This window comes from Arachis ipaensis, chromosome B10, assembly GCF_059453495.1.
Source record: "Arachis ipaensis isolate K30076 ecotype BB chromosome B10, ASM5945349v1, whole genome shotgun sequence".
In the NCBI taxonomy this organism is placed as follows: Eukaryota; Viridiplantae; Streptophyta; class Magnoliopsida; order Fabales; family Fabaceae; genus Arachis; species Arachis ipaensis.
Window position 1 is genome coordinate 129,497,591 of NC_142435.1, and position 72,089 is coordinate 129,569,679.

A 72,089-nucleotide genomic window follows, 5' to 3' on the forward strand; every position below is an offset into this window, starting at 1 on the left:
ATAAAATTTGTGAGAAAATAAAATTTAGTGAGGAACAATGTTCCTTGCTAATTCGTCACAATGATTTAAAATGCATTTTGCGATGGACAATTTCCTTTCCAATTTGTCACCAAAGTTTTTTTTTAGCGAGCAAGTAGTTTCTCGCTAATTTGTCGCATACCATTGTAAACTTCAAAATTAGGGTAGCGACAAAAAATAGTCGTCGCTAACTCGTCGCAATGGATAAATCATTCAACTAAATAATAGATATTGAAAATATAGATATTGAGTGCCTAGGACCTAAGTAGCGAAAAAATTTGCGACCATTTAACAACTGACACACTTCGTTCGCTGATTTCAAGTCGCTGATTAGCGAGCGAAATACATTGATCGCTAAGTTGTCGCAAGTTTAATTTAGCAAGTAACTTGGCAACTGCAATCTTGTCGCAAAGCAAAAGCTATACCCTACCTATTTTGTAGCAAATTACTCACTAATCTCGTTAGAAATTTGTCGCAGAGTTTTAACAACTCCAAAGCTAACTGAGAAAATTTTAGAAGTAAATAGTCGAAATTGAGTCACTAATCAAAAGCTTATTTAGTGAGGAATTAGCGACCGCTTAACAACTGTTAGACTTTCCTCGCTTATTTCATGTTGCTACTAATTTGTGAGGAAAAACGTTAGTACTTATTCTGTCCTTGTTTTATTTTGCGCTATTAATCGCTAACCTCTATATAAATCCATGAAAACTTCATGAAAAGTTTGAAGTAAATTTGCAAAGCACGCTAATATAATCTGTCACTAATCTAAAGCTATTTTAAATGAGAGATCATTAAAGTCTAAAAATCATGACTAATAATTAGCTAGCTAATTTTTAATAACTAATAACTTACAATATTCTAGCAACATGTCAATTCTCAAAAATTTCACAAACAACTCAAATCAAAAGCTTTTCTTTAAAAAAGATTTTTTTCAATTAGATCACAAATTTATCGTTATTTTTTATGAGAAATTTGTTGTTAATTTGAATTGAAGTTTTAAATTAATATAATTTAAAGACAAATTTAAAAATTTAATATTTTTAGAAAATGAGAGCATAATATTGATAATTTTTAATCACCCAAATATACTAGAAAATATATATAATAGATAAGATAATTAAATTATTATATATGAGGATTTATTTACATATGATCGTACAAGTTTTATTAGAATTATTTTGGAATTTATACAAATCCATTTGTTATTGGCAAAATAGCATATCTCATTTATATGCCCTTACTATTTTTGGTTTTTCATGATATTTCTTAACTCGGCAAGTCAAGAATTAATCCGTTACAGATTGGAGTTCTATTTAATAGTTTGTTACTAGCCAATAAATTATTGTATATAGGAGATGAGATTCAAATACCGAATACTTATTTATTATTTGTTTTTATATGATATATATTGTTCTATAAATTATACTTTAAATAAATTTTATTATATACAAAGTATCCAATAATGTATATTTAAATTAAACTTATTTGTGAATTTTGGTTATGAAAATATAAATTATAAAATATAAAAATATTCTTAAATATTTTTTAGGCTGACTCAAAAAAAAATCTGGAGGAATACCTCGACCAGGCCGGGGCATAGCTCGATCACCCAGCTCGGCCCGCCCTGGTGAGGTTTCATACTTCTCCAAATGTTAGTTAGGGCACGCAGCGGCAGCGCATAAGGCCACGCACCCTCTTCTCTAGCACGTAGTAAGGCACAACCCTGACCTGAACTCCCTCTTCTCTCAGCACACAGCCATGCACCCTCAGCCCCCACCTTACGCATGGCGCCACCCTTTCCCTATCAGCCCTCTCTCTGTCTCTCACCAGCCACCATCACTACTCACCAGCCTCAGCGACGATGACACCAGTGGCTGCGAAGTGCGACAGTGCTTCTATGCTCCCTGTCATCGGCTTCTTCTCTACCACCGTCACTCCATTAGTCAGCCACCACCTCTGCTCTACTTCCCAAAATTGTCTTCTTCTTCTTTGCTCCCGGTCGTCTTCTTCTTCTGTTCTCGGACCATTGTTCTCAAGCTCAGGTAAATAATTAATGTTCTGATTATTGGATATTTTACTTAGGAATTTTGATTATTGCTCTGATTAGTATTTTGATTATTTTTCTGATTAGTATTTTGATTATTGTTCTGACTTCTGATTACCAGTGATGTTTTTTTCTTTTTTCTTGAAAAAATTCATTATTGATGGTATTTTAGTGTTCTGATTTTTATTCTGAAAGTAGTGGCTAAAGCTAATGATATGTAAACAACACTCATCAAGTGTGAACAAGTAGCCTAATAATTTGCTACTTTACAAGAACAAAAGATGACCAAGTTTAGTTAACCAAATAGAGGCAATTATCTAGGATCAAATGAAACAATGATCGCAGAATGCCATGTGGATATTCTTCTTCTTTGCAAAACATTGATATTTATCTAAACTTAAGTTCACAACACACGGAATGCATTTCACTAAAGTACAAAACATATGGCCATTTCAGATCACTATGGAGAAATCTATCAGTAAATAGTTTCAAAGAAATAAAGCATTACTTTTCTTTTATATCCTCTGATCCAGTATTATCACTTCTGCTCAATTAGTAACTCAATCCCTACCTTTACTATTATATTGGATGAATGGATGTGCATATTTCTTGTATTTCTTTCATCTTATTTTTGTCAAAATAGCAAACATAAATACGGATAACAGCAGCTCCATAAAAATGGCATGTGACCAGCAGTTCATACATGCCTCATGAGTAAACTAAATATTTGCTTTGATTATTACTTTTTTTCTGATCTGTTCTAAATTTAATTGATGCGGTTATTTTTTTAAATTTAGTTGATGTGGTTATTGTTCTTACTGTTTTGTTTTAATTTGTACTTAATAACTTAATCTTTTTGTTAATGCTCATGATTTATTTCTAATTATTTTGTGACACACATGTTATAATAGACAATTAGGCTTGAAGTTTAGACAATGTATAACTCACTGTAGTACTTTTCTATGTGCTGAATTTCTACTTTTTATTTAGCTCAAATAGTAGAGAATGTTGCAGAAAAGAGAAAGGAATTGGCCACTTGTCAGGGTCAAATCATCAAGACCTTCAAGTACACTGAAGCTCTCAAGAACAAGGCTATAGAAGAGGTATTTATTTTTTAGTCTGTGTATTTAAGTTGCATTATAATTATAAAACATATATAAGAGCTTCAAATGGCTGATGATTGAAGCAGCTGAATTTCCTATGTTTGTCATTTCATAGAATAAGATATGATTGAGTGCCTTCTAATTACCATTAAAGTGCCGAATATGTGTGCCTCTTGTAGGCTGTGAAGGTGGAAAACATGGTAAAGTTGAAGGAAGAATTTGATTACGAAAGCTTAGCTAGAAGGTTAGATGTAGAATTAGACAAGCTTATTATGGAACACGAAAGGCAACAAAAGGCATTTGAGGATGAGATTGAGAGGATGGCCACAGAAGCACAACTTCGGTTATCTGAGGCTCAAAGGAACTACATTGATCTATTGGAGGTTGGTTAAATATATAAATTCTATTTAACTGTGTCATTTTTTTGCAATTTATGTGAAAATATTTCTTTATCCTTTCATCCAAGAAAGAAAACTTTACACATAGTATGTGGCTACTGTAACACCCTAATACTCAAATCCTTATGCTCGAGTCATAAGTCAATGATATTACGGTGGTACGACCCTCAGGTGGATTTTTAATATATAAATATAGGTAATTTCGAAAAGAGTATTAATCGAGAAGCCTGAAAAGAGTAGAAATAAAATCGCGAAGGCGTATCACTCACGTTTCGACAACGAAAAGTTAAACTGCTAAGCCAAACGTGATATACGGACAAGGCATAAAGGAGATTAAGAGATAGATATATATAACATAAGTAAATAGCCACTAGTCGCGACCCACGAAGTTTAGGCCGGCTAGGGTACAGTATGAAAGTAGATGACAACGGCATATCCTAATCTCTCCCAAAGGAAACATAAGAGCCTCTATAGGCAAGTTCCGAAAGAGTTCAATACATAATATAATATTTTCAAAACAAAGGTGGAGAGATTCTAATCAAAACACAAAGTAGAGGAAATAAAGATCTTTGCCGTCTCTCAGACGACCCACAACTCACTTCTGAGCACCTGGACCTGTATCTGAAAAACAAGAGATATATACGGAACGAGAACCCCGGGCCCATGGGTTCCCAGTACGGTAAAAGTGCCAAATAGATACAATGCACTGCAATAAAAACTCACTAAGCATCCTAAACTTCTTCACCAAATATTCATCCTAGGTTCTCGCTAATCCATGAATAGGCAACTGTCATAAGGGAGTGCTAAATCTAATTCATGTTTCACATATTTCCCAACTCGCTGACTCTTCCACGAATCAGACTCAGAATTATAAGCAAAACCATCACCAGTTGTTCTGCCTCAGCAATTCTATATCAATACATCATACCCTCGCCTGGAGCTAGTGAAACTACATCACTGCGTCTACCCAGGGAGCTCCGATTATCTCATTCAATAATCATCATCATCATGCAATCGCATCATCAGTTCATCCCATCAAGAACAGCCCTCACACCCACCGACACCAGCATGAGGGCATCTCAGTTGTACAAACACAAGCAATTCAGGCAAGTAATACACAAATATGGTACAAGTAGAACAAGTAGCATATAGTCAGGTAACATGGCATATATGATGTAGAAATCCAAAACAAATGGCAAACCCAAACAATTCAAACATAAGCAAATGATGAATGCCTGCCCTATGGCTGATGATATCATCTGTCGGTTATCAAGCCAACCCGACATGTCCGGTAGCTAACCCGGGCACAGTCTCTCTGTTGCGTATTAATATCATTAGAGGGAATATGTGCCCTGTCACCATTAGAGGGTATCTGCGCCCTGTCGCCATTAGAGGGTATCTGCGCCCTGTCGCCATTAGAGGGTATCGGGGCCCTGTCACCCTTACAACCAGAGAGAAAACACAAGCATGCTTACATTTGACATTTTTCATCATTATTCATTCAATCTCAATTCATATTATAAATCCTCATTGTTATCAAATCTCAAACATTAACCTGGAGCATGTGGGACGAACCACAACCCTTACTACTACCCAGGTATCACAAATACATTCATTCAAAACTCCATAATTAAACTCATTTATCATAAACATCCTTTTCCGTCTCATAACCGGAGCAAGTGGACAACGCCACTGCCTACTACCCGGGGTCACACATCACATTTCAACATTTTCCATTATTATCCATTTAACACATTCATTCATTAATCGTATATGCATTTATACTCAGCCATAAACATTAATGGCTTTGCCGTAACCCGACAATAACTCAGCCATCCGGCCCATGGTTCAATCAAGAACCGGCCATTTATCAATAATTATAGCCTTTCGGCTCATGGCTTACACGGTACTTCCACCGTCATCCTCCATATCTCATATAATCATATCTGATCATCATTGATCATAACCTTTTTCCCTTGCTTCACTCGCAAGTTACCACATCCCCTAGCTCCTTCCTCATTGCTAGGCATACCATAATGATTTAATACATAAGGGGTGAGATCGGAGGCTTAAAAGTATGAGGTTTGGCTTTAAAACTCAAAAATCAACTTTGGCATGAAAACAGAGCCACGCGCATGCGTGGATGGCCAAAAACTCATCGACGCGCAAGCGTTATACGCGTGAACGCGCGGGTTGAAAAATATCCAAACGGCGCGCAAGCGTCAGCCACGTGTACGCGTGGGTGCTCTTGCGCCCAGGCACAAAACTGGCACAACTCTGGCACAACTCTCTGGAAAATGGCTGGGCATTTGGTACAGCGCATTGACGCGCCCGCGCACACCACGCGCACGCGTGGATGGTGCTTTCTGGAAGAACGGCGCGCACGCGCCAGGTGCGCCTACGCGCGTAGGGTCGTTCTGCTAAAAATTTTCCAAGTTAAAAGCTGCAGAATTTACAGATTCAACCCCCAATCTTCCGATGGACATAACTCTCTCATTTTAAATCGTTTTTCACCCGTTCTTCGAACGGCATGGACATCTCGGATCCAATTTCATTTCTAAACAAATTTGGCAGAGAACAGAGATTCGTAGTCCAGGTTATGTCCCGTCAAAGTATGCCCAAAAATCATGTTTTCATACAAAACCACAAAGTGCCATTTTCAAAACAAGCCATTTTCAACTCTTTTCAAAATCAATCAAAACATGCCAATTTCAGCCTTTTCTTTGAAATCAATCAAAATATACCAAAATCAACATCAAACCTCCTCAACTCGCACGTTGACACTTTCTCAAACTCAAACGCATTTACATATCATATACTCTTTCTCATGCCAAATTTCAACAACACTATTTCCAATCAACCATCATTATACATAATCAATATTGTACTCACTATCACGCGGCTTCACCCACAAATCAACATTAATCATTCCTCAAGCATATATCACGACATACATATCTCTAGTGCATCATCATACCATCAAGGCATCAATAATCATAATCACATATATGACCATATAATATATCTCAACCAAAACCAAATATACCTCATCTATATAATTGCACCCAAATTTACCAAATCCCACACCTCAACTCCTCAAACCTTATTATTCAATAACCAACCCAATCATTCATATATTCATTATCTGAAATTCATCCAATCACTTGTGTCATCATACAATGCACACATCAACTTACCTTTCTTGCCTTTTTCCGGCCTCCGGCCCAATTTCATAATTTAAATGCATAAACCACAAATCAATACTCATTACCCAGTACATCAAATTCTCAATACACCAAGTATACAAGGCCACACAATTCTCAACCCAAATCATTAATTCACATTACATACCAACTATGCATATTAGCACCAACCATTTACACAATCCAAACTTAATCCTAGGGGCATCTAGCCTAGGAATTCTCATCACAACACATGGTACTTAAATGAAACTTAAACCTTACCTCTTGTAGCCAAACCAATTGAGCCTCTTCTATGGAAGTCTTCACCAACCTTAGCTCCAAGCCTCACCAAAGCTCCTCAAGCAATACCAATCTCCCAATTGTGCACCAACATCACCAAATACACTAACATAACCAATATCACATACATACATCAACCTAGGGCTCATAAAAATGACAAATCACAAGGGTTTGAGCACTTCTTACCTCAGCCCATATGAAGTAGGGATAGAACCCACTTAGAATCCATGTTGGAGTATCCCTAAACACCCAAAATCACAAGATTTCAACACTAATTACCCAAAAACGTGTAACAGTGGGGAATTTCGAAAACTGGGCAGAGATGAATGGAATACTCACCACAAAACTTAGATAGAATTGTAGAGGATGAGAAGAGCGATGCGTGGCCGCAAACGGCTCGTCAATCGGAGCTCCGTAGCTCAAGTTATGGTGGTTTGAAGATCAAAGAGAGTTAGGTTTTCTCTCTTCTCTTCTCTCTTCTCAAATCAGCGCCCAACACCCCTTCTTTAGGGAAAAATGAGCTGAAATACTCATAACTAATGTTTATATATGTTGGGTCTTGGGCCCACTTAGGCCCGGTTCACTTATTTTTGTCCGTTGGCCCAATTTTGGACCAAAACCTTTAAGATTAGCGCTCTAAATCGCACTTCAAATATTTCTACCTTCCCTAATTATAATTCCTCATTTCTTAATCTTATTTACTCATAATCAATTTTCTCAGCTGTAGTACCAGACAGATCTCAGCCGGTACTGCCGGTCAAAATTCCACTGCGCGCTTTTGCGCAGAAAACTATATTTTCCGACTCGGAAAAATTCACTGAATCCAAATATCATATTTAAATCATCAAATTCCAATTGCCAAATCTTCCAACCATATTCGCTCCCATTTAACTTATTATTTAATTAATTTCGGTTAGACCGGGTATTACATTCTACCCCCCTAACAGAAATTTTCGCCCTCGAAAATTCCATCCATCACTGCGAGTACGCGAGCATAGTCTGCCTTTATATCCAACGCATAACAACCCCAAGGTCCTTTTGTTCTGCGCGCTTCCGTTGCCGCGCTCTGACTTCTCTATATTCGAGGTCCTCGGTCATTTGTCCAACGCCGACCAATAGTCTCGTTCCTTACTTTTATCGTCTCATCAACTCACCCTATTAAATCTCAAATCATGTCATCAATAATATTACCATCGTCGTTAATCACAGCCATCGTCCCACATCACTGTAATCAATCAAAGATCATCACCACACCTTAATGATACTCCATCACTATCCTCGCTCTCTGCCAAGCCAAGTACCACTAATCACAGCTCAACTCCAAGCATAGCCTCTAAACTTACTTTCTTATTCTCAAACCCTCGAATTTCCACATGACTTGCTGTTATAAAGTCTCTGACTCATCAATCAGAAACCCCTTTCATTTCTAGAAAGCAAATGAGTTGGAATTAACAATTTAACAAAATCATAAGAATCCGCTTTCCTTTAACAATCTATAAAAGCATTCGAGACACATCTCTTTTGTTAAAGTTACTCATATCAAAAATCATCTTCAAAACCATAACCAATGCTCTTTCAAATTGTTGGGGAATAATTTTCAACAGTACCTCCCCAAAAATTGGGGTTTACCACCCGTCACGGGTTCCCTCAAACCAATCTCAGTACCGCATCAGCATTCCAATTTAGTGGTTTTCACATTCATCCTTCAAAACCAATCATTATAAATCTCAATCTAATTCCAAGGTCACTATGACCAAACATCATGGTACTCATCTCTCAAACACGACAACTTGCACTCTCTCATCATCTAAATCCAATTATGCATCAATGATAATTTCCTCATCCGCTTTAGAACCATCAAAGCTCGCAGCCGCAATCAATTCCAACTATTGGGGATCATTACTTGCAGTAACCCACTTAACCCTTCTAGTATTTAAACATAAGATACTATAGTAAACTTTTACAGCTCTTATTCGTAGCTATCCTGTGTTACTGCTTCCACAAGTTTCCGCTGCTTTATTCTGATCTCTCGTCTAGTACGAGTTCTATCACTTACTTCCTTACAACCACAACTTAGCATGACTGGCATTTCAAACCAACGTTTCCAAATCCATCATTTAGGACCATTCTTTATCTATTTAAATCAAAGGAACTAAAAGTCACGGGTTCAATCCGTTTCACCAAAAATCCAGAAATCAACCAACTACATAACAAACACAACACATCATTCTCAATAGAAAATCATTTACATCTCAGGCATTTATCCATTTGTAGTAAGGCAAATCCTTACTCAGACCATCCGGTTTGCTTCTCAGTCTAATATTAAGCTTGACATTCCCAGTTTTACTGTACAGGCGGTATTATAAAATCACGCACTGTCTTTTAAGCCTGATTATTGCAATTACCTCAATCTTACTGTCGCAATCGACCCGCATCCTGACTCTCTCCTTGTTGGCAATTTCTTGATACATGCCTTGGTAACCCGCACTTGTAACATATACCTAACCCCAATTGGCACGGCCTATTTGGGTGATGACTCCCACATCTCTGACAGCTCGAAGCATCAGAAGCAGCCGCTGCCCGCTTTTCCTTACCATTCCTTTGGGACTCCTCACTCGTCGCAAAGTTAGTCTGTCCTTGGGGAAAGTGTTGTACGTATCCTCTCTCCTTAAACTCTCGACCCCTTGGTGCGAATCCTTGGTTGTGCTTTCTATGACTTCCTTTCTCTGCAACCATCCTTTTCACACACTCTTCAGCAATTCTGCTCTTATTCACGAACTCTGAAAAAGTTCGGATCTCCATTGGTCCCACTGAACTTAAGATGTCGCTCCGGAGCCCTCCTTCATACTTAATGAATTTTCATTCCTCGAAGTCTCCCGGAGCTCCTTGACACATGCGGAAAAATCTGAATAGCTCCTCAAATTTGTCTGTATACTCAGATACGGATATAGCACCTTGCTTTAGCTGCAGTAACTCCAATTCCTTGGCTGTCCTGGCGAAATTCGGAAAGTACTTCTTATAGAATTCCACCTGGAAGGCATCCCAAGTGATAAGATCATTCCCCTGTTATAGGAGGCGTCGAACCCCTTGCCACCAATGCGATGCTTCTCCCGTGAGTAGATGGGTAGCAAATTCAACACACTGCTCTTCAGGTACCAACTGCGCTTGCAGTGCTCGCTCCATGGCCTGAAACCAAGTATCAGCTTCAGTCGGATTGGTAGTTCCCTTGAACTTAGGTGGATTAACCTTTAAGAAAGTCGCCAGCGTTATCAGGCCCTGAGCTTCCCTTCCGCCATTGCCATTATTGTTTATCTGTTGCCCAAGAGCCTCCGTAGTGGTCTGCATAGCAGCAGTCATATTCTCCAACGCAGCCATAAGGTTTACCGGGTTATTCGGGTTAATTTCCGATTCCTGCGTATTAGTACGGTCTCTTTCACGTCTACGATCGGGTCCACGAGGCGCCATCTGGTTCCTATACACACTAAACAATCGATATTAAGTTGATCAGTCTCAATATCGAAAGTATAATGCTTCAAGTACCAAAGGTACACTCATGGACTTCATGCTAGATGTATCAGTTAGATACCCTAACTAGCATAGGCACAGACTCAGAGTATGCATTGAAGCATAAGCAGTTCCATCCCTCAGGCTCACGAGGACGAACTGCTCTGATACCATAATGTTACACCCTAATACTCAAATCCTTATGCTCGAGTCATAAGTCAATGATATTACGGTGGTACGACTCTCAGGTGGATTTTTAATATATAAATATAGGTAATTTCGAAAAGAGTATTAATCGAGAAGCCTGAAAAGAGTAGAAATAAAATCGCGAAGGCGTATCACTCACGTTTCGACAACGAAAAGTTAAACTGCTAAGCCAAACGCGATATACGGACAAGGCATAAAGGAGATTAAGAGATAGATATATATAACATAAGTAAATAGCCACTAGTCGCGACCCGCGAAGTTTAGGCCGGCTAGGGTACAGTATGAAAGTAGATGACAACGGCATATCCTAATCTCTCCCAAAGGAAACATAAGAGCCTCTATAGGCAAGTTCCGAAAGAGTTCAATACATAATATAATCTTTTCAAAACAAAGGTAGAGAGATTCTAATCAAAACACAAAGTAGAGGAAATAAAGATCTTTGCCGTCTCTCAGACGACCCACAACTCACTTCTGAGCACCTGGACCTGTATCTGAAAAACAAGAGATATATACGGAACGAGAACCCCGGGCCCATGGGTTCCCAGTACGGTAAAAGTGCCAAATAGATACAATGCACTGCAATAAAAACTCACTAAGCATCCTAAACTTCTTCACCAAATATTCATCCTAGGTTCTCGCTAATCCATGAATAGGCAACTGTCATAAGGGAGTGCTAAATCTAATTCATGTTTCACATATTTCCCAACTCGCTGACTCTTCCACGAATCAGACTCAGAATTATAAGCAAAACCATCACCAGTTGTTCTGCCTCAGCAATTCTATATCAATACATCATACCCTCGCCTGGAGCTAGTGAAACTACATCACTGCGTCTACCCAGGGAGCTCCGATTATCTCATTCAATAATCATCATCATCATGCAATCGCATCATCAGTTCATCCCATCAAGAACAGCCCTCACACCCACCGACACCAGCATGAGGGCATCTCAGTTGTACAAACACAAGCAATTCAGGCAAGTAATACACAAATATGGTACAAGTAGAACAAGTAGCATATAGTCAGGTAACATGGCATCTATGATGTAGAAATCCAAAACAAATGGCAAACCCAAACAATTCAAACATAAGCAAATGATGAATGCCTGCCCTATGGCTGATGATATCATCTGTCGGTTATCAAGCCAACCCGACATGTCCGGTAGCTAACCCGGGCACAGTCTCTCTGTTGCGTATTAATATCATTAGAGGGAATATGTGCCCTGTCACCATTAGAGGGTATCTGCGCCCTGTCGCCATTAGAGGGTATCGGTGCCCTGTCACCCTTACAACCAGAGAGAAAACACAAGCATGCTTACATTTGACATTTTTCATCATTATTCATTCAATCTCAATTCATATTATAAATCCTCATTGTTATCAAATCTCAAACATTAACCTGGAGCATGTGGGACGAACCACAACCCTTACTACTACCCAGGTATCACAAATACATTCATTCAAAACTCCATAATTAAACTCATTTATCATAAACATCCTTTTCCGTCTCATAACCGGAGCAAGTGGACAACGCCACTGCCTACTACCCGGGGTCACACATCACATTTCAACATTTTCCATTATTATCCATTTAACACATTCATTCATTAATCGTATATGCATTTATACTCAGCCATAAACATTAATGGCTTTGCCGTAACCCGACAATAACTCAGCCATCCGGCCCATGGTTCAATCAAGAACCGGCCATTTATCAATAATTATAGCCTTTCGGCTCATGGCTTACACGGTACTTCCACCGTCATCCTCCATATCTCATATAATCATATCTGATCATCATTGATCATAACCTTTTTCCCTTGCTTCACTCGCAAGTTACCACATCCCCTAGCTCCTTCCTCATTGCTAGGCATACCATAATGATTTAATACATAAGGGGTGAGATCGGAGGCTTAAAAGTATGAGGTTTGGCTTTAAAACTCAAAAATCAACTTTGGCATGAAAACAGAGCCACGCGCATGCGTGGATGGCCAAAAACTCATCGACGCGCAAGCGTTATACGCGTGAACGCGCGGGTTGAAAAATATCCAAACGGCGCGCAAGCGTCAGCCACGTGTACGCGTGGGTGCTCTTGCGCCCAGGCACAAAACTGGCACAACTCTGGCACAACTCTCTGGAAAATGGCTGGGCATTTGGTACAGCGCATTGACGCGCCCGCGCACACCACGCGCACGCGTGGATGGTGCTTTCTGGAAGAACGGCGCGCACGCGCCAGGTGCGCCTACGCGCGTAGGGTCGTTCTGCTAAAAATTTTCCAAGTTAAAAGCTGCAGAATTTACAGATTCAACCCCCAATCTTCCGATGGACATAACTCTCTCATTTTAAATCGTTTTTCACCCGTTCTTCGAACGGCATGGACATCTCGGATCCAATTTCATTTCTAAACAAATTTGGCAGAGAACAGAGATCCGTAGTCCAGGTTATGTCCCGTCAAAGTATGCCCAAAAATCATGTTTTCATACAAAACCACAAAGTGCCATTTTCAAAACAAGCCATTTTCAACTCTTTTCAAAATCAATCAAAACATGCCAATTTCAGCCTTTTCTTTGAAATCAATCAAAATATACCAAAATCAACATCAAACCTCCTCAACTCGCACGTTGACACTTTCTCAAACTCAAACACATTTACATATCATATACTCTTTCTCATGCCAAATTTCAACAACACTATTTCCAATCAACCATCATTATACATAATCAATATTGTACTCACTATCACGCGGCTTCACCCACAAATCAACATTAATCATTCCTCAAGCATATATCACGACATACATATCTCTAGTGCATCATCATACCATCAAGGCATCAATAATCATAATCACATATATGACCATATAATATATCTCAACCAAAACCAAATATACCTCATCTATATAATTGCACCCAAATTTACCAAATCCCACACCTCAACTCCTCAAACCTTATTATTCAATAACCAACCCAATCATTCATATATTCATTATCTGAAATTCATCCAATCACTTGTGTCATCATACAATGCACACATCAACTTACCTTTCTTGCCTTTTTCCGGCCTCCGGCCCAATTTCATAATTTAAATGCATAAACCACAAATCAATACTCATTACCCAGTACATCAAATTCTCAATACACCAAGTATACAAGGCCACACAATTCTCAACCCAAATCATTAATTCACATTACATACCAACTATGCATATTAGCACCAACCATTTACACAATCCAAACTTAATCCTAGGGGCATCTAGCCTAGGAATTCTCATCACAACACATGGTACTTAAATGAAACTTAAACCTTACCTCTTGTAGCCAAACCAATTGAGCCTCTTCTATGGAAGTCTTCACCAACCTTAGCTCCAAGCCTCACCAAAGCTCCTCAAGCAATACCAATCTCCCAATTGTGCACCAACATCACCAAATACACTAACATAACCAATATCACATACATACATCAACCTAGGGCTCATAAAAATGACAAATCACAAGGGTTTGAGCACTTCTTACCTCAGCCCATATGAAGTAGGGATAGAACCCACTTAGAATCCATGTTGGAGTATCCCTAAACACCCAAAATCACAAGATTTCAACACTAATTACCCAAAAACGTGTAACAGTGGGGAATTTCGAAAACTGGGCAGAGATGAATGGAATACTCACCACAAAACTTAGATAGAATTGTAGAGGATGAGAAGAGCGATGCGTGGCCGCAAACGGCTCGTCAATCGGAGCTCCGTAGCTCAAGTTATGGTGGTTTGAAGATCAAAGAGAGTTAGGTTTTCTCTCTTCTCTTCTCTCTTCTCAAATCAGCGCCCAACACCCCTTCTTTAGGGAAAAATGAGCCGAAATACTCATAAATAATGTTTATATATGTTGGGTCTTGGGCCCACTTAGGCCCGGTTCACTTATTTTTGTCCGTTGGCCCAATTTTGGACCAAAACCTTTAAGATTAGCGCTCTAAATCGCACTTCAAATATTTCTACCTTCCCTAATTATAATTCCTCATTTCTTAATCTTATTTACTCATAATCAATTTTCTCAGCTGTAGTACCAGACAGATCTCAGCCGGTACTGCCGGTCAAAATTTCACTGCGCGCTTTTGCGCAGAAAACTATATTTTCCGACTCGGAAAAATTCACTGAATCCAAATATCATATTTAAATCATCAAATTCCAATTGCCAAATCTTCCAACCATATTCGCTCCCATTTAACTTATTATTTAATTAATTTCGGTTAGACCGGGTATTACAACTACTCTTTAAAATATGTTGTTGCATACATGGCTATGGTAACTTTTTGAAGTTCAATTTGCAAAATACTGAGTTGATGTTGTCGTGATCCGTACGGAACTACTGATATAAATTTTTCTTTCTCAGAAGGAAAATTCAAAATATGAGAAAGACTATATGGACCCAATTAGGAAGCTTGAAGGCCAGCTGGTGATGAATCAATGAAAGAATGAGGACTCTCATATTAAATCAAGAGCAGAGGTAGTTTATCATACTATATGCCTTGAGTTATTACAATGGGTGAAATGATTCTGCATAGTATAGTAGGTCACATCCTCAGAAGACTTAAAAATGATATTTTTATTGCCAACTAATTAAAATTCTAGAACGTTTCCAGCAAGCTTATGACTTTAAGTTTTTCTTTTGAGTTATGTTTGGGTTATATCCTCACAAATTTAATGATTGAAAATTGGAATGCTCTGGTGGAGCCAAGATTAAATTGCTAGTTTTGAAATTTTCAAACAATACAGTAGCTCAAGATTCATTAGTAAAATATGCCAATCTAGTGATGTTGGAGTTGAATCCAAAATGAACTTGATTGGGAATATGCCAATCTGGGTACGCTCACTCGACTTATCCTACTGATATTATTTTCATGTGATATTTTTGCAGTTTGATCACAGTATAAGTGACAACAGTGGTGAAACTGAAGGTGAAATTGGTGGACATGTTCTTTGTGCAATTGACATGTAAAGTCTTAGGGTTGTTTGTATTTTTTATTTTTTTAAAAATTTCAATGTGCAATGAGGACCTGAGATGTGTAATGTATAATGATTTTATAGAAGCAGGATTACATTTGGACATCCATATTGGAACATCTCTAAAGAAGTGAGTGAATACTTATTTTTATATGATACTGTAACTGGGCCTTTTTCTTTGTTAGTTTACTGATTAAGTCATGTTTTTTTTTAGTAGAGCTATTGAATAGATAGAATAGGCATTTGATTAAACCCAAAGGCTTAGTTATTATTAGGTTAAGCTTCAATACCTAGTTTCTTTAAACATGGTTTGAACTTTTTTAAACATGTATAATTTTGAACTAATTTATTTGTATGCGTTATAATTTTTTAGTTAAATGACTAAAATAAAATAATATGAGGGTTATTTTAGTATAGCAACAAAATTTGTATTCTAACTAATATTCTGTGAAATGTTAATGACATACTTGCTATTGGTGATGTAATACCTGGTCTAACCGAAATTAATTAAATAATAAGTTAAATAAGAGCGAATATGGTTGGAAGATTTGGCAATTGGAATTTGATAATTCAAATATGATATTTGGATTCAGTGAATTTTTCCGAGTCGGAAAACATAGTTTTCTGCGTAAAAGCGCGCAGTGGAATTTTGACCGGCAGTACCGGCTGAGATCTGTCTGGTACTACAGCTGAGGAAATTGATTATGGGTAAATAATATTAATAAATGAGGAACTATAATTAGGGAAGGTAGAAATATTTAAAGTGCAATTTAGAGCGCTAATCTTAAAGGTTTTGGCCCAAAATTGGGGCAATGGGCAAAAATAAGTGAACCGGGCCTAAGTGGGCCCAAGACCCAATATATATAAACATTAGTTATGAGCATTTCAGCTCATTTTGCCATAAAGAAGGGGTGTTGGGCACTGAAATTGGGAAGAGAGAAGAGAAGAGAGAAAACCTAACTCTCTTTGATCTTCAAACCACCATAACTTGAGCTACGGAGCTCCGATTGACGAGCCGTTTGCGGCCACGCGTCGCTCTTCTCATCTTCTACAATTCTATCTAAGTTTTGTGGTGAGTATTCCATTCATCTCTGCCCATTTTTCGAAGTTCTATACTGTTACACGTTTTTTGGTAATTAGTGTTGAAATCTTGTGATTTTGGGTGTTTAGGGATACTCCAACATGGATTCTAAGTGGGTTCTATCCCTACTTCATATGGGCTGAGGTAAGAAGTGCTCAAACCCTTGTTACTTGTCATTTTTATGAGCCCTAGGTTGATGTATGTATGTGATATTGGTTATGTTAGTGTATTTGGTGATGTTGGTGCACAATTGGGAGATTGGTATTGTTTGAGGAGCTTTGGTGAGGCTTGGAGCTAAGGTTGGTGAAGACTTCCAAAGAAGAGGCTCAATTGGTTTGGCTACAAGAGGTACGGTTTAAGTTTCATTTAAGTACCGTGTGTTGTGATGAGAATTCCTAGGCTAGATGCCCCTAGGATTAAGTTTGGATTGTGTAAATGGTTGGTGCTAATATGCATAGTTGGTATGTAATGTGAATTAATGATTTGGGTTGAGAATTGTGTGGTCTTGTATGCTTGATGTATTGAGAATTTGATGTTCTGGGTAATGAGTATTGATTTGTGGTTTATGCATTTAAATTATGATATTGGGCCGGAGGCCGTGGATTTTGGGCCGGAGGCCGAAAAAAGGTGAGAAAGGTAAGTTGATGTGTGCATTGTATGATGACACAAGTGATTGGATGAATTTCAGATAATGAATATATGAATGATTGGGTTGGTTATTGAATAATAAGGTTTGAGGAGTTGAGGTGTGGGATTTGGTAAATTTGGGTGCAATTATATAGATGAGGTATGTTTGGATTTGGTTGAGATATATAATAAGGTCATATATGTGATTATGATTATTGATGCCTTGATGGTATGATGATGCATTAGAGATATGTTTGTCGTGATATATGCTTGAGGAATGATTAAGGTTGATTTGTGGGTAAAGCCACGTGATAGTGAGTACGATATTGATTATGTATAATGATGGTTGATTGGAAATAGTGTTGTTGAAATTTGGCATGAGAAAGAGTATATGATATGTAAATGTGTTTGAGTTTGAGAAAGTGTCAACGTGCGAGTTGAGGAGGCTTGATGTTGATTTTGGTATATTTTGATTGATTTCAAAGAAAAGGCTGAAATTGGCATGTTTTGATTGATTTTGAAAAGAGTTGAAAATGGCTTGTTTTGAAAATGGCACTTTGTGGTTTTGTATGGAAACATGGTTTTGGGGCATACTTTGACGGGACATAACCTGGACTACGGATCTCTGTTTTCTGCCAAATCTGTTTAGAAATGAAATTGGATCCGGGATGTCCATGCCGTTCGAAGGACGGGTGAAAAACGATTTAAAATGAGAGAGTTATGTCCGTCGGAAGATTGGGGGTTGAATCTGTAAATTCTACAGCTTTTAACTTAGAAAATTTTTAGCAGAACGACCCTACGCGCGTAGGCGCACCTGGCGCGTGCGCGCCGTTCTTCTAGAAAGCACCATCCACGCATGCGCGTGGTGTGCGCGAGAGCGTCGATGCGCTGTACTAAATGCCCAGCTATTTTCCAGAGAGTTGTGCCAGGGTCGTGCCAATTTTGTGCCTGGGCGCAAGAGCACCCACGCGTACGCGTGGCTGACGCTTGCGCGCCGTTTGGATATTTTTCAACCCGTGCGTTCGCGCGTATGACGCTTGCGCGTCGATGAGTTTTTGGCCATCCACGCGTGCGCGTGGAGTGCGCGTACGCGTGGCCCTGTTTTCATGCCAAAGTTGATTTTTGAGTTTTTAAAGCCAAACCTCATACTTTTAAGCCTCCGATCTCACCCCTTATGTATCAAATCATTATGGTATGCCTAGCAATGAGGAAGGAGCTAGGGGATGTGGTAACTTGCGAGTGAAGCAAGGGAAAAGGTTATGATCAAGGATGATCAGATATGATTATATGAGATATGGAGGATGGCGGTGGAAGTACCGTGTATGCCATGAGCCGAAGGGCTATATTTATTGATAAATGATTGGTTCTTGATTGGACCATGAGCCGGATGGCTGAGTTCTTGCCGGATACGGCGGAGCCATGTTGATAAATTGGCTAGTTCTGGATTGAACTGTGAGACGGGTGGCTGAGTTATTGCCGAGTTACGGCAAAGCCATTATGGATTATGGCTGAGTATAAAGGCATATATGATAAATTAACGAATATGATAAATGAATAATGATGAAAAATGTTGAATGTAAGCATGCTTGTGTTTTCTCTCTGGTTGTAAGGGTGACAGGGCACCGATACCCTCTAATGGCGACAGGGCGCAGATACCCACTAATGGCGACAGGGCGCAGATACCCTCTAATGGTGATAGGGCACATATTCCCTCTAATGATATTAATACGCAACAGAGAGACTGTGCCCGGGTTAGCTACCGGACATGTCGGGTTGGCTTGATAACCGACAGATGATATCATCAGCCATAGGGCAGGCATTCATCATTTGCATATGTTTGAATTGTTTGGGTTTGCCTATTTGTTTTGGATTTCTACATTATATATGCTAAGTTACCTGATTATGTGCTAGTTGTTCTACTTGTACCCTAATTGTGTATTACTTGCCTGTATTGCTTGTGTTTGTACAACTGAGAGGCCCCTCATGTTGGTGTCGTGGAGGTTGAGGGCTGTTCTTGATGAGATGAATTGATGATGCGATTGCATGATGATGGTGATCATTAGTTGAGATGATTTGAGCTCCCTGGGTAGACGCAGTGATGTGGTTTCACTAGTTCCAGGGAGGGCATGATATATTGATATAGAATTGCTGAGACAGCACGACTGATGATGGCTTTGTTTATGATTCTGAAATCTTATTCGTGGGAGAGTCAGCGAGTTTGGAGTCATATGAGATGTGATCTAGATTTAGTATTCCCTTACGACAGATGCCTATTTATAGATTAGTGAGAATCTAGGCTGGATACTTGGTGAAAAGGAATTTAGGATGCTTGGTGAGTTTTTATTGCAGTGCATTGTATTTAATTGGCACTTTTACTGTACTGGGAACCCATGGGCCCGGGGTTCTCATTCCGTATATATCTCTTGTTTTTCAGATACAGGTCCAGGTGCTCAGAAGTGAGTTGTGGGTCGTCTGAGAGACGGCGAAGATCTTTATTTCCTCTACTTTGTGTTTGATTAGAATCTCTCCACTTATGTTTTGAAAAGATTATATTATGTATTGAACTCTTTTAGAACTTGCCTATAGAGGCTCTTATGTTTCCTTTGGGAGAGATTAGGATATACTATTGTCATCTACTTTCATACTGTACCCTAGCCGGCCTAAACTTCGCGGGTCGCGACTAGTGGCTATTTACTTATGTTATATATATCTATCTGTTATCTATCTCTTAATCTCCTCTACGCCTTGTCCGTATATCATTTTCGGCTTCACGGTTTATCTTTTGTTGTCGAAACGTGAGTGATACGTCTTTGCGATTTTATTTCTACTCTTTTCAGGCTTCTCGATTAATACTATTTTCGAAATTACCTATATTTATATATTAAAAATCCACCTGAGAGTCGTACCACTGTAATATCATTGACTTATGACTCGAGCATAAGGATTTGAATATTAGGGTGTTACATTATGGTATCAGAGCAGTTCGTCCTCATGAGCCTGAGGGATGGAACTGCTTATGCTTCAATGCATACTCTGAGTCTGTGCCTGTGCTAGTTAGGGTATCTAACCGATACATCTAGCATGAAGTCCATGAGTGTACTTTTGGTACTTTGAAGCACTATACTTCCGATATTGAGACTGATCAACTTGATATCGATTGTTTGGTGTGTATAGGAACCAGATGGCACCTCGTGGACCTGGTCGGGGACGTAAGAGAGATCGTACTAGTACCCAGGAACCGGAAATCAACCCGAATAACCCGGTAAACTTTATGGCGGTGTTAGAGAATATGGCTGCTACTATGCAGGCCATTGCGGAGGCTCTTGGGCAACAGATAAACAATAATGGCAATGGCGGAAGTGGAGCTCAGGGCCCGATGACACTGGCAACCTTCTTAAAGGTTAATCCACCTAAGTTCAAGGGAACCACTAATCCGACTGAAGCTGACACCTAGTTTCAGGCCATGGAGCGAGCACTGCAAGCGCAGTTGGTGCCTGAAGAACAGTGTGTTGAATTTGCTACCTATCTGCTCACGGGGGAAGCATCGCATTGGTGGCAAGGGGCCCGACGTCTCCTGCAGCAGGGGAATAATCCTATCACCTGGGGTACCTTCCAAGTGGAATTTTATAAGAAGTACTTCCCGAATTCTGCTAGAACGGTCAAGGAACTTGAATTACTGCAGCTGAAGCAGGGTACAATGTCCGTATCTGAGTATACGAATAAATTTGAGGAGTTATTCAGGTTTTCTCGTATGTGTCAAGGAACCCCAGGAGACTTCAAGGAATGGAAGTGTATTAAGTATGAGGGAGGACTTCGAAGTGAAATCCTGAGCTCCGTTGGACCGATGGAGATTAGGGTCTTCTCCGAACTTGTGAACAAGAGCCATATTGCTGAAGAATGTGTGAGGAAGGCTGTTGAGACGAAGAATGACCATCAGGAGTCCCACCGCAGAGAGCACAATCAGAAATACCCAACAAGGGGTCAAGAGTTTAAGAGAAGAGGATACCCACAACGTCTTCCCCAAAGGCGAAATGACCTTGCTACAAATAAGAATTCCCAAGGAAAAGGTAGGGAAAAGCAAATAGTGGTTGTTTCAGATGTTTTGAGCTGTCAGAGATGTGGAGGTCATCACCCAAATAGACCGTGTCGTTATGGTTCGGGTTTGTGTTACAATTGCGGAAAGCTAGGACATTTGGTCAGAGATTGCCCATATCGGAAGGACCGGGAGACTGCCAGGTCTGATTTTCGTACCTGAGGTAATAAGAAAACTGATAACTTAATTCTTTACCACTTTAGATAATGCTGAAGGCTGGTATTCACTCATAATACATGGTCGAATGAAAAATTATGATCTGTTCTAGATAACCCTAAGTTATCTTAATAGAAGGTTTGGTGAGCATAAGTGATTAGGTAGGCCTTTAACGGAAAGCAACCTTAGAGTGGAATGACTGGTGGGCGATGTCAAAGCCATCATCCGGGAACTCCGTGTCGAGGTGGATTGGGACTTTGCTATGGTTGTAGAGGAGTTGGACACGTGTCCTGGAAATGTCCTAAGAAGGTCAACCGGAATACTACCAAGGGCCAACAATAAGGTCGTGTGTTCACTACAACAACGGATGATACCGTTAGATCCGACGGTTTGGGAATTGGTAAGCGAAAGATCGGTAACAACGTGTTAAAAGTACGATTAAGTTGGTATGTGGTTTTGGCTATCATAGATAGAAATCTAGTGAATGCCAGTCATGCTAAGTTGTGGTTGTGAGGAAGTAAGTGATAGAACTCGTACTAGACGAGAGATCAGAATTAAGCAGCGAAAACTTGTGGAAGCAGTAACACAGGATAGCTACGAATAAGAGCTGTAAAAGTTTACTATAGTATCTTATGTTTGAATACTAGAAGGGTTAAGCGGGTTACTGCAAGTAATGATCCCCAATAGTTGGAATTGATTGTGGCTGCGAGCTTTGATGGTTCTAAAGCGAATGAGGAAATTATCATTGATGCATAATTGGATTTAGATGATGAGAGAGTGCAAGTTGTCGTGTTTGAGAGATGAGTACCATGATGTTTGGTCATAGTGACCTTGGAATTAGATTGAGATTTATAATGATTGGTTTTGAAAGACGAATGTGAAAACCACTAAATTGGAATGCTGATGCGGTACTGAGATTGGTTTAAGGGAACCCGTGACGGGTGGTAAACTCCAATTTTTGGGGAGGTACTGTTGAAAATTTTTCCCAAGAAATTGAAAGAGCGTTGGTTATGGTTTTGAGGATGATTTTTGATATGAGTAACGTTAACAAAAGAGATGTGTCTCGAATGCTTTTATAGATTATTAAAGGAAAGCGGATTCTTATAATTTTGTTAAATTGTTATTTCAAACTCATTTGCTTTCCAGAAATGAAAGGGGTTTTTGATTGATGAGTCAGAGAATTTATAACAGCAAGTCATGTGGAAATTCGAGGGTTTGAGAATAAGAAAGTAAGTTTGGAGTTTATGCTTGGAGTTGAGCTGTGATTAGTGGTAATTGGCTTGGCAGAGAGAGAGGATAGTGATGGAGTATCATTAAGGTGTGGTGATGATCTTTGATTGATTATAGTGATGGGGGATGATGGCTGTGATTAACGATGATGGTAATATTATTGATGACATGATTTGAGATTTAATAGGGTGAGTTGATGAGACGATAAAAGTAAGGAACGAGACTATTGGTCGGCGTTGGACAAATGACCGAGAACCTCGAATATAGAGAAATCAGAGCGCGGCAACGGAAGCGCGCAGAATAAAAGGACCTTGGGACTGTTATGCGTTGGATATAGAGGCAGACTACGCTCGCGTACTCGCAGTGATGGATGGAATTTTCGAGGGTGAAAATTTCTGTTAGGGGGGTAGAATGTAATACCCGGTCTAACCGAAATTAATTAAATAATAAGTTAAATAAGAGCGAATATGGTTGGAAGATTTGGCAATTGGAATTTGATAATTCAAATACGATATTTGGATTCAGTGAATTTTTCCGAGTCGAAAAACATAGTTTTCTGCGTAAAAGTGCGCAGTGGAATTTTGACCGGCAGTACCGACTGAGATCTGTCTGGTACTACAGCTGAGGAAATTGATTATGGGTAAATAATATTAATAAATGAGGAACTATAATTAGGGAAGGTAGAAATATTTAAAGTGCAATTTAGAGCGCTAATCTTAAAGGTTTTGGCCCAAAATTCGGCCAATGGGCAAAAATAAGTGAACCGGGCCTAAGTGGGCCCAAGACCCAACATATATAAACATTAGTTATGAGTATTTCAGCTTATTTTTCCCTAAAGAAGGGGTGTTGGGCGCTGATTTGAGAAGAGAGAAGAGAAGAGAGAAAACCTAACTCTCTTTGGTTATCATAAGCATATGGCTCCTCCCACCTTTGGTTATCCCATCCTTGATACACATTCTCATTATAGTCCTCATCACCTACAACATAATTGTAACTACACTCATAGCCAAAGTGAGAATTCATGATAGCAAGTGGAAAATGAAAACAAAATCAAATAAGAAGCAAGAAAATTAAATCCTAAAACTAGCAAGAGCTAACAAAAGCACACATATTCACACTATTCACATATATACAATAACCAATAACATAACACCATTGCAATTCCCCGGCAACGGCGCCATTTTGATGAATGGATTTTTGATGGTATAGAATTTCACAAATGAATTCTCGTTGCAAGTATAGTTTCTAAACCAATCACTAATCCTTTCATACAAAAAGTTGTTTGTCACTAAAACAAACCCCTAAAATTAATAACCGAAGTATTCAAACCTCGGGTCGTTCTCCCTAGGAATTACAATAAAGTGTCTTGTTATTGGTTATGAGTTATTTTGGGGTTTTGGATAAGAAGCATGAAAAGTAAATGGCAATGAAAATAAACTAACAACTATAAAAGGCTCTTGGCAAGGTATGAAAATTAGAAGTCCTATCCTAGTTATCCTTCTCAATTGTGATGAGAATTGTTCGTTGCTACCACTTAGTTAACCCTTACTAATTAAAGGAAAGTCAAGTGGATGAATTGACTTGAGCCACAAGTCCTAGCCAACTCCCAAGAAAAGACTAGCTTTAGTGCACTCCAAACCAATTAGCAATCTCTCCAATTATCAATCAACAAAGGGATTAGATAACTCAAGTGTCACTAATTACTCCACCTAGGCCAAGAGGAACAAAATCTACACTATATCTAGAAGAGGCATTTCAACAAACACATAGAGTGCAATAGAAGTAAACATTATTAATTGCAAGAATTAAAGGAATCTACAACTACAAAGGCAAGAGATCAACAATAGAAAAGCAAAGAAGAACAATTATTATGAATTACCTCTTATTGAATTGGAAGAATGTAGAAGGAACAATACTAGATCTACAACAAAATATAAGAACAACATAAAGGAAATTACAACAAAAGAATAGAAGAAGATTGAATGTAGCAACAAAGAATTGAGAGATAGAAGTGGAAGAAAGCAAAGATTAAAACCTAGATCTAAGAACTAAACCTAATCCTAATCCTAATTCTAGAGAGAAGTGAGAGCTTCTCTCTCTAGAAACTACTTCTAAACTAATCCTAATGAGTGTGAATGATTGGAATTCTCTCTTGCTCTTCAATCCTTGGCTTTAAATAGCATCTTTGGCGCCAAAGTTGGTTGGGATTGGGCCCCACAACCCTTGAGAATTCGTTGGTCACGTTTTCATTAAAAAATCATAAACCAGCACCGACGCGTACGCGCACAGCACGCGTACGCGTCCATGGGGTGATTCGCAGGTGCGCGCAAGCGCCAAGTGCGCGCGCGCGTCCATGGGCGAGTTCAACTTTTTTGACTTTTCATGATTTCTCCACTTTGCATGCTTTCCTCTTCACTCCTTTGATCCATTCCTAGCCTTTTCAATCTGAAATCACTAACAAATATATCAAGGCATCTTATGGAATCAAAGATGAATGAAAACCATCAAATTAAGGGTCTAAAAGCATGTTTTCACATCTAGGTACAAATAAGGAGACAATCACAAAACCATGCTATTTCATTGAGTACATGTGGGTAAAAGGTGATAAAATCCCTTAAAATCAATACAAGATAAACCGTCCAAATAGGGTTTGTCAACCTCCCCACACTTAAACCAAGCATGTCCTCATGCTTAAACCATGAATGAAGTAAAGGGCATGGCATTTATTTAATGGAAACTAACTAAGTGCAATCTACCTAAATGCAACTATCTAAATGAATACAATTGCTTGGTCGAAATAAATCAATTCCCAAGAAGCATATATGCACAAGGGCTAAGGACTAGCAAGTCTAATCCACAATTGAATTGAGCTATTAAATATTTTCACAAACTTGCATGAAAGGAGATGATCATAGGTGGAGACATGTAATCGAGCATCGAACCCTCACCGGATGTGTTTGCACTCTATTCGCTCAAGTGTTTAGGGTTGATTCACTCAATTCTCTCCTAATCATGCTTTCCAAGATTTGTTTTTCTTCTAACAATCAACATTTATTTCATGCATGCATACAAGTATCATGAAGTCTTTTCATTGGTTGTAATGGGGCTAGGGTCAAGGTAGGATGCATATTTGGTCAAGTGAGCTTGAAATTTGAATCTTTGATAAGCTTAAACTTCCCACCTAACCTATGACATCCTATACAATTAAGTTCTAATCTAACTACCCATTTTTCACCTTTTCACATACTCATGCATTTTCTTTTCATTTCACAACTCATATGCATTGATCTTATTGAGCTTCACCTTGGGGCATTTTGTCCCCTTTTTATTTCTTTCTTTTTCGTTTTCTTTCTTTTTCCATTTTTTTCTATGCTTTTCATATATTTTTTTTTTGTTTTTCTCATTTTTTCTTTCTTTCAAACTATATACAAGAGTACCAATGCATAAGGTCTATACATTTAATCAATACATGAGCATGTACCCAATTCCCAATATTTACAATAATAATACAAAACTACCCTTTTATTCACCCAATGTCCCAAGGTTCCCACACTTGAATGATACACACACTCTAGCCTAAGCTAATCAAAGATCCAAATAAGGACATTTATTGTTTTTCGCTTTAAGGCTTGTAATGTGCTAAATTAAGAACAAGTGGGTTAATCGTAGGCTCAAATTTGGCTAACAATGGAAGATAAAAGGTAGGCTATTTGGGTAAGTGAGCTGATGAAATGATGGCCTCAATCATATAAATGCATGAATACACAAAATAATGGACATAAAGAATCAAACAAATCAAAGATTACAATCATAGAAAAAGACTAATGCACACAAGAAGGAAAAATAAGTGGTTATAAGATGTAACCACACCGTTAGGCTCAAATCTCACAAGCTTGTGTTCTTAGCTCATAAATCATGTTCCACAAAATATATAATTCAAGCAAGTTCTATGAAAAGTTTTCCACTCAAATCAATTGACATGCCCTATAGATAGAAATCTTGAAAAATTCTCATTATTTTGACTAAGCTTATTGTGTATGCATATGCAAAAATAAGAAAATGCAAGTAAAAATCCTAAAATCCTAGAATGAAATGCAAAAGTATTGGAGTTAGAAATTTGTCACCCAAAATCGCCGACCGGTTGGACGACCTCCCCACACTTAAAAGTTTGCACCGTCCTCGGTGCACTCAAAGATGAGCAAGGGGGTACGGCGAATCTCCAGATTGCTGCATGTTCTTTCTTCCGCTTCCATGTGTGCTTGTGGTGCATTGTTCATGAAAAATAAAAATATAACACCATAAGATGAGAAGATATAAAAGCAAAGAAGCATACATTGTTGGAATGAGGTAGATCACTAGAAATGAGTGAGTGAATTAGTGTGACATGAATGACAAGTAAGTGTGTGAATTCTAAATTGCGCGGTTTAGAACACACATTAGTATAAAGAGCTATGTCACAAAAGAAGCATGCACTGTACTCATTCTAGTGTGCTTGATATGCTTTAAGTAAGCTTGTAAGGTCAGACAAGCATTAGAGAAGCATGAAAGCATTCAAGTCAAACATATGGATGGATATAATCATGAACACAATGCATTAAGGTAAATGCACAACATCATCCATCAAGAGGTTGCCTAATCGAGGGAAAAGGATCCAAATCACATGGTGGCTAGCTACAACATGCAATTCAAAAGAGTTATAAGCTCGAAGACAATTCTCATCACTTGGTATTTTTTCAAAAGGTAAGCATGAAGAACTCAAAACCAAGTAACAAAATATAACCTCAATCATAGAATCCAACAAAGATTATCTAAAAACATTCATGCTAAAATAGCATTTAGGCAATAAGGGATATAGCAATGTACAGTAAACAAAGTCAATACTCCAACACTTATGATGAAAAGAGAGAAAATAAAATGAAAACTAAACTAAAACTAACTAATCAACTAACTAACTAACTAATTAACTAGGTAACTAAAATAATTGGTTATTGATGGTGTTTGGAAGTGTTGGATGAGGGGTAGGAGGAGGGAAGAAATGGAAAGAGGGGAAGAAAAGAAAAGTGGATGGGAGAAAGAAATCCGTGCGTACGCACACATGGCGCGCGCGCGCAGGTGGTGGAATAGAGAGGGAGGCGCGGACGCGTACTCTGCGCTCGCGCGTAGATGGGGATGTGGGCATGGGCGCGGACGCGTACCTTGCGCGTCTGCGTGGATGGCTAGCCAGGCCAGCCGCCTACTGTTGGCCCAGAGTTGGCACAACTCTCTGGTAAAAGTACCAGAAGTGCAAGTGGCCTAATCGACGCGCGCGCGGCATGTGCGCTTGCGCGTGTGTTGCAAATTCAGCATGATGGGCGCGTACGCGCCAGGTGCACGGACGCGCGGATGGTGTTGGGCCTGGGGCTCAACATTCGCACAGTGAAGGCCTAACTCTCGGGTTTGCTAGCGGGGAGTGGAACTTCCGCATCTACGCGTGCGCGCCATGTACGCGGACGCGTAAATGGTCGAAAATGCTTGAAGTGCGCGTACGCGTCATGTACGCGTATGCGTAAATGGTGCTCTGTTTTTCAAAATTTTTTTTTTGTACCAATCTCAGCATTCTAAACCTCCAAGCATCTACCAAAACACCCTAAAACCTTATTTAACATACTAAACTACCAATTAAACTCAACTATCTAAACAAAACATGAAATTAAACTAATTCTATCAATATGTACAAAAGAGAAAATGAAAGGATTTTACCATGGTGGGTTGTCTCCCACCTAGCACTTTTGTTTATTGTCCTTAAGTTGGACTTATGGGGAGCTCCTCATCAAGGTGGCTTGTGCTTGTATTCATCTTGGAACTCCCACCAATGCTTGGTTCTCCATTGTGCCCCAAGATTCTTCATGGATTGAGCCAAGTCTTGATGGAGTTCTTCACAAGCTTGGGGCTCCCAAAGTTGATCCTCTTCTTGTAATCCGGGATCCCACACTTTGTTTTCACACCTGTCTTGAGGTTGATCATCATTATTAGTCCAACCGGGTGGTGAGTGAGGTGAATTCTCTATATAGTGGCCAACAATCCTCCTAGACCCATCTAATTGAGCACTACTCCAACCTTTATATCTCATGTTTGATGCATCAACCATAATGAGCCTTGATTTGCAACGCCAACCACGAAACATCTTTCGCTTACGCTTCATCCCACAAAGGATCCTAAGTTGACCATCCGTTTCAAGCAAGCCATACTCAAGTGGGACAATAAAGCTAATAGAGATGAATTTTACCCACTCAAGTGAAGGAGTAGATGGCCACCTAGGCAAAGATGCTTCCAAAGATCTTGACAAAGCATAACCAACCCCCGTTCTTCTATTTCTAGGGACTTCCACCTCTTCACAAGATTTCTCTAATTCAATCATTTGTTCATTAATAATCAAACTATCTAAGCCTTTTCCCTTAATCAAACTATAATTGGGAGGGTGAAAGGAGTTTACCTCCACAACCTTTTCAAATGCACCGGGAGAAGGTTCTTCAAGTTCAAAGGATTCTCCACTACTAGGACTTGATGTTTGCTCTTTATTGCCATGGGAACTCAATTCTTGCTCTATCCCATCCAAGTCTTTATATGGAATATACCTTGGAAGGTGTGCACTTTTCTCCCTAGCATCAATTTCAATCATCTTGGAGGGGTTTTCTTCAACGCTATGTTCCCATGGAAGCTCCGCATCCCCTAAGTCTTCTACCACTTCTTCCTTGTCTTCAACAATTAAAGCTTCCTCCAATTGTTCTAATACAAAGCAACTTCCTTCATTTCCCACCGGAGTTTCCAATCTCTCCTTCATGCTATGTTCTTCATTTGATTCTCCACATGTAGCCATGGAAGTTCCTTGAGTGTTCAAGCATTGGGAGGCTAATTGATTTGTTACCGCATCCAAGGTGGCCATGATATTTTGCACATCCCTTTTCATCTCTTCTTGCCCTTGAACAAGAACACCAAGGGTTTCATCCATTAGAGATTGGGGTGGGTGGAAGGGTTCATTAAATTGGGGAGAGGGTTCATAGTAGGAAGGTGGTTCTTCTTGGTAGAGTTGTGGTGGTTCTATGTTTTCCACTCTTTCCACTTGTTGCACAACACACTCCATGGTTGCTTGAAATTGATCCAATGCTTCCTTGAGATGATCCCTTGACTCTTGTTCCTCTTGGATAATATGATTAGGATCATGTGGCTCTTGGATCAATGGATATGAGTATTCTTCCATGGGAGGTTGTGGTGAAAAGTAGTATTCATCTTGTGGTTGAAAATTTTCATATATTGGAGGTGGTTCATCTTAGTAATAATGTGGAGGAGGTGGCTCTTGAAAATGTTGATGTTGGCGTGGTGGTGGCTCTATGTGTGGTTCATATTGCTCATATGGTTGTTGGTAGGATGGATATGGATTAGGGTCATATGAAGATGGTTGGTAAGAAGGGGCTTGTGAGTATGGTTGGGAGTTATGTTGAGGGTATGAATCATAGGCATATGGTGGTGGTTCTTGAAAGTCACAAGGTGATTCACCATAATCATTGGATTGATATGCATCATAGAATGGCTCTTCTTCATAGTGCATTGGTGGGGGTTGTTGCCATGAGGATTGATCATAAGCATATGGCTCCTCCCACCTTTGGTTATCCCATCCTTGATACACATTCTCATTATAGTCCTCATCACCTACAACATAATTGTAACTACACTCATAGCCAAAGTGAGAATTCATGATAGCAAGAGGAAAATGAAAACAAAATCAAATAAGAAGCAAGAAAATTAAATCCTAAAACTAGCAAGAGCTAACAAAAGCACACATATTCACACTATTCACATATATACAATAACCAATAACATAACACCATTGCAATTCCCCGGCAACGGCGCCATTTTGATGAATGGATTTTTGATGGTATAGAATTTCACAAATGAATTCTCGTTGCAAGTATAGTTTCTAAACCAATCACTAATCCTTTCATACAAAAAGTTGTTTGTCACTAAAACAAACCCCTAAAATTAATAACCGAAGTATTCAAACCTCGGGTCGTTCTCCCTAGGAATTACAATAAAGTGTCTTGTTATTGGTTATGAGTTATTTTGGGGTTTTGGATAAGAAGCATGAAAAGTAAATGGCAATGAAAATAAACTAACAACTATAAAAGGCTCTTGGCAAGGTATGAAAATTAGAAGTCCTATCCTAGTTATCCTTCTCAATTGTGATGAGAATTGTTCGTTGCTACCACTTAGTTAACCCTTACTAATTAAAGGAAAGTCAAGTGGATGAATTGACTTGAGCCACAAGTCCTAGCCAACTCCCAAGGAAAGACTAGCTTTAGTGCACTCCAAACCAATTAGCAATCTCTCCAATTATCAATCAACAAAGGGATTAGATAACTCAAGTGTCACTAATTACTCCACCTAGGCCAAGAGGAACAAAATCTACACTATATCTAGAAGAGGCATTTCAACAAACACATAGAGTGCAATAGAAGTAAACATTATTAATTGCAAGAATTAAAGGAATCTACAACTACAAAGGCAAGAGATCAACAATAGAAAAGCAAAGAAGAACAATTATTATGAATTACCTCTTATTGAATTGGAAGAATGTAGAAGGAACAATACTAGATCTACAACAAAATATAAGAACAACATAAAGGAAATTACAACAAAAGAATAGAAGAAGATTGAATGTAGCAACAAAGAATTGAGAGATAGAAGTGGAAGAAAGCAAAGATTAAAACCTAGATCTAAGAACTAAACCTAATCCTAATCCTAATTCTAGAGAGAAGTGAGAGCTTCTCTCTCTAGAAACTACTTCTAAACTAATCCTAATGAGTGTGAATGATTGGAATTCTCTCTTGCTCTTCAATCCTTGGCTTTAAATAGCATCTTTGGCGCCAAAGTTGGTTGGGATTGGGCCCCACAACCCTTGAGAATTCGTTGGTCACGTTTTCATTAAAAAATCATAAACCAGCACCGACGCGTACGCGCACAGCACGCGTACGCGTCCATGGGGTGATTCGCAGGTGCGCGCAAGCGCCAAGTGCGCGCGCGCGTCCATGGGCGAGTTCAACTTTTTTGACTTTTCATGATTTCTCCACTTTGCATGCTTTCCTCTTCACTCCTTTGATCCATTCCTAGCCTTTTCAATCTGAAATCACTAACAAATATATCAAGGCATCTTATGGAATCAAAGGTGAATGAAAACCATCAAATTAAGGGTCTAAAAGCATGTTTTCACATCTAGGTACAAATAAGGAGACAATCACAAAACCATGCTATTTCATTGAGTACATGTGGGTAAAAGGTGATAAAATCCCTTAAAATCAATACAAGATAAACCGTCAAAATAGGGTTTGTCAACGACCCTACGCGCGTAGGCGCACCTGGCGCGTGCGCGCCGTTCTTCCAGAAAGCACCATCCACGCGTGCGCGTGGTGTGCGCGGGAGCGTCGATGCGCTGTACCAAATGCCCAGCTATTTTCCAGAGAGTTGTGCCAGGGTCGTGCCAGTTTTGTGCCTGGGCGCAAGAGCACTGATGAGCGGATAATTTATACGCTTTTTGGCATTGTTTTTAGTATATTTTTAGTAGGATCTAGTTACTTTTAGGGATGTTTTCCTTAGTTTTTATGTTAAATTCACATTTCTGGACTTTACTATGAGTTTGTGTGTTTTTCTGTGATTTCAGGTATTTTCTGGCTGAAATTGAGGGACTTGAGCAGAAATCAGATTCAGAGGTTGAAAAAGGACTGCTGATGCTGTTGGATTCTGACCTCCCTGCACTCAAAGTGGATTTTCTGGAGCTACAGAACTCAAAATGGCGCGCTTCCAATTGCTTTGGAAAGTAGACATCCAGGGCTTTCCAGCAATATATAATAGTCTATACTTTGGCCAAGAATTGACGACGTAAACTGGCGTTCAACGCCAGCCTTCTACCCAAATCTGGCGTCCAGCGCCAGAAAAGGAGCCAAAACCAGAGTTGAACGCCCAAACTGGCACAAAAGCTGGCGTTCAACTCCAGAAAGGACCTCTACACGTGTAACACTCAAGCCCAAGCCCAAGCACACACCAAGTGGGCCCCGGAAGTGGATTTGTACATCAATTACTTACTCATGTAAACCCTAGTGACTAGTTTATTATAAATAGGACCTTTTACTATTGTATTTGGCATCCTGGATTGTATTTTGATCCTGTGATCATGTTTTGGGGGCTGGCCATCTCGGCCATGCCTGGACCTTCACTTATGTATTTTTAACGGTAGAGTTTCTACACTCCATAGATTAAGGTGTGGAGCTCTGCTGTTCCTCAAAGATTAATGCAAAGTACTACTGTTTTCTATTCAATTCATCTTATTTCGCTTCTAAGATATCCATTCGCACCCAAGAACGTGATGAAGGTGATGATTATGTGTGACGCTCATCATCCTTCTCCCTTATGAACGCGTGCCTGACAAACACTTCTATTCTACATGAAATAAGCTAGAATGAGTATCTCTTAGATCTCCTAACCAGAATCTTCGTGGCGTAAGCTAGAATGATGGCGGCATTCAAGAGAATCCGGAAAGTCTAAACCTTGTATGTGGTATTCCGAGTAGGATTCAATGATTGAATGACTGTGACGAGCTCCTAACTCGCGATTGCAGGGCGTTAGTGACAGACGCAAAAGGATAGTAAATCCTATTCCAGCGTGATCGAGAACCGACAGATGAATAGCCGTGCCGTGACAGGGTGCGTGAGCATATTATTCACTGAGAGGATAAGATGAAGCCATTGGCAAGGGTGATGCCTCCAGACGATTAGCCGTGCCGTGACAGGGCATTGGATCATTTTCCCGAGAGATGACCGAAAGTAGCCATTGACAGTGGTGATGTATCACATAAAGCCAGCCATGGAAAGGAGTGAGACTGATTGGATGAAGATGGCAGGAAAGCAGAGGTTCAGAGGAACGAAAAGCATCTCCATTCGCTTATCTGAAATTCCTATCAATGAATTACATAAGTATTTTTATCCCTTCTTTTATTTATTATTCGAAAACACCCTTATCACTTTATATCTGCCTGACTGAGATTTACAAGGTGACCATAGCTTGCTTCATACCAACAATCTCCGTGGGATTCGACCCTTACTCACGTAAGGTATTACTTGGACGACCCAGTGCACTTGCTGGTTAGTTGAACGGAGTTGTGTCCACACATAGTGAAGAGCCAGAATAATGATTCCATACAATAACAAAGAATACTACATTAATGTGATCACAATTTCGTGCACCAAGTTTTTGGCGCCGTTGCCGGGGATTGTTCGTGTATGGACAACTGACGGTTCATTTTGTTGCTCAGATTAGGTAATTTTCTTTTTTATTTTCTTTTCAAAAACTTTTCAAAAATATTTCTAAAATTCTCTCATCTGTCTTCGAAAAAAAATAAATAAAAATGTTTTCAAAAATAAATTATTCTATGGCTTCAAAATTTTTAAGAATGAATTCTAGTGTTTCATGAAATATGTTGAATCATATCTGGCTGTAAAGCCATACCCAAACTACTTTGGGATTGGTATTCAACTAATCACTCCAGCCCATGTAATTATATGTTGCAGCCTGGCTGGCTGTAAAAGCCATGTCTAAATTCATTTGGACTGAGGCTTGCAATTGGTTATCAAGAGCAAGCTAGTTGGAGCTAATCCACCTGCTACTGTTCCTGATCTACCCGCTGTTGATCCACGATCACCTGCTGAAGCTTGGCTGGCCATTGGCCATGTCTAGTGTTTTGGACTGAAGCTTTCATTGAAAGCTTGGCTGGCCAGTGAGCCATGTCTAATTCCTGGACTGAAGCTTTAGACTAACATGGCAAGATTCCTGGAATTCATATTAAAAATTTTGGAATCCTTATTTTTCCTTTTAATTTTCGAAAAATATAAAATAAAAATCCAAAAAAATTAAAAAATCATAAAAATCAAAAATATTTTTTGTTTCTTGTTTGAGTCTTGAGTCACATCATAAGTTTGGTGTCACTTGCATATGCATCTTGCATTTTTTTTCGAAAATTCATGCATTCATAAGTGTTCTTCATGATCTTCAAGTTGTTCTTGGTAAGTCTTCTTGTTTGATCTTGATGATTTTTTGTTTTGTGTCTTTTCATGTTTATCATATGCATTTTTCGTTTCTTAGAGTCTAAACATGAAAGATTTCTAAGTTTGGTGTCTTGCATGTTTTCTTTGCACTAAAAATTTTTCAAAAATATGTTCTTGATGTTCATCATGACATTCAAAGTGTTCTTGGTGTTCATCATGACATTCATAGCATTCTTTCATGCATCACATGTTTTGATCTAAAAATCTCATGCATTGCATAATTTTCATGTTTTTCAAAAAAAAAAAAAATTCAAAAAAATAAAAAAAAATATCTTTCCCTTTTTCTCTCATCAAATTCGAAAATTTGGATTGACTTTTTCAAAAAATTTTAAAATCAAATTGTTTCTCATGAGTCAAATCAAATTTTCAATTTGAAAATCTTATCTTTTTCAAAATCTTTTTTTCAAAAATCAAATCTTTTTCAAAATTCTTAGTTATTTTCGAAAATTCCAAAAATATTTTTCAAAAATCTTTTTCTTATTTTTCCATCAAATTTTCGAAAATAACATAGTCAATTAATGTTTTGATTCAAAAATTTGAAGTTTGTTACTTGCTTGTTAAGAAAGATTCAAACTTTAAGTTCTAGAATCATATCTTGTGATTTCTTATGAATCAAGTCATTAATTGTGATTTTAAAAATCAAATCTTTTTCAAAACTAATTTCTATCATATCTTTTCAAAAATATCTTCTTATCTTATCTTTTTCAAAAATATCTTTTCAAAATATCTTTTCTAACTTCCTAACTTCTTATCTTTTCAAAATTTGTTTCAACTAACTAACTAACTTTTTGTTTGTTTCTTAACTTTTTCAAAACTACCTAACTAACTCTCTTTCTCTAATTTTCGAAAATATCTCCCCCTTTTTCAAAAATTTCCTTTTAATTAACTAATTATTTTATTTTTATTTTTACTTCAAAAAAAAAATTTCGAAAAATACTAACAAATTTTCAAAAACCAATTTTCAAAAATCACTAACTCCTTTTTCAAAATAATTTTCGAAAATTATCCCTCCCCCATCTCATTCTATTTATTCATTCATATCCTAACATCTCATTTCACCTCCTTCCATCCTCACAGTTGTGTTTCTTCCTTTATATTACATTCTTTGTCTCCCCCTTCCCTTCCACTCACAAAGGGATCCCTATACTGTGGTATAAAGGATCTCTATTATTATTATCATTTTTCTGGCCATTCTTCTTTGTCATATGAGCAGGAGCAAGGATAAGAACATTCTTGTGGAAGCAGATCCAGAACCTGAAAGGACTCTGAAGAGAAAATTAAGAGAAGCTAAAATACAACAATCCAGAGATAATCTTTCAGAAATTTTTGAACAAGCAGAGGAGATGGCAGCCGAAAATAATAATAATGTAAGGAAGATGCTTGGTGACTTTACTGCACCTAATTCCAATTTACATGGAAGAAGCATCTCCATTCCTGCCATTGGAGCAAACAACTTTGAGCTGAAACCTCAATTAGTTTCTCTGATGCAGCAGAACTGCAAGTTTCATGGACTTCCATCTGAAGATCCTTTTCAGTTCTTAACTGAATTCTTGCAGATATGTGATACTGTTAAGACTAATGGAATAGATCCTGAAGTCTACAGGCTCATGCTTTTCCCTTTTGCTGTAAGAGACAGAGCTAGATTATGGTTGGATTCTCAACCTAAAGAAAGCCTGAACTCTTGGGATAAGCTGGTCACGGCTTTCTTAGCCAAGTACTTTCCTCCTCAAAAGTTGAGCAAGCTTAGAGCTGATGTTCAAACCTTCAGACAGAAAGAAGGTGAATCTCTCTATGAAGCTTGGGAAAGATACAAACAGTTGACCAAAAAGTGTCCTTCTGACATGCTTTCAGAATGGACCATCCTGGATATATTCTATGATGGTTTATCTGAGCTATCAAAGATGTCACTGGACACTTCTGCAGGTGGATCCATTCACCTAAAGAAAACGCCTGCAGAAGCTCAAGAACTCATTGACATGGTTGCTAATAACCAGTTCATGTACACTTCTGAAAGGAATCCTGTGAGTAATGGGACGCCTATGAAGAAGGGAGTTCTTGAAGTTGATACTCTGAATGCCATATTGGCTCAGAACAAAATATTGACTCAGCAAGTCAATATGATCTCTCAGAGTCTGCATGGAATGCAAGCTGCATCCAACAGTACTCAAGAGGCATCTTCTGAAGAAGAAGCCTATGATCCTGAGAACCCTGCAATAGCAGAGGTAAATTATTTAGGTGAACCTTATGGAAACACTTATAACTCAACATGGAGAAATCATCCAAATTTCTCATGGAAGGATCAAAAGCCCCAACAAGGCTTTAATAATGGTGGAAGAAACAGGTTTAGCAATAGCAAGCCTTTTCCATCATCAACTCAGCAACAGACAGAGAACTCTGAACAAAATGCTGCTAATTTAGCAAATCTAGTCTCTGATCTATCTAAGGCCACTGTAAGTTTCATGAATGAAACAAGGTCTTCCATTAGAAATCTGGAAGCACAAGTGGGCCAGCTGAGTAAAAGGATCACTGAAATCCCTCCTAGTACTCTCCCAAGCAATACAGAAGAGAACCCAAAAGGAGAGTGCAAGGCCATTGACATAAGCGCCATGGCCGAACCTCTGAGGAGAGGAAAGGACGTGAATCCCAAGGAGGAAGACCTCCTGGGACGTCCAGTGATCAATAAGGAGCTTCCCTCTGGGGAATCAAAGGACTCTGAGGCTCATCTAGAGACTATAGAGATCCCATTGAACCTCCTTATACCCTTCATGAGCTCTGATGAGTATTCCTCTTCTGAAGAGAATGAGGATATTACTGAAGAGCAAACTGCCAAGTTTCTTGGTGCAATCATGAAGCTGAATGCCAAATTATTTGGCATTGATGCTTGGGAAGTTGAACCTCCCTTGTTCATCAATGAACTAAGTGATCTGGATCAACTGACATTGCCTCAGAAGAGACAGGATCCTGGAAAGTTCATAATACCTTGTACCATAGGCACCATGATCTTTAAGGCTCTGTGTGACCTTGGTTCAGGAATAAACCTCATGCCCCTCTCTGTAATAGAGAAACTGGGAATCTATGGGGTGCAAGCTGCTAAAATCTCATTAGAGATGGCAGACAGCTCAAGAAGACAGGCTTATGGACAAGTAGAAGATGTATTAGTAAAGGTTGAGGGCCTTTACATACCTACTAATTTCATAGTCCTGGACACTGGAAAGGAAGAGGATGAATCCATCATCCTAGGAAGACCTTTCCTGGCCACAGCAAGAGCTGTGATTGATGTTGACAGAGGTGAAATAGTCCTTCAATGGAATGAGAACTCCCTTGTATTCAAAACTCAAGGATCTCCCTCTGTAACCATGGGGAGGAAGCAGGAAAAGCTTCTCTCCAAGCAGAGTCAACCAGAGCCCCCACAGTCAAACTCTAAGTTTGGTGTTGGGAGGCCACAACCAAACTCTAAGTTTGGTGTTGAACTCCCATATCCAAACTCTAAGTTTGGTGTTGGAGAGTCTCAACAAAGCTCTGCACATCTGTGAGGCTCCATGAGAGCCCACTGTCAAGCTATTGACATTAAAGAAGCGCTTGTTGGGAGGCAACTCAATGTTTATCTAACTCTTATTTTTATTGTTTTTCATGTTTTCTTAGGTTCATGATCATGTGGAGTCACAAAATAAATATAAAAATTGAAAACGGAATCAAAAACAGCAGAAGAAAAATCACACCCTGGAGGAGCATCTGTCTGGCGTTCAAACGCCAGAACAGAGCATAGTTCTGGCGCTGAACGCCCAGAATGGGAGCATCCTGGCGCTGAACGCCCAGAACAAGCATGGTTCTGGCGTTCAACGCCAGAAATGGCATCAAATGGGCGTTGAACGCCCAAAATGGGCACCAACCTGGCGCTGAACGCCCAGAGTTGTGTGCAAGGGCATTTTACATGCCTAAATTGGTGCAGGGATGTAAATGCCTTGACACCTCAGGATCTGTGGACCCTACAGGATCATCTCAGGATCTGTGGACCCCACAGGATCCCCACCTACCTCATCATCCCTCTTTCCATTCATGATCATCCCTTTTTTTTTTTTCCATTTACCACTCACATCCATACACCCACTAACTTCAAAAATTCAACATCTCTTCCCCACCCAATCCCACCCATATGGCCGAATACATACAGCCATCCATCTCTTCCATATCCTCTTCTTCTTCTATTCTTTCTTCTTTTGCTCGAGGGCGAGCAACATTCTAAGTTTGGTGTGGTAAAAGCATAGCTTTTTTGTTTTTTCCATAACCATTGATGGCACCTAAGGCCAGAGAAACCTCTAGAAAGAGGAAAGGGAAGACAAAAGCTTCCATCAAGGGTCTATAGCTCAGTGGTAGAACATTTGACTGCAAATCAAGAGATCCCTGAGATACCTCAGGGGATACATTTTCTTCCACACAATTATTGGAAGCAACTAAGGGTGGAACATCAAGAGCACTCCTTCATCCTTCATGAAATCAGAGAAGATCTAAAAGCAATGAAGGAGGAGCAACAAAGACAAGGAAGAGACATAGAAGAGCTCAAGGACATCATTGGTTCCTCAAGAAGGAAACGCCACCATCACTAAGGTGGATTCATTCCTTGTTCTTGTTTCTTCTGTTTTTCGTTTTCTATGTTATGTGCTTATCTGTGTTTGTGTCTTCATTACATGATCATTAGTAGTTAGTAACTATGTCTTAAAGTTATAAATGTCCTATGAATCCATCACCTTTCTTAAATGAAAAATGTTTTAATTCAAAAGAACAAGAAGTACATGAGTTTCGAATTCATCCTTGAACTTAGCTTAATTATATTGATGTGGTGACAATGCTTCTTGTTTTCTGAATGTATGCTTGAACAGTGCATATGTCTTTTGAAGTTGTTGTTTAAGAATGTTAAATATGTTGGCTCTTGAAAGAATGATGACTAGGAGACATGTTATTCGATAATCTGAAAAATCATAAAAATGATTCTTGAAGCAAGAAAAAGCAGCAAAGAACAAAGCTTGCAGAAAAAAAAAAGGGGGCGAAAAAAAATAGAAAAAAAATAGAAAGAAAAAGAAAAAGCAAGCAGAAAAAGCCAATAACCCTTAAAACCAAAAGGCAAGGGCAAATAAAAAGGATCCCAAGGCTTTGAGCATCAGTGGATAGGAGGGCCTAAAGGAATAAAATCCTGGTCTAAGCGGCTAAACCAAGCTGTCCCTAACCATGTGCTTGTGGCGTGTAGGTGTCAAGTGAAAACTTGAGACTGAGCGGTTAAAGTCAAGGTCCAAAGCAAAAACAAAGAGTGTGCTTAAGAACCCTGGACACCTCTAATTGGGGACTTTAGCAAAGCTGAGTCACAATCTGAAAAGGTTCACCCAATTATGTGTCTGTGGCATTTATGTATCCGGTGGTAATACTGGAAAACAAAGTGCTTAGGGCCACGGCCAAGACTCATAAAGAAGCTGTGTTCAAGAATCATCATACTGAACTAGGAGAATCAATAACACTATCTGAACTCTGAGTTCCTATAGATGCCAATCATTCTGAACCTCAATGGATAAAGTGAGATGCCAAAACTATTCAAGAGGCAAAAAGCTATAAGTCCCGCTCATATGATTGAAGCTATGTTTCATTGATAGTTTGGAATTTATAGTATATTCTCTTCTTTTTATCCTATTTTATTTTCAGTTGCTTGGGGACAAGCAACAATTTAAGTTTGGTGTTGTGATGAGCGGATAATTTATACGCTTTTTGGCATTGTTTTTAGTATATTTTTAGTAGGATCTAGTTACTTTTAGGGATGTTTTCCTTAGTTTTTATGTTAAATTCACATTTCTGGACTTTACTATGAGTTTGTGTGTTTTTCTGTGATTTCAGGTATTTTCTGGCTGAAATTGAGGGACTTGAGCAGAAATCAGATTCAGAGGTTGAAAAAGGACTGCTGATGCTGTTGGATTCAGACCTCCCTGCACTCAAAGTGGATTTTCTGGAGCTACAGAACTCGAAATGGTGCGATTCCAATTGCGTTGGAAAGTAGACATCCAGGGCTTTCCATCAATATATAATAGTCCATACTTTGGCCAAGAATTGACGTCGTAAACTGGCGTTCAACGCCAGCCTTCTACCCAAATCTGGCGTCCAGCGCCAGAAAAGGAGCCAAAACCAGAGTTGAACGCCCAAACTGGCACAAAAGCTGGCGTTCAACTCCAGAAAGGACCTCTACACGTGTAACACTCAAGCCCAAGCCCAAGAACACACCAAGTGGGCCCCGGAAGTGGATTTGTACATCAATTACTTACTCATGTAAACCCTAGTGACTAGTTTATTATAAATAGGACCTTTTACTATTGTATTTGGCATCCTGGATTGTATTTTGATCCTGTGATCATGTTTTGGGGGCTGGCCATCTCGGCCATGCCTGGACCTTCACTTATGTATTTTTAACGGTAGAGTTTCTACACTCCATAGATTAAGGTGTGGAGCTCTGCTGTTCCTCAAAGATTAATGCAAAGTACTACTGTTTTCTATTCAATTCATCTTATTTCGCTTCTAAGATATCCATTCGCACCCAAGAACGTGATGAAGGTGATGATTATGTGTGACGCTCATCATCCTTCTCCCTTATGAACGCGTGCCTGACAAACACTTCTGTTCTACATGAAATAAGCTAGAATGAGTATCTCTTAGATCTCCTAACCAGAATCTTCGTGGCGTAAGCTAGAATGATGGCGGCATTCAAGAGAATCCGGAAAGTCTAAACCTTGTCTGTGGTATTCCGAGTAGGATTCAATGATTGAATGACTGTGACGAGCTCCTAACTCGCGATTGCAGGGCGTTAGTGACAGACGCAAAAGGATAGTAAATCCTATTCCAGCGTGATCAAGAACCGACAGATGAATAGCCGTGCTGTGACAGGGTGCGTGAGCATATTATTCACTGAGAGGATAAGATGAAGCCATTGGCAAGGGTGATGCCTCCAGACGATTAGCCGTGCCGTGACAGGGCATTGGATCATTTTCCCGAGAGATGACCGAAAGTAGCCATTGACAGTGGTGATGTATCACATAAAGCCAGCCATGGAAAGGAGTGAGACTGATTGGATGAAGATGGCAGGAAAGCAGAGGTTCAGAGGAACGAAAAGCATCTCCATTCGCTTATCTGAAATTCCTATCAATGAATTACATAAGTATTTTTATCCCTTCTTTTATTTATTATTCGAAAACACCCTTATCACTTTATATCTGCCTGACTGAGATTTACAAGGTGACCATAGCTTGCTTCATACCAACAATCTCCGTGGGATTCGACCCTTACTCACGTAAGGTATTACTTGGACGACCCAGTGCACTTGCTGGTTAGTTGAACGGAGTTGTGTCCACACATAGTAAAGAGCCAGAATAATGATTCCATACAATAACAAAGAATACTACATTAATGTGATCACAATTTCGTGCACCAAGCACCCACGCGTACGCGTGGCTGACGCTTGCGCGCCGTTTGGATATTTTTCAACCCGTGCGTTCGCGCGTATGACGCTTGCGCGTCGATGAGTTTTTGGCCATCCACGCGTGCGCGTGGAGTGCGCGTACGCGTGGCCCTGTTTTCATGCCAAAGTTGATTTTTGAGTTTTTAAAGCCAAACCTCATACTTTTAAGCCTCCGATCTCACCCCTTATGTATCAAATCATTATGGTATGCCTAGCAATGAGGAAGGAGCAAGGGGATGTGGTAACTTGCGAGTGAAGCATGGGAAAAGGTTATGATCAAGGATGATCAGATATGATTATATGAGATATGGAGGATGGCGGTGGAAGTACCGTGTATGCCATGAGCTGAAGGGCTATATTTATTGATAAATGGTTGGTTCTTTATTGGACCATGAGCCGGATGGCTGAGTTCTTGCCGGATACGGCGGAGCCATGTTGATAAATTGGCTAGTTCTGGATTGAACTGTGAGCCGGGTGGCTGAGTTATTGCCGAGTTACGGCAAAGCCATTATGGATTATGGCTGAGTATAAAGGCATATATGATAAATTAACGAATATGATAAATGAATAATGATGAAAAATGTTGAATGTAAGCATGCTTGTGTTTTCTCTCTGGTTGTAAGGGTGACAGGGCACCGATACCCTCTAATGGCGACAGGACGCAGATACCCTCTAATGGCGACAGGGCGCAGATACCCTCTAATGGCGACAGGGCGCAGATACCCTCTAATGGTGACAGGGCACATATTCCCTCTAATGATATTAATACGGAACAGAGAGACTGTGCCCGGGTTAGCTACCGGACATGTCGGGTTGGCTTGATAACCGACAGATGATATCATCAGCCATAGGGCAGGCATTCATCATTTGCATATGTTTGAATTGTTTGGGTTTGCCTATTTGTTTTGGATTTCTACATTATATATGCTAAGTTACCTGATTATGTGCTAGTTGTTCTACTTGTACCCTAATTGTGTATTACTTGCCTGTATTGCTTGTGTTTGTACAACTAAGAGGCCCCTCATGTTGGTGTCGTGGAGGTTGAGGGCTGTTCTTGATGAGATGAATTGATGATGCGATTGCATGATGATGGTGATCATTAGTTGAGATGATTTGAGCTCCCTGGGTAGACGCAGTGATGTGGTTTCACTAGTTCCAGGGAGGGCATGATATATTGATATAGAATTACTGAGACAGCACGACTGATGATGGCTTTGTTTATGATTCTGAAATCTGATTCGTGGGAGAGTCAGCGAGTTTGGAGTCATATGAGATGTGATCTAGATTTAGTATTCCCTTACGACAGATGCCTATTTATAGATTAGTGAGAATCTAGGCTGGATACTTGGTGAAAAGGAGTTTAGGATGCTTGGTGAGTTTTTATTGCAGTGCATTGTATTTAATTGGCACTTTTACCGTACTGGGAACCCATGGGCCCGGGGTTCTCATTCCGTATATATCTCTTGTTTTTCAGATACAGGTCCAAGTGCTCAGAAGTGAGTTGTGGGTCGTCTGAGAGACGGCGAAGATCTTTATTTCCTCTACTTTGTGTTTGATTAGAATCTCTCCACCTATGTTTTGAAAAGATTATATTATGTATTGAACTCTTTTAGAACTTGCCTATAGAGGCTCTTATGTTTCCTTTGGGAGAGATTAGGATATACTATTGTCATCTACTTTCATACTGTACCCTAGCCGGCCTAAACTTCGCGGGTCGCGACTAGTGGCTATTTACTTATGTTATATATATCTATCTGTTATCTATCTCTTAATCTCCTCTACGCCTTGTCCGTGTATCATTTTCGGCTTCACGGTTTATCTTTTGTTGTCGAAACGTGAGTGATACGTCTTTGCGATTTTATTTCTACTCTTTTCAGGCTTCTCGATTAATACTCTTTTCGAAATTACCTATATTTATATATTAAAAATCCACCTGAGAGTCGTACCACCGTAATATCATTGACTTATGACTCGAGCATAAGGATTTGAATATTAGGGTGTTACAGGTGATGGTGACAAATTAAAGACTCTATTGCGATTGAAACATTTGTGAGATACCTATCGATTTGTTACTAGTTTAAAAGAAATTTGTGATGACATTTGCAATACTAATAGCTTTGGTTTAGCAACAAAATTCCTACAAATTTGATTAATGATTTTCAAAGATTAGCCATCGATTTGCTACAAAATGTGACAGATTCACGATCATATTAGTGGACAACTTGCGACGAGTTAGGTTCGGAAAAATTCCTCGCTAATTAGCGTCAACTAAGCATTCCATTTTGTATACGAAGTTAGCTTTCATTTAGCGATGAGTCTGCTGCAGTAGAGTTTGTCGCTAATTAGCGACTATCGTTTAGTCTATATCTTATATGGAATTAGCTTTTACTTTAGTGATGGATTTGGGACTATCTATTCGATAGCTAAAAAACTTTTTGATGAATTAGCGACTGTTGTGTTTGCGTCACTGATCTGTGACTTGTAATTAGCGAGGAAAGCATTAGTTGCTAGGCGGTAGCTAATCCGTCACAAATTATATTTTTACGTCAGATTAGCGATGATTTTACAACTCTTTTTATGGTAGCTAATCGGCCATATTCTTGTAGTGAAAAACCATGGAAGCCATGAACCTTCCGAGCTTGATTTCTTGAGTTCTGTAACTCCTATAAAAAATTTAAACCGATTAAAGAGTTCGTCTCTTCTTCCTCTTCACGATGGTACCACTTTTAAGTGATGTTGCTGCCCTCTCATGCATGGTTTGGTGAAGTTGGTGATCAAGATGGAATAGCCGATTTTTGATGTTTTTTTCTTTGATTTCTCGGTCAGAAAACTTCTTTGGTGCTTCGGTGTTGGTGGCTGCAACAAGAAGGTAGGGTTTGATAATTTTTGTCATCAATAAATGTATTAATGTTGTGTGATTGCTAGGCTGTGAATTTTTGCTTGATTTTGAGTGTTATTATGTTTAAATTATGTTGAAAGTTGATGAAATAATTCGGTTCCAAGAAACTGGTGAAAAATTGAAGTGAACAGCCATGATGAATGTAAGCTAGAATCATGGTGAAAATGATGTGATTTGGTGGCTGGGAATTGCTTTTAAATATTGAGAAAAATCAGTTATCAAAATGTTAGAACAACTAATTAAAAATCAAGTAAAATTTAATGAATTTTGATGAGTTTGCTTTAATTCCTTGAAGAACATGAAACCTTCATGTTTTAATTATTTCGTGGCCAAATTATAATTAAGAAAGAGTTTTGGGATTGAAATTTAATTAAAAGAAAATTTGGAGGTTAGAACAGAATTTTAAAAGTTAAGCAGTTAAAGTAGAATTTTTGAAAAGTTTGGGGGTCAAAATAAATTTTTTAAAATTTTGAGGAACTAAATATTATTAACTGAATTCTTAACTCTAAAACATGATCATATATTATTATTTTTTTTATTTGAATAATTATCTATATAACAAAAGATATAATATAACTAAAAGTAGTAAATAGACAACTTTTTCTAAAAGCTTTAGAAAGATAATCTAAGCTTAGTGAAAATCATGGATAATTAATGAATAATTAACTAATAAATTAATTATTATTTAAATAAAATACAAAATTTAATTTTATAGTTTAAAGAAGTAGAAAAAATTAAAACATGAATTTTAACACTAATTTTAAAAGTTTTGGCCTAAAATTGGATCAAACGGGCTAAACCGATTGAACCGGATCCACTTTAGCCCATGGCCCAACTCACTTACCACATTAATGATGAACTTCAGCTCATCTTCTCCAAATGGTTAGGGAAACACATTGAAACCCAAGGGAGGAGAAGGGAGAGCTTCAAACCCTAGCCTCAATTTCATTTCGCCATAACTTTCAATCCGAAGCCCCGATTGCCGCATGTTTGCGGCCACGCAATCACCGAGTCGAGCTCTACAAAGTCCACTAAACAATTTGGTAATTATCTCACTATTTCTTGCTCAATCACTCTCTCCTAATTTTCGAATTTGAGGTTTTGATTTTGAAAGATTATGTGATTTTGGGTGTTTAGGATTAAATTAGCCTTGTGGACTTATCGGATCTTGTCCCAATTTCTGTTGGTAAGGTGAAAAACCTCTAACTCTTGTGAGTAATTAATAACTATGGACCCTAAGTTGATTCTTGTGTGATATTAATTGGTATTGGTTTAGATTATGTGTGTTGGGACGAAATTGGTGGTGTTGGAAGCTTGATTTTGGACCGCAAGGGCCGAGATGCTGTTGGTGTGCATTTTGGAGTTTGGGACATTGGTGGAACAGTGGTGTTTATGGTGTTCCGTGCATTAGGAAGAAATCGGCCAAGGTATGGTTTTGGTTTCTCGTAGATAATATATAATATATCGTGAAAACTTAGGCTAGTTGACCATAGGATAGGTTGAATATTGTGAAATTGCCAATGTTAGTGATTTTTGTGATATACTGAGTTTGTTATAAGTTTAAGATGATGATTGTTGAGAATGATGCTCTTGAGTTATAATTGTTGAGGTATTGATAAATTGCATTGTTTTGATTGAGAATTGTTGGAATGGAATTGTTGAGATTAAGAATTGGCATGTTGTAGAAGGTATTGAATAATTAGAAAATTGTGTTGAACTTGTTTAATGTTGTCTTGGAGTGTAAAACATTGGTTTGAGTTGACATTGTTGGTAAAATAGAGGTTTTGGATATTCTTATAAAAACTTTATTTTTTACCAAACTTTGGTGGGCCATAACTTGATTTCTGAACCCTCAATTTCTGTCAAACTTATTTCAAACAAAAATTGGATTCGTGAAGTTTACGTTGTTCAAAGAACAAACTAAAAACGATTTTTAACGAAAAAGTTATGTGCATCGGAAGTTTGGTGTGTAAAAGTACTTTCTGCAGAACTTAACATATTTTTACCATTTCTGAGGGGCATGCGTACGCGACACACACACGTGACACAGATGTTTTGTTCTATCCAAACGTCCCGCATACGCGGGCGTGTGCATGCGTACGTGCAAGGGGGTTTTTCAGGTTCGCGTACGTGGGCAAGAGCCACACGACGCAGGAGATCACCACTATTTGAGGGCTCACATACGTGGGCAATGGTTGCATATGCGAGATGGGCAAAAGACACCCCCTGTACGTGCAACATGGCATGCATATGCGGGATCCTATTTTGGGAAACATTACATTTTTGTGAATTAAACATGATTTCTAACGTCTAAACATCTATAGTTACCTTCTAAAGTCTTAAATTAAGTTCCTAATTATAAGGGGAGGGGTAAACTGGGAGAAGGAGTTAACTTGGCAGTGAAAAAAGGCTTTAAAATAATGGTGTGTAGACATGAGGAAGTGCAGAAATGATGATGATATTATGAATAATGACAGAATTGATAATAAATGATTGATATTGAATGAATATGATAAACGAGGCATGATTGAGGATGATTGATGATGAGGATGTCTGTATTTTCTCTCAGATTGTAAGGGTGACAGGGCACCTATTTCCTCTAATGGTGACAGGGCACGTAATCCCTCTAATGGTGATAGGGCACATATTCCCTCTAATGGTGACATGGCACATAATCCCTCTAATGGTAACAGGGCACTCTCCCTCTAACGGGCAGCCGATGTACTGGGATATTTGTAAACCCCGTAAAATTAACGAATAATCAGTCAATAAATTAATTTTTAATAAAAAATTAGAAATGTGAATTTTATAGTTTAATAAGATAGAGCTAATTAAAATAAGAATTTTGACACTAATTTTAAAGAATTTGGTCTAAGATTGGGTCGAACGGGCCAAACCGGGCCTAAAATGGACCCAAGGTCCCAACCAAACCCATGAATAAAATGAGCTTCAGCTCATTACCTTCTTCCCCATTGTTGTTTCATGTTGAAACATACAAGGGGAGAGGAGGAAGGTTTCCAAAACCCTTGTCTCCATTCAAATCACCATATCTTCTCACTCCAAGTTCCGATCGTCGCACCGTTTGCGGCCACGCGACCGCAGCGTGCTCTACAAAGCCCAGTAATCAATTTTGGTAAGAAATCTCATTTCTCATCTCAGCCTCTCAATTCCCATGATTTTCAAAATTTTGGGGGTTGGATTGTTAAAATCTAATGTCTTAATGTTCAGGCTCAAATTAGCTTGAGGGATTTGTGGGTTTTTGTTCAACCAAGTCACGTATAAGGTAAGGGATCTCAAAACCTTGCAAATTCTTAGATTATGTGAGTTTGGGTATTGAAATTTGGTATATAAATGTGGTAATGTGAATTTGGTGGTATATGTATAAAAATTGGAGCATATTTATGGAAATTGGAAGCTTGGTTTGGGTCTTGGTTGCTGAATTTTGGCATTGAAGGCTTGTAATCTTGCCAAAGTGGGTTGTCTTGGGTTATACGAGGAAATCAACCAAGGTATGGTTTTGGTTTCTCGTATTTAATTATAATATCTTGTGAAAACTTAGGCTAGATGACCATAGGATAGGTTGGAATGAATGAGTATATTAAATGTTTAGTACCTTTGATGATAATTATTGATGTGGATTGAGCATTTGTTTGGTGATTATTGTTTATGATGAAAATAGGATGCAAATTGATGAGTTAATGATGACTGACAAGGTGATATGAATGAATATGAGTAGGTGGTGATATATTGATGATCTTGTTGGTATAATTGAGGTATGATTGGTTGTGGTAGGATGTGGAGAATGTGGTGCTGTAAATGGTATGTTGTGGTGTTATTTGTATGAGTAGAATATTGGTATTCAGTTTGAATTTTGGTGAAAATAGAGGTTTAAGAACTTTTGTGAAGAGCTGATTTTTGGCCAAACTTCGGTGAGCCATAACTCGGCTTCCAGACCCCCAAATTATTTCAAATTTTTTCATATGAAAATTGGGTCCATGAAGTTTATGCCGTTCGAAGAACGGATGAAAAATGTTTTGAAACAAAAAAGTTATGCGCGTCAGAAGTTCGGAGTACAAAACTAAAATTCTGCAACATTCAACATTTTTGCCACTCTGCATATCATGCGTACGCGACCACCTGCATGCGACGCAACCAACCTTTTCAGGTTTGGCATCTCGCGTACGCGGGCAAGGTGCATGCGTACGCGAGTAGGGGATTTCAGGGGTTGCGTATGCGACCACTTGCACGCGACGCGACCAACCCTTTCGGGTTTGGTATCTCGCGTATGCGAGCAAGAGGATGCGTACGCGAGGAAGACAAAACAAACCCCCGCGTATGCAAGCAAGGTGCTTACGTACGCGACACCCCTGTTTTCAGCAAAAATGAATTTTTGGTGTTTTAAAACCTAATTTTGAACCCTTAAACCTCTATTTTTACTCTTTTAGCCCCTAAACCTTAGTTATGTGTTGATTGATGAAAAGAAGTTATGAGGGGGTGGTAACTTGGAGATGAAGAAATCTTGAAAAGTGATGGATTAGGTATGAGGAGATAGGTTGTAAATATATATATATATATATATATATATATATATATATATATATATATATATATATATATATATATATATACTTCTTATATTATAAAGCTGATTAAAGAAATGAATAAATGTTACATCTGAGCACTCTTTCTTGAAAGTGCGACCCCAAGAGATGGTGAAAGGTGAGGATCCCCTTCTTTGTTCCTCCTGGTATTGTAAAATTACCCCCAGCAAGATGGTGGGAGGTTAGGATCCCCTCCTTTGTTCCTCCTGGCATATGAGAACATACCTCATGGGTAGATGCAAGGGTTATGGTTTCGCCCCACTAGCTCCAGGTTGGTTAGTATAGAGGCTCCGCGGGTAGATGCAAGGGTGTGGTTCGCCCCACTTGCTCTGGGTTATGATTAACTATGTATAAAAGTGCAAATATATGATGTATAAGTGATGTTACGGCTATAATGAATAATTATGAAACGATTATGAATGAATATGAATGAAAATAAGGTTATGCACTTAATTTATCTGACATATGAGTTTTCCTGGATAAAGAGCAGTGGCTTGCCATCACGTGTTCCAGGTTGAGACTCGATACTCTGTTGACTCTACGTTGTAAGGGTGACCGAACACGTATAAGTTCCCGAGAAGGATACCCCTAATGAGCAAATTTTATATATGAGAAAAAGCTAAGCATAGACTTTTGGGGATGCGCAACGAGGGACAGTCCAGGGTTTAACAGCCAGACTTATCAGGTTGGCTTTATAACCGACCGATAAGACTCATCAGCCATAGGACATGCATACATCATATGCATATTGTTTGAATTGCTTGCTTGTGCATTAATTGGGAATCCTAAGTGAATGTAATATGCTTATTTGTGATACTTGCTATCTGTATTACTTGTACTCTACCTGTGTTTGCTATTGTCTGCGTGGGTTCACTGGAGATGGAGGATCGGAGGAAAGGCGGAGAGATTGAGGGTTTTAGTTAAGTTTTGATTAAGTTTAGTACCTTAGAGGACCACCTGTTTATAGTTTCTATTTAGTTCCTTAAGTTTTATAATCTGAGTGTCGGAGTTCTAGGATTGCCTCTAGCTTTCCCAGAACCTTATATCTTATGTACGTGGCACCATTACCATGCTGAGAACCCACAGTTCTCATTCCATACGAATATTTGTGTTTTTTTTAGATGCAGGTCGAGAGGCATCTCGCTAGCCGTCTGGAGTTCTACGGCGAAGTGGATCTTTGGGACATTATTTTGTGTACCGTTTATATATGACCATATGTATAGACCTCTCCTAATAACTTGTTTTACTTTTGTACCTCTTATAGGTGTATGGAGAACTAAGGTTTCTTTTGTATATTTTGGGTTATATATATATATATATATATATATATATATATATGTGTGTGTGTGTGTGTGTGTGTGTGTGTGTGTGTGTGTGTATGTATGTATGTAAATATTCTCCAGCCAGCCTTAGCTTTGCAGGCTGAGTTAGGAGCTTGTTATTTTGTACTATTAACTCTTTATTCTTGCTTTCTGTATATATATATGTTTATGAACCTTAGCTTTCTTCGTACGGAAGTAATCCTTATTCCTGAGCGTTACTCTTTTAATTTTACGATTTTTGCTTTACCTATTCTTCAAGGCTCCTAGTATACTATGTTCTTTCAATTATTATACGTATATATATTTTATATTAGAGGTCGTAATGCCACACCACCTCTGTTTTACGACTTAAGCGTAAAGCTCTGTGTGATAAGGTATTACAATATTTGTGCACAACAGAGAGACAATGCCCGAGTTAGCTACCAGACATGTTGGGATGGCTATATAACCGACAAATAAGCTCATTAGCCATAGGTAGGCATACGTCATATGCATTTATTTGTTTTTTTTTTTTTTTGAATGTGCTTTATTTGGGTTTGCCTATTTGATTATCTATGCTTAATTGCTATATGCTCTATCTGTTGTAACTGCATTCTATCTGTGATTTCTTTGTTTGTATTGTTTGTCTATGCAACTAAGATGCCCCTTGTATGGCGAAGGAGTGACGAGAGCTGTTCCACCAGTGTTTCAGAATTCGTAGGGTTAAGTTAGGATTTGAGGTATAAACTTGAGAACCTTAGATTATATACCCAAAATCTGGTTTAGCTTATTCTTTAAGTTTAATTCTGAGTGTCGAAGTTCTAGGATTGCTTCTAACTTTCTCGGGACCTTATATCTTATGTACGTGGGCATCATTAACATGTTGAGAACCTCCGGTTCTCATTCCATACATATGTTGCCATTTTTTAGATGTAGGTCGAGAGGCACCTCACTAGGCGTCTAGAGTTCTGATTGCAAGCAAAGTTGGGATGCTAGACTTTTGATATTTTGTTATGTGTATATATATATAATATTTTTGGCTGGCCTTGGCTTCGCAGGTTGAATCCGGAGCTTGGTATTCTGTATCTTTTGACACTCTACTCTTATTATATATATATGTAGGTAGGTATGTATGTATGTATGTATGTATCTTTACTTTTCCTTCGTACGTAAGTTTCTGTTACGTGAGCGTTGCACTTTTCTTTTCACATTTTTGCTTAAGTTTTCCTTCAAGACTCATCGATTATTATATTCTTTCAACTACTATATATATGTATATTTTATTTTAGATATCGTAATACCACACCACCTTTGTTTTACAGCTTAAGCATAAAGTTTTGTGTGGTAGGGTGTTACACTTAGGATTGTATGATTTTTCCTTTCATAAAATATTTAGGGAAAGGTAAGGAAATAGTGCGAAGATAATATGAGATGTTAGAAGAAAGAAATTAAAATAATAGTTAAAGAAAAAGAGAAAAGAGAAACAATAAGAGGTTTTTAAATGTCTGTCTGCTGCCAGAGGTGTAGTAGAGATATGGTCGTAAGCCCACCCAGAGTAGCTTTTAGAAGTAAAATCTTACATACTTCAGCTAGAGAGTAACACCTGTAAAATAGAGGTTCTTACAGAGGTCATGCCACTGGAAGCCATACCCAGACAAAGGTTACTGGGTTGCGTCAGGAGCGGGAAGAAACTGACAAATGAGCTCATTACCTGCACTAGGAATAGACATGCATCATACTTTTTTGTGTATATTCCTTTATTTTATATTTCTGTGATTCATGTGTATATGCTTCTGGATTAATTGTTTCTCTATGCTTTTGGTTGTTAAAGTTTGTATGTATCATGTGGTTGCTGCTGTTGGCTATGTATAACATAAAATGAACCTAACTAACTACTCCAACCCTACTAAGGACTCCCCAGTTCTTAGTCTCTCTTTCCCACCCTTTCAGCTACAGGTGCAAAGGCTTATTGTGAAGTTGCAGATGCGTGGAGGAGTTTGTTTGCAAGTTGAGTATTTGTTAGAATTTACTTATTTCTCTTCGCCTTGTTAGTTGGAGTTTTATTCAGAGGGGTAGGCTTGTATTTGTTGTTCATTTGAATAACTACAATGTATTACTAGTAATTATGTGATTATTTTTCATTGGAAGTCTTTGTTAAACGATTGTTAATGAATAGAAACAAAATTCACTAGCTTTTTTCTAAAACTGGAAACATATTATTGTTGTAAAGGTTTAATATTAAATTGATAATAAAGAAAAATAGGTGAATAACATCTTACTTCTAGTATGATCATGACGTGATAGAAGTTGGGTCTTTACACCTAGCAACGAATGAATAGTTTAAAAAAGAAAGATAAAATTGAGATAATTTATATAGGAAATAAGTAATCCTATCTTTTTTTCTCATACAGATAGATAGAATTACTATAAATTATGATATTTTTTTAAACCACTGAATAATAAATTAATTATAATTAATTTTAATTTCAAAAATAATAAATATCGACATTTCATTATGATGCCAAATTAATTACATATGAAAGTTCCAATATATAATATTCCGTCGTAATTCCAACTAAACCTAACAAGCAAAAAAGAAAAAAACAAATAACTAATGGATTCTTCATCTTCATTTTTTTGCATAATTTGAAGTTGTTATAACACAGAAAATCTCAATAGTTTTTTTGCAATTGGCACTCAATAGTCAAAATTTAAGTTCTACCAACAAAAAATAATGCTAAAGAATCTTATGATAATTCAAAGGTTATTGAGTACCTTCAAATTAAAATCATATATTAGCAAAATAAAAAAAATAAACGTATTTTGATATTATTTTATTTCGTGAATGGAAAAAGTCTTAAAATTTCATAAAATTAGAAAATGTTAAAAGACTTACATCTTTTTCAAATGTACAAGTAAAATAACTAAAATTAAAATTTTCTTAATATAAGATAAGAGTAAAATTAAAGCTAGAATGGATTTAGGCCTTCAGATTATTTCTTTAGAATCCCGGAATGATTAAATTTCACAATAATATTGTCCAAATTTCTTATTTGCAAACAAGTGGTATTAAAATAATATATCATGGTTAAACCCTCTAATTAGTAAAGTATGCAGTTGAGACAAGTATCTATTTTCTATGATTAAAATACAATATACACACTTAATAGAAAACACAACACTACCTGGGTAACCAAATCTTAATCTTGGGTTCTTATAAATTTAACCACTTATATTATATATCAAAATCTGGGCATACAATTATTTGCTTGAGATCTCTTTATGCTACTTTTGGTTCTTTCCACTATTAAACTATCAATTCGGATCTTCTATTCTGACTTTCTAAATTCATCACATCACTGACATTTGATGATAGGTGAGAGTATAGTTAAATACCACAGTTGATAAAACTAAACTTTATATCTAAATCAATAGAAACAAAATGAAAGCTACTGTGCAGTGATATATAAAAGTAAAGAACTTCAATTTGGTACAATACAAATATGCATAGAAACATGCGCACATTCATGATAACATTCATGTGCTTTATCTCTGGCAACTTATTCATAGGCCCATACACTAACTCCATGAAAAAGCGGACATCAGAACTAATATATAATACAAACTAAAAAAGGTTACTACAAACTAGGGTTCTCTAAGCCAACAGAGAATACAAGAAATTATAAAAATTAGATTATAAAATAAACAATGCCACTTTGTTTTAAAAAATGGTTTCTGCTGAATTTTACAATAATTTATTAAAATAGTTTCAATAACATCTAAGCTCAATCAGAATTAAGTAGTGTAGTTTTCATGTTCCTTAGAATATAAAGAAATCGAACCTTTATGAACATACACGAGTCGTATTAAAATGAACACTTTTAATTTATAGGAATTCAATGTGAGTATAGAAGATATTATTTAAAACTTTTTGTTCAACATCACATACATTGATACCAAGAAACTGCTTAATAGTAGTATAAATATGATACTGTATATTATAATATATTAAAACTTGCGACTATCTTTAAGAAGTATCCTTGGTTGATCATTACCTGTTTTAACCTTGCATGCTTCACAATAAATAGCTATTACTGCTATACTGTCCATATACTGAACCTGATCATCTTACATAAAAACCATTCATTTGTCATCTATTTGTCGAAGAAGAAAATATGAGCGACATGGTTGCCAGGTTATTGTTTTAAGTTTCAATGATTATGATTAACTTTATTGCTGAAAATTCTTGAAAATTGATTCCTATTTAGTTGATTTAGGTTGAAATGATTGCCTGATTATTGTTTTAAGTTTCAATGATTATGATTAACTTTGTTGCTGAAAGTTTTTGAAAATTGATTCATGTCTAATAGATTTAGGTTGATTTGGTTGGCTGGTTAGTGTTTTAAGTTTCAATGATTATGATTAACTTTATTGCTAAAAGTACTTGAAAATTGGTTCCTTTTTTGTGGATTTAGGTTGATTTGGTTGCCTGGTTATTGTTTTAAGTTTTAATGATTATGATTCCTGTTTAGTGGATTTAGGTTGATTCTTGTTTGTAGGTTGTTAGGTTTGCATTGAACAACAACGCGTGTACTCAAGAGATGAGCAATGTCATCAAGCTGATGTACGACCATCCCTGGCCCAGCTACATGAAGATTCCCATTGAGAACAAAGACCGATGGTTTTAGAAATGGGCGGTAATTACCGTTGGATGAAAAATTTTGACAGTAAACACTTACCTGCAAGGTTTATACCGTCTTATTGTTTTCGATGGTAAATTCGACAATAATTAAATTACCTTTGGATTTTATTCATTTTTCCGACGGTAAATCCAACAATACTCAGCGTTTTTCTTATAGCGTACAAGGGTGTGAAGAGCTATGTCCCTTCTTGATGAAGTTGATGGCTGAAGCAGAATTAGATTCGACCTCTAAGGAAGCGATATTATTAGCAATTGCAATCTGAAGACCACAAATAATGCCTCAGAGCTCAGCATGCATAATCGAGTAGCTTCCAAGGTTGCAAGTAAATACTTTTATAAAATGACCCGAGTAATTTTTGAGAATACCACCACAGGCTGCGTTATTCGATTGAGCAAGAAAGGACCCATCCACATTCACTTTAGTAAGATTTTTTTACGGTGGTTTCCAAGTAATGAGAAGCTCTTAAGAGTTTCTTGGCATATCTTGAAGTAGAGTAGCTCTCGTTACTTTGTTAATCTCTTCAAAGCGAGCTTTAATCTGTTCCCGTTTAGGCCGGATAGGGGTGTTATCTCCCTCAAAGATAAATTTGTTTTGGAGGTGCCAAATGGAAGAGACCATGACGCCAACGAGGCAAGGCAACTCACCTTTTGAAGTCAGATTTTGGAGAAGCCAATCATGCAGATTAAGATGGAAGAAATTATTTAGTCCTACTGCACTTATTAAGGAAAGCCAGATACCTACAGCGAAGGGACAATCACGAAAAACATGGAGAGTAGTTTCGTCATAAGCAAAACATCTTGAGCAAGTTACATCAAGAGTCATGTGTCTTCTTTTCCGTTCAAAATTAGTGAGGATAGCGTTATGTGATATAAGTTAAAGAAAGGTCCAAATGTGTTTAGGGCCCTTCCATTGCCATATCAACTTGTGAAGTCTGTTGCTGTTGCCTTCTTCACCATTTATCTTTTGGTAAGTCATTCTAACCTCGAAGGAACCATGAGATGAGGGATTCCAAGCAATATGGTCATCCTTTTTCCACGGGGAAGGAGGGGATATAGCCAAAATCTTTGGATCAGCTCGTCCGGCAGCCAAGTAGCGAGTTTGTTATGATCCCAACTTCCTGAAACAGTTAAAAAATTATTTAGATTATCTTCCAAATTAATTGGCATACTCACCTAGTTAGCATACATCACAAGAGAACCCATGTTAGGCACCTAATTGTCCTTCCAAAAATTAATTTTAGAACCATTCCCTATGCGCCATATATGATTTTTTTAACATTAACCCAAGACTTGGGACACCCTTCCAAAGGCTAAACTCGTTCCTTCTTCTCTCAACAACCAGAACAATGTCAGTCCCACAACCATATTTAGACCTAAGAGTTTTAGCCCAAAGAAAATCCCTTCTATCAATGAGAATCCATTCGAATTTTGTCATAAAGGCACAATTAATCTTATCCGTATGGCAAATGCCAAGCCCTCCCATCTTCTTACGGGTGCAAACTTTATTCCAGTTGAGAAGATGAATTTTTCTTGAATTGTCTGTGTCTCTCCAAAGGAAAGTCCTGCATTTACGATAAATCAAATTACAAGTAGATGAAGGAAGTAAAGCAGATTGAATGGTATAATAAGGAATAAGGGAAAGAACATATTTCACCAAAGTACATCACTCTGCAAATGAGAGGGAGGCCGCTTTCCAAGAGTTCAGTCTGGAATTTATTTCATTGATGATGTCACCATAGATATGTCTTGAGACTTTAGAGTGGAGCAGGGGAACACCCAAATACTTCCCTAGGTCATCCGTTCTCGAAAAATGTAAAGCGTCACTGGTCCTTTTTGCATGTCACGCGTACGCGTCAAGTACGCGCATGCGTCGTTTAGCAAATCTCCAATCCACGCGTATGCGTCAGGTATGCACACATGTCACTGTAAAAATCTCCAGATCACGCGCACGCGTGAGCTATGCGTGCGCGTCGATACTCGCTAGTTGTCTCCTGTATTTCTTATGCTCCTTCCATTTCTGTAAGCTTCCTCTCCATCCTTTAAGCCATTCCTGCCTTACAAAGCCTGAAACACTGAACACACAGATCACGGCATCGAATGGTATAAAGGGAAATTAAAATATACAAATTAAAGGCTTAGGAAACAAGTTTTCAATCATAGAACAGAACTAGGAAGGAATTGTAAAATCATGCAAATCATATGAATAAGTGGGCAAGGATTTGATAAAAACCATTCAGTTGAGCACAAGATAAATCATAAAATAGTGGTTTATCAACCTCCCCACACTTAAACATTAGCATGTCCTCATGCTTAGCTCAAGGAGATCAAAAGAATAGATAGGGAAAAACAAGACTCATGAAATGTAACCTATGTATGAATGCAACTATATGCTAAGATGATTCTGTATACTTGCTTTAAAGTAAATAAGTTCTCCAAGACACACATAAATCAGATATCACTAATTTAAATCATACAGTAAATACAGGTAGACTTGTAAGTAGACAGCTCATGAAAGCAGGGAACATAGAATTAAGCATTGAACCCTTACTGATAGTGTATATGCACTCTAATCACTCAAGTGTATTGGGTAATCCAATCTAGTTTCTCTAGTCATGCTTTCTAAACTTTGTTCTTCACCTAACCAATCAACAAATATTTAATGTACCAATGCAAACATCATGAGTTCTTTTCAGGGTTGTAATGGGGCTAAGGTAAAGGTGAGGGTATATATATGGCTAAGTGAGCTATAAATTGAATCCTTGACTAACCTAAGCTTTCACCTATACATACTCTATATTCTTCTTAAATCATGCTTAGCTACCCAAAATTTCCATTTTTTCATCTCATACTCATGCATAAACTTTTCTTTAATTTTTATCACATATACATTGATTTTTCATTAACTTAACATTGGGGTAATTTTGTCCCCTTATTTATTTATCTATTGAATATTTTTTGTTTTTTTTTTTTTTGATATAGAGGAAAGCAAACATAACTTATCAATGCACATGAATTTTTAATTTTTCTAGTCTTACATGAGTAGGTACCCACATTCCCAATATTTTACTATTTAAACATTGTACACTTTCATTAACCCAAGTTCCCACAGTTTTCCCACACTTAGTTAACACACTATCTTAAGCTAACCAAAGATTCAATTGGGGTATTTAATTATTTTTTCGCTTAAGGTTAGTGATGTGGTAAAATATAGAACAAAGGGAAATTAAAAGGCTCAAGGTGGCTAACAAAGGTAATTGAAAGGGTAGGCTATTTGGGATAAGTGAGCTAATAGAATAATGGCCTCAATCATATGCATGCATATAACACATTAAACATTGGACATATAGAGTGGAACAAAATAAAAATTACAATCATAGAGAAGAAAACACACAAGAGTAAAATATCATGGTTAAATAGTGTAACCATACAATTAGGTTCAAAAATCTTACTGGGTTGTGTGTTCTTAGCTATAATTCATGTTCTAATTTACATTCTTCAAACAAGTTTAACACAAAAAAAAATTCAATTTAAATTAGTGAAATGTCATAAAATAGAGTCTTGAAAAGAAATTTTAATTACTTTAACCAAGCAAACATACATGCAACCTATTATTATCATGCAATCTATTCTATCAAACAAAAGAAAAACTAAAATATTGGTGTTAAGAAAAAGCAATTACCTCCGGAACTCAGGTACTAACCGACCTCCCCACACTTAAAGCTTGGCACCATCCTCGGTGCCATCAGTTAGGAACAAAGGGGGGTTGGTAACAGCATCTCCACCGTCGGGATTGTCTTGGCTCCCGGTGCTGGTAGGTGAGGTGGAGTCCGGAGTGTCTGGCTCTTCTTCAGGTGGGTGGTTGCCAACAATCAGCTCCTTGAGGTATGTAAATTGGCGCTTGTTACGGCGCTCCATTCGCTTTGCCTGCCGGTCTAGCCGGTCCAACCTCTGAAGTCTCTGAAGGAGCAGCTGATTTGTTGAAAGTGCTTGTGCTTTTCGTTCCTCTCCTCGCCGGTGGCTTGTCAGAGGCTTTCTCTTTACCTTTTCTGGTGGCCATCCTGAAAAGGGAGAGGAGAAAGGGGCATGAATTCAAAGGGATAGAGCAAGGAAGAGGACAGTACGAGTGATAACCATGCCAAGGTAAAGAAGAATGTCGTTAACACATGGTCGCGACTCCATGCAATTAGGACATCAATGGAAATATAGCATGATAAATTGAGGCAATTAAATGTAAGATGTTTATTGGCATGCTGGCAAAGACATGAGTAGCATAGATCAAGCATTAAAAGCCAAAATGTATTATCAGTCGTAACAAACTAACAATAACGTTTGTATTGACAATTATATTTAATTAATAAAATTTTGGAAGGATTTTGATGAAAAACAGGCATTAGAGTGAAAGGATAGAATAATTAAGAATTCATAATGCTATACGAGCTTTTCACAAACACTTGGTATGCATGTAAAATATGTTAAGGAAAGTAAGAACTCCAACATGCATGCAATCCAAAAATTAATATTAATTGTCAAATCACTCTTGATGATATCCACAAGCTCAAGTATAATAATATAAGACCCAAATAAAGCTCCAACACCAACATAAAAATGCATGAAGAAAAAGAAAAGAATGAAAATGAAACCATAAAAAACTAAGCATGAAAGAGAAAAATTTTTGAAGAAAGAAAAGTAATTAAATGCAATAAGAAAAATGAAGGAAGAAAGGAGAAGGGAATGAAAAGTCGGGACGCGATGCGAGCGCGCAAGGCACGCGTGCGCGTGAGAACTGTATTCGCATTGCGACGCGTACGCGTCGCCCACGCGTACGTGTGGGTGGTATTGGAAGCAAAAGGACACGCACGCGTCAGGGACGTGTACGCGTGGATGACCTAGTGCCTCTAGCACAGTTCCAGTGTGGGGGCAGCACAACTTTGTGTCCATCATGCTATTTACGCCGATTTCCCTATCCACGCGTGCGCGTGCTTGATGCGTACGCGTGGATTTCACTTGTGGCAGATGACGCGCACGCGTCATAGACGCGTACGCGTGGGTCGAATTGTGCGCAGAGCACCCCAGCCACACGATTCCATCACAACTTTCTGTTCATTGGATGGGGGAGCGAAATTGCTATCGACGCCCATGCGTGGCCTGCGCGCACGCATGGTCTGTCCCCTTTTTTATGCAGTATGCAGAATGCAAAATTCCGATGCTGATGCAAACATTATGAATGAACACTAAGAAAAATAGAATAAAATAAAACTAAGGATAAAACAAAGTAAAATAAAACTGAGACTGAAAAAGGAACGATCATACCATGGTGGGTTATCTCCCACCTAGCACTTTTAGTTAAAGTCCTTAAGTTGGACATTTGGTGAGTCCCTTGTTATGGTGGTTTATGCTTGAACTCGTCCAGGAATCCCCACCAGTGTTTGTAATTCCAATAGCCTCCGGGATCCCACACTAGTTGCATAAAGCCTTCAAGCAAGTTAAAGCAAGTGACAAGGCCCCAAGAGTGTTGATTGCTAGAATGAATTTCGGGGTCCCAAACTTTGCTTTTGCACCCGTCTTCTTGTTGATCATCATTTTTCCATTTGGGTGGTGAGCAATCGAAATTCTCACGGAGATATCCAAACAACTTTCTAGACCCCTTCAATTGAGAATTATACCAACCCTTGTACTTCAATTTGGAGCACGCAACCATATTGAACCTTGTATGACAATTCCTACCACTAACCATCTCCCGCTTGTTCTTATAGCCACAAAGAGCTCTAAGTTGCCCATCCGTCTCAAGCAAAGCATATTCAAGTGGGATAATTAAGCTTAGAGATGAAAGATTTACCCACTTGAATGAAGGAATGGATGGTGATGGCCTTGGGGGAGAGGTCTCCAACAACTTTGGCAAAGTGATTTCCAGTTCCATTCCCTTGAGCTCTTCCTTTACAACTTCCACCTCTTTGCAAGCTTCTTCAATTTCAACCTCTTCCTCTTGGTAACTTTCTTCCAATTCAATCTCTTCTTTATTGCTTACCAAGGGCATGGGAGGTTGTGCTTCTTCTTCCTTAATCTCCATCTCTTGATCAACCTCTGCAAAGTCTTCAACCATGATATGCCTTGGAGGTTGTACACTATCCTCTTCAACATTAATTTCAAGCTTCTTGGAGGAATACTCTACAACTCTAGATTCCCATGGAGATTCAGCATCTCCTAAGTCTTCAACCACTTCTTCCTTTTCAACTATTATGGCTTCCTCCACTTGTTCCAATACAAAGTCATGTTCCTCATGTTTCACCGGAGTTTTCGATCTCTTTTTCATGCTATGCTCTGTATTTGATTCTCCACATGTAGCCATGGGGGCCCTTTGAGTGCTCAAGCATTCTGAGGCTAATTGATTTATTAACTCACCCAAGTCGGCCGCAAAATTTAGCACGTTCTTTTCCATCTTGTCTTGCCCTTGAAGAAGTACCCAATGGTTTCATTCATTGGAGATTGGGGTGGATATGAGGGTTCATTACTTGGAAGAAAGGGTTCATGATAAAAAGGTGGTTCATCTTGATAAGGATATGGAGATGGTGTATATTGAGGTGGTGGTTCTTGGGAGTAATTGTGTTGGAATGGCGGTGGTTCTAAGTATGGTTCATATGGTTTATATGGGGGTTGGCATGGTGGATATGGATTGGGGTCATATGGAGGTGAATGGTGAAAAGGAGCTTGTGAGTAGGGTGGTTCAGAGTTATGTTAAGGAGGTGGTTCATAAGCATATGGTGGGGCTTGTTGTTAACTACAAGGGGGTCCACCATATCTTTCATCTTGGTACGCACCTCGGAATGGCTCTTGACCATAGTAATTTGGTGGAGGTTGGTTGTCACGAAAAGGTCCACCATAACTGTTGTCTGGGTATGCATCATAGAATGGTTGTTGGTTGTAGCGCATTGGAGGGGGTTGTTGCCAAGAGGGTTGATCAAATCCTTGTAGCTCCTCCCATCTTTGATTGTTCCAACCTTGATGCATGTTCACATTATAGTGTCCATTCCCTACAACAACATTGGAACCAAACTCATAGCCAAAGGGGTGAGAATTCATAGTAGCAAGTAAAAAATAAAAACTAATAAAAATTAAAGAGAATAAACTCCTAAAACTAGAAACACTAACAAAGAAACGAAAAAGCAAATATTTACAATAACCAATAATAAGGCACACATTTGCAATTCCCCGACAACGGCGCCAAAAATTGGAGGGCAAAAGTCAGCCAATTAAGAATTCAATATAGAAATAGCGTTGTGAGTACAGTTCTTAACCAGCCAAAATCCGCTCATCAATTTAGAAAGGTTGTCACAAATTTAGAATAAAAATACTGGGAGTATGAATCCCAAGTCGTCTCTCAACGAGTTGACAAAAGGGTGCTATCTTATTAATCAGGAGTTTTTCGAGAAATTTGAGAGTTGAATGACAGAAAATAAATAATTGTAAATTAAAAGAGAATTATATATTCTAATTAAAAAGCCTTGACTGGGGGAATGATTAATTAGAAGTTCCATCCTTGTTGGAATTCTCTCAAGTGTAGTATAAAGAGGTTGTTATTTTCACTTAGTTAACCCTTACTAAATAAAGGAAAGTCAAGTGATTAAGCTAACTCTTATTCGCAAATCCTAGTCCTCTCCCTTGGGAAGGTCTAGCGTTAATAAATAGAAAATTAGCCAACAACTTCCAATTTAACTAATCACTTGAGCATTCTAACTCAAGTGTTTCCTTTTAATCAACCCCCATGTCAAGTTGGGAATCTACTCCATTGACATGAAAATTACTTGCACAGAATTAAAAAGGGAATAAAAGAAAGACATGATAGACAATAACTACAATTTAATTAAAAGTGAAAGTAATCCTTTGCATTAATCAATTCTAAAAATAATCCAATTGTAACTCTAAACAAGAATTAAGAATATGGAAGGGTAAGGGAATAAGAAAACAAACTAGAACAATAACTTCAACGGAGGTAATGACTCTTCTCAATATCCAAAGCAAAAGCATAAAACTAAAAATATGTGAATGTAAGAGAAAACCTAGAGGAAGAGTAATTTTTCTCTCTAGATTCATATCTGAAACTAAAACTATGCTAATGAGAATCTCTCTTGAGTCTTTGCTCGTTTCCTGGCTCTAGTCTGTGTTTTTGGGCCAGAAACTGGGTCAAAACTCGGCCCAAAATCGCCCCCAGCATTTTCTGTTATTTCTACAGATCGCGCATGTTACGCATACGCGTCAAGCACGCGCACGCGTCGCTGGTCCTTTTTGCGTGTCACGCATACACGTCAAGAATGCGCACGCGTCGTTTAGAAAATCTCCAATCCATGCGTACGCGTCAGGTACGCACACGCGTCACTGTAAAAATCTCCAGATCACGCGCACGTGTGAGCTATGCGTGCGCGTCGATACTCGCTAGTTGTCTCCTTTATTTCTTATGCTCCTTCCATTTCTGCAAGCTTCGTCTCCATCCTCTAAGCCATTACTGCCTTACAAAGCCTGAAACACTGAACACACAGATCACGGCATCGAATGGTATAAAGGAGAATTAAAATATACAAATTAAAGGCTTAGGAAACAAGTTTTCAATCATAGAACAGAACTAGGAAGGAATTGTAAAATCATGCAAATCATATGAATAAGTGGGCAAGGATTTGATAAAAACCACTCAATTGAGCACAAGATAAACCATAAAATAGTGGTTTATCAATCAACGAGCTTTTCCATGACTTTCCAAAAACGATTAGCAATGATTTTGGTAACCACTTTGTAGGATACATTGCATAGGCTGATAGGTCGCATCTGCTTTAGATTAGTGACCTGTTCAGTTTTGTGAATAAGAGTTATCAAGGTTTCATTAAGTTCCTTAATCTTCTCGGGATTATCAGAAATTTGGGACACCAACGAGCACAAATCAATCCCAACTGAATCCCATTGACTTTTATAGAAAATCACTTGTAATGTAATTCATCTCTGCCTAGGACTTTGAAGCTTACCATACAAAAGACCACATCCTTGATTTCAATCTTTGAAACATTCTTGCCAATAAAATTAAAATCCTCTGTACTAAGGGGTGGGAAAGCATTATTGAGAACATAAGGGACATTGGGGAAGGAATCATTATATAATTCAGCAAAGAAATTAAAGGCCATATTTTCTAGGATATTACTATCAGTTATAAGACTACCATTATAATCAAGGAGAGATGTCATCTTGTTTTTCCTTCTTTTAATCATAGTTAAACCATGGAAGAACTTAGTGTTGCGATCCCAAATTCAATCCATTTGTATCTTGCTTTCTGATAGCATAGGAGCTCTTCATGAGATAACACTTCTTTATATTCTTTCTACAGATTAGATTAGAGATTTTCAAAAAATTGGTTACTTCCCTGGGCAAGACTAGATGCAATCCCATTTAATCTTTAAAGAAGGTTTCTTTTTCTTTTAAAGATATCTCCAAAGGCTTCTAAATTCCAATTCTTTAGTGAGTCCTTAAAGCTAATAATACAATTAGACTATGAACTGTCCATATGCCAAGAATTTTCCACCATCCTGTTGAAATCAGGGTGAGTAATCCAAACAGCAACAAAATGAAAGGGTCTTCTGTACCTATTGTGAGAGGCATTAGCAGAGAGTTAAAGATAGATAAGAGAGTGGTCAGACTTTAGTTGAGGTAAATGTTTGATAACAGCTTTAGGGAAGGCCAGCTACTAATCCAAATTACACATACCCATTCCCAACCTTTCCACTAAGTCCGTCCTCTTCCAAGTGAAAGACCAGCCCATATAGCCTAGGTCAACCAAACCACAGTTAGAAACACAACTTTGAAAATGGGACAAGCAACTGAATTTGTTCTGGGATTGCCCTCACGTCTTTTAAAATTGCGGAGAAGAGCATTGAAATCTCCTTAAATGCACCATGGAAGGTTAATATTAGAAGCCAGAGAATGAAGAGAATGCCAAAGAGTTCTTCTACTAGCACATTGTGGACTGGCATAAATAGCAGAAAGAAGCCAAGTAACATCATAGGGTTCTTTCTGCTGATCAAGAACATCAACCTTCCAAGAATTCCAGTCCCAATGGAGGATAATGAAATCAACCATGTATTCACGTCTAATATCTCTAATAAGAGTAGGAAAATTTTTTCCACTAGCATCTCTACAATTCCAGCTTATAATAGTCATCAGAAATAGGAGGGGGAAAGAGATAGTCACCAAAGACAAGATTACTCTGAGGCCTGAGCCTGAGACTGCATTTCGGACTTCGCCAAAGATTCTTCTCCCAAATTGGAGTTCTTTCCTTCTGAACGAGCTTTTGCCATATCCGATGGTTTGCCGTCGTTAATCCCTAATCCACTATTCAATTCCATAGAATTCAATGAGGCATTGGTAAATGGAGGAGAGATTAGGGGATTACTACAGATAGCATAGTCTTCAAAGGGGAGATTCACCTTCTTCGCAACAACATAGGCCTCATATTGCTCATGCTCAAATTGATATATATACTCCATGACGACCCCCTCCATGGCTTCGACATTAGGGTTCTTTGTTTTTGACAGAGGAGAATCATCGTTCTTAGGCGCTCCTGCAGGATGAGTGCTTGATTTGGTACTGGGTTTGATTATGGGCTTCCCTATTTTTTCTTTTTAGGTTGTAACAATCTTATTGGAGTTAGCTTTTCTGCCCAACTGAGGGTTTTTCCCAACCTCTGGCTTCAAAATTTTTTTATGAATGAGCTGTGAGGTTTCCTTTTCTTTTTGGGCCTTATTGTTTAACGGCTCAGTATCGAGAGTGACGGAAGCTTCAACTTCTGCATGCTTATCACCCTCATACCTGATTAGCGCCATTTCTTCATGCAAGGCATTATATCTTGATCCATGCTCCAACACCTAGTGGCTCTCATCATTGGTGGATCGTTGATTAGGAGTAGAATCAGGGAGTTGATTGCCTCCAAAATAGCTCAGATTCATGTTACCTTTTTTCTTTCTAAGTGGTCGTTTGACCATCGTCCAAGAACCAAAATTGGGGGAATCTTGGTTATTATTCAAATTACTTTGATGCCAGGATTCTTGGATCTTTCCATTTTGTTGAGCAGGATCAATGTGATTCTGTCCTTCACCATTAATGCTTATTCTTTCTCTCTCGGCACCTTCCTGGTTTATCGTTTCCTCCACCAAAGCTTCACTGCAATGATAAGACCGATGGCCATATTTTTCACACAAGAAGCAGATTTAATGAAGGCCTTCATATTCTATATTGAGCACCTCAGCAACAGGGATCCTTGGGACTAATTGTTTCCTCAGATCAATGTCAATACATATCCGAGAAAAATGGCCTCTAGAATGAATGGATGTAGTACGATCTATCTTCAGTAGGTGGCCAATAGTAGAACCCACTCTCCAAAAAAATCTATGATTATAGAGTTTGATAGTCAGGTTAGGAATACGGATCTAAGCAGCAATTTTTCTAACTTCTTTCTCTAAGGACAAAAAGAAAGGCCTCCAACATTGGATAATAAGGTAATGCCCAGATATCATCCAAGGTTCTTCCATCAAGGCATGGTTATAATCGCACTCATCTACAAAATAAACCAGAAAATAATCACGATCCATATCAATAACATTTATCTTACCTTTTTTTTTTGCCCAGTCGCGTTGAAGACGTTGTTCCATAAATCCTAGACCCACTCGTTTGCCTAGGACTTTGACCATAAGGGTAGAGCGTCATGACTTGCACCATTCATCAAATTCATCTTTAAATATTGGAATCTTTGGACACGGATCAAAGGGTTTCTGTTCTTGATCGTCATTGGCAGCAGGGTTGTACCACTTATCCTCCAGATTTGGCTTATCTTCATTCATATCATCAATAGTAAAATCATCACCACTGATATTAGGGCCAGCAAGTTTGAGGATAAATTCCTTATAGGATGCTTTGGTCATAGCCGGAACATTATCCTCATTCTATTCAACGACCTCCATGTCTTCACTAGGTTGGTTCAGATTGACATGATCTCTAGTTTTGACTTTCTTTGTACTGCATTGTATTTAGTCCTCCTCTTGACAGAAAACCCTAGCAGAGCTTTCTTTCATTCTCTCAATTTAAAAAATAGTATATGATCCTATGGTATAAGTATATAACGACTTAAACCATGAATATATAAAGTATATTTTTTGTCCTTGAAGTTTGTTAAAAGTGTCAAAAATACCCCTAAGTTTTAATTTGTTTCAATTTCATCTTTAATGTTTTCGATTTTCATCAATTTTATCCTTATGTTCAAATTTTCTGGTCAAACTATGGTCAACATTATTTTTTTTTCCAATTTTACCTTTCAAATCTTATTCTCTTTCATCATTATCTCCAAACTTACTCAGCTGAGGAGGCTCAGCCTCTACTCCAACAACCTCAACGGCCCTATCCTTCACTTTCTCTTTGACTGTCTCCTCCGCCGCCCAGTCTACCTCCACAACAACTCCCTCTCCAGCCACCTCCCTTCGCCGCTCCTCAACCTCACCAACCTCCAGGTGCTCAACCTCGCTCACAACCTCCTCTCCGGCACACTCATCGGCGACATAACAGACTCCTTCCGATACCTCGACTTGTTTTCCAACACATTCTCCAATGACATTTCGATGAACTTCTCCTCCAAATCTTAGCTCCATCTCATCAACTTGTCCTACAATGGCTTCTTCGGTGGGATTCCGATCACCATTGGAGCTCTAAAGAAGCTCAAGTATCTCTGGCTTGCCTCCAATAACTTGCATGGGACCTTACCTTCAGCACCCGCAAACTGCACCAACCTCGTCCACGTTAGCGCCAAGAAGAATTCCATTGGAGGGTTAATCCCTTCAACAATAGGGATGATGCCGAGGCTTTAGGTTTTGTCCCTTTCAATAAAAAACTTTTCAGGTTCAGTCCTCACTTCGTTGTTGTGCGGTTCTTCATTCCTTCGAATCGTTAAGCTTGGCTTTAATTTTCTCACGGGAGTTTTCGAGCCATAGAGTACAAAGAACTGCATCAACTTGGGTTGAAGTGAGTCTCTGAATTGGAGCAACTCGATGGGTTGTTGTTGCTGTTCTTGATTGTGAAGGTTATACTCTTCTACCATTTTTGTTTTTTGAATTAGTTTATTGAGATTTTTCGATCTTTGTTCTTTGTTCTGTTTAAAAATAAGATTAAAGAGATGATATGGTGATAATAGTGGCGATAGTGGTAACGAGTTTGGCGACAGAGTATTTGAAAGAGAGAGAAAATAATATTTTAGAGATGATAATAAAAGTGAATAGGTTTTGGAAGGTAAAATTAAAAAAAAATAGTGTTGACCATATAGTTTGATAAAAAAAATTTGAGGATAAAGATAAAATTGATGCAAATAAAAAAATTTAAAAATAAAATTAAAACAAATTAAAATTTAAAAATATTTTTAAAATTTTTAACAAATTTTAATAATAAAAAATATATTTTACCCTAAAAAAATAAACATCTTCAATCCTTGTTTTTGGTTTGTATCTTCAACCTTCTTCCCACACCTACCCTCAAGTTGCAATGGTAATAAACTAGGCCAATACTTGCATAAACTTCTTTTGTTATTCTAAAAAGAACCGCATCATTGTACTTTACCATGTGGTTTTGTTTTGTACATAGATTGTAGGAGCATGCATTTTACAACTCAAAATTCATGCCAACGATACCCTTTTTCTCCTCTTAAAATAATCATCGAATACTAACAAAACTAATGGTTCAATTTGTCAATATGTTTTTCTTTCTTCTTGAGATTCAACATGTATTGTATACTAACAAAATCATGATGGTAAATAATAAATATGCGCAATTTGGAAATTTAAGACTGAATTTTTATACAAAGGTTTTGCTGAATGAATTGACGAAAGAAAATTAAAACGAGCAGACTCAATGATGTAAATGAAAGCCCAAACTCTACAAAACGCTGTAGTTACAATGGGCTAAAGCCCAATCCAATAAAAGCCCGTTAACAATAATTACTGTCCATGCATGATGCATGGTGGATAGAGCTGTTTGGTTTAGGTAGTCGGGAAGAAGAGAACAAGGCAACCAGCTTCATTAGCAATTTGCAGCATTGCCAAATGGCAATGGCAATGGCCATGGCCTCATCCTCAATGTTATCAACAACTTGTTCTTTCAGTTTCCCTTCTATCACTATGTGCATTTCCTCTTACAACCCTAACCGTTCTAGAAGACTAGCTCTCTTTCACCTTCTTTCTGGTCCTTTTGGTAATTAACCTCCGTTCACATCAGCTTTATTATTATTCATTTGATACTTAGAGTTAATTAATTATATTATAACTCTGTTTACATTAACAGAATTGTTACGGCAATTTGTTCAGCTATTCCACAGTCCCAATCTCTGTTATTTGGTGTAAAAGGTTCAGAATTGTTTAGAGTAGGAGAGGCTAATGCAGCAGAGAATCTAATTCAACCAGAGCAAAACTTGTTTGAATGGGTCAAAAATGACAATAGAAGATTCTTACATGTTGTGTACCGTGTTGGGGACTTGGATAAGACTATAAAGTATGCTACCTATGATGCTTCAATTGCCCTAAATTAATGCAATTATTATAATTCTATATTCTTGAATCTTGATTACATTTTTGGAATGTGTATATATATTTAGGTTTTACACGGAGTGCCTTGGCATGAACCTGTTGAGAAAACGTGATATACCTGAAGAAAGATACACAAATGCTTTTCTTGGATATGGCCCTGAAGATTCCAATTTTACAGTTGAGCTTACCTACAGTGAGTTTAGATGTGCAAGATTCAAACTTTTGTTTAGCATAAAATAGTTTGTGCTTCTCATGTTTCGTGTTTGTATTTCTTCATCATTGCAGATTATGGAGTGGACAAGTATGACATTGGAAATGGGTTTGGTCATTTGGGTGTTGTAGTTGAAGATGTAAGCTCCTATTATAGAACAATTAGAAAACAAAGCATGATTGTTGATATTGTAGAACTAAGCAACAGCAACTTAAAAATAGAGTCTCCATTTGAACACATTGGTACATTAAGAACCAATTTATATTTTTCATGAACATTAGTTACCAGCTTATATAACATCACTAGCCAATTGATCAATGTGTGTTGTTATCTTCAAACTGTGAAATTCTCACAGGAAGTTAAAAACTCAAATGGTCTTTTTTAGAGTGGTTTTTGGTACATTTCCTTTTCTTGATGCTCAATGTATGCTGCATGTCTCTATCAAATTTCTGACTTAAATTATGATGATTATTGTCCTTACTCCAATTTTCTAGGCTGCCAAGGCAGTTGATCTGATAAAAGCAAAAGGTGGAAAGGTTATCAAGGAACCAGGGCCTGTCAAAGGTGGCAGCACAGTAACTTCTTTCATCCAAGATCCTGATGGTTATGAATTTGAGCTCTTGGAAAGAGGACTTACTTCCGAACCCCTATGCCAAGTGTCACTTCGTGTAGGTGATCTTGACCGTGCCATAGTCTTCTATCAGAAAGTGAGTGTTTTCTACTCCTATTAGGATGAAAATGTGAAAGGTTCTTTCATGAAGTGAATTCCATCTTTCTTTCATGTAGCTTAATATTTGTCCTTGTTTTATGGATTTCAAAAGGCTCTTGGCATGCAACTTCTGCATAGGAAAGACAATCCTGAGCACAAGGTAAACTTATGGTGATGGCAATTATTAATATCATGCGCAAGTTGGCTTGTTTGGTTTCTGCTTTTATTTTCAGTGACCTTTGCTTATTAGATTTTGTGAAGAAAAAAAGTAAAAACAAAAAACATGATTTTATCGATTTTTAGCTATCAATTGTCATTGATTCTGATTGTTTTACAGAATACAGTTGCCACAATGGGGTATGGTCCTGAAGATAAGAACACTGTTCTAGAACTTACATATAACTATGGAATCACTAATTATGACAAAGGAAATGGCTATGGACAGGTAGATACTATTTAGTTTCCATTTTCGAAAGTGGTTTTATTGATTTTTGTGTTGTTTTCCGTGTCTATTTTCTATATCTTA

At 38.2% G+C, this 72,089-nt stretch overlaps 1 protein-coding gene, 1 non-coding gene and 1 pseudogene across 3 annotated transcripts in view; 1 reads left to right on the forward strand and 2 right to left on the reverse strand.

Annotated features, from left to right (window-relative positions):
- Window positions 1-28,744: 28,744 nt before the first annotated feature.
- On the reverse strand, window positions 28,745-30,667 carry LOC148581698 (uncharacterized; annotated as a pseudogene).
- Window positions 30,668-36,802: 6,135 nt separating this feature from the next.
- Window positions 36,803-36,910, reverse strand: LOC148581699 (small nucleolar RNA R71). The gene has a single exon (XR_015899013.1). It is a non-coding gene; the product is annotated as a small nucleolar RNA R71 (small nucleolar RNA).
- A 33,183-nt stretch (window positions 36,911-70,093) lies between these two features.
- LOC107624478 (putative lactoylglutathione lyase) overlaps window positions 70,094-72,089 on the forward strand; it is a 3,350-nt gene continuing 1,354 nt past the window's right edge. For both annotated transcript variants that reach the window (XM_016326967.3, XM_088510308.1), the window contains exons 1-7: window positions 70,094-70,311; window positions 70,425-70,608; window positions 70,712-70,836; window positions 70,929-70,993; window positions 71,349-71,561; window positions 71,676-71,723; window positions 71,901-72,008. In XM_016326967.3, coding sequence (XP_016182453.3) covers window positions 70,164-70,311; window positions 70,425-70,608; window positions 70,712-70,836; window positions 70,929-70,993; window positions 71,349-71,561; window positions 71,676-71,723; window positions 71,901-72,008 — 891 coding nt within the window. In that variant the 5' untranslated portion in view covers window positions 70,094-70,163. The remainder of the gene's footprint in view (window positions 70,312-70,424; window positions 70,609-70,711; window positions 70,837-70,928; window positions 70,994-71,348; window positions 71,562-71,675; window positions 71,724-71,900; window positions 72,009-72,089) is intronic.